Below are 60948 nucleotides of genomic sequence, written 5' to 3' on the forward strand. Positions count from 1 at the left end.
CTTTTTGTGTTCCACTGAAGAAAGAAAGTCAGACAGGTCTGGAATGACATGAAGGAGAGTATCCCTTCGAGTGCTTTTCGGCCTCAATGTTTACTTTTTGTTTGTGCCACCTCCTAATGACAGGGTTGATCATCTGACTCACCGTAGTTGTAAATGTACAATATAGCCTACTTTCTTGTGTCACACAACTTCAAACTAGCTATAAGCCTGTGTTTGTTTTATAAAACGGCAGTCTTCAGGAATTTATCATATCTAAATATGTGTCGCATGGCAACACTAGCTTAAATCCACGTCCTTTGTTGTTCACGTTTCTGCCAAATTGCTGCAAGGCATTGTTTGCATGAGAAAAATAAACACATTTTGTTTTAAATAAAGTCGTTTTATGGCATGCTTTTACATTCTAGCTTTGACCTTGAATCTAACTCTCTTTGACACCCTCCATTAGCTGTCCTTTTCTTAATTTCGGTCTTCTTATTGCTTGGTCTCAGAGCTGAAATATCAGTTGCTTAGTGTCCTTATGATGGTCAATAATTAAAAGCCTTTGGGATGGAATCCACACCAGGGACCCTGTGGGAGCCCCAAGTAGTCCCAAAGTATCGGTTCATTAATGCAGAAAAGCCCCTGAAGACTTACAATAAGTGGGACACTTCAATAATCACTCAAACAGACATTCACTCTCCAAAACCTTTTGAACTGTTGTCGACACAACCTGGAGTGTCCTGCATGATGTATCCCTATATTTAGGCGTTTTTCATTTCTTTTTTTTTTTTTCTAAACAATTGAGGTATTTGTGTAAGGTTTTTACCAGCTCAGTCAACCTTTTCTAAATCCACTGGGGACTAAATTCATAGAGCGTTCATGTAGTTTCTGATATATTTTAAGAATTTAACTACATTTATTATGACTGGACGATGTGATCATTGCCAACCAGTATGTAAGCATATTTAGACCTTAGAGAAGGATTAAATGAAATGTATAAAATCAAAGTAATTAATGAAATGGGAATAACAAGAAAATCTTAAAGACCACTAATATCATTTATATATCATTTGTATGTAGCTACAGAATTATTTAAGCCATATCAGTAGTATTACATTTATTTATGTTGTATTCACTGATCTATATATATATAACATAGATCAGTGGTTGTATTCTATATCGACTATTCTAAAACTGTTGCTAGGCAACCATGTTACAAAGGCCTAATGAGGAACCTTATCTTATTGTTCCCTGATTAGTTTTTCACTAATTATCAATGATTCAAAGCATTTTGATATAGCAACATGTTGTAAAGACGTGACGTTTTCCTGTGTCATGAAATGCCATTCATGTTCCGAGTCCAAATAACAGACTAACTCTAAGTGCCCCTTACCAAACACTCCTGGTGCTTTCACTATTTAGTCATTATCTTTCTACAGTCTAGCAGTTTACATAATACATTATACATAATACATTATGCACTACACAGATATGCATATCCCACATCAGTGTGAAATCCTATGCTGCTTAAAATGCGCTCATTCAGATCATGCTAATGAGCTCTCATTTAGCTCATGCTATCAGGTATATCCCAGCTATCTATAACCACCATTGTTACCGGCTTGTTTGTTTTGGTGTGTCTGAGACTACAAAAGCTGTGGAGCTAGCTCCCACTATATAAGCATTATAACGTCATTCTCTCTTTGATACATAATATTAGCTGCAATCACACTTTATGATGTTAGAATAATGCTAACATCCTTGAACATGCTCCTGACTAGCCCACATGCTGTACTGTGGAAAATGCTATAGCTATCAATAAAAAAAACATGCTGACATGCACACTGCTAGTATACATATTTGGGTAATTGAAGTAGCCTATAACATGTCCCTGAGTTTTTATTTTAGCAATATTTTAGTTTAAATATTATTCAATTAAGAAGGGGAGCGAATATAGATGATATAACTAGTCACTATTTATTTATAAAGTTTTTCGCCTTACAAAAAAATTACGATTTCAGACGTTTAGTTGCATGGGTTATAATTATTAAAGAATTAGCAGAATTCTACAATTGCTTTAAAGCTATTTTTTATGTTTTCAATAGTTTTAGATGGGTTATAGCAAGTCACACCACAGGATATGTCAACTTCACAAAAATATGTAATGCCATAATGAATTGGAAATTTGGGTGCACAATGTTTTAACACAGTCAACAGTTCGACAATATACAGAAACACATAATAAGGTCTTTTGAACATTATAACATTATTATGTTACCCAGTACTGTTCAAAGGACCTTATTTGTTTTGAATAAGAAACAAGGTCCATTGAATAGTACTGGGTAACATAATACCTACTCTGTTAAATGAATGCTTGACTATTTTCTTAAGTGTAAATAGCTAAAATGGCCACTCAATGTAACCAATTGACCACATATGCTGCCTTTATTTCCTATGCTGTACGATTGACCATCTCCAACAAGTCAACAATAAAAGACTGTAATGCAAACTCCACTGGGACGTAGAGTCTTCTTGTATCAAGTCAACTGGCATGGCGGGGTCAAATGGCCCTTCCATTGGTAGATGAACTAAAGGAAGACAGTATGGGAGGGGAGATGGAAGAGGAGGGCTGCAGAAACTGAATATGAGAGACATGTTCTTAGGGATGGGGGGGTGCTGTGAGTGAGTGATATTTAAACCCCAGAGGTTCTTTCTCTCTCCTCATCTGTTCCTTAGCTCTCTGGCTGTCTGTCACTGTCTCTTGCACTTCATTATAGACAAAGGAAGCTCTCCATAGGCATTCAGGTAAGATGGATATCTCAGACAAGAGAAAGGACTAACTTTCTCTCTGGGCATAAAGCTTATGAATGCTCTTCTGAATTGGAGCATCCATTGATATCTCTGATATATAAGTCTTATTCAATTGTCTGTCCATAGGTCAGTGATGATATTACTATTGTCTGAACTTCTTCTCATAAGCAAGATATAACTTGAAACTTTTAGTTTTCATATTTTAAGTGAATATCTCCAAAGTCTTTCTTTTGTCTCACCTACATCTTAGTATTAACTTGATTTGTGTGTGTGTGTGTGTGTGTGTGTGTACATTTCTGAGCAAATCTGGAAGTTGATATTGAGGAACTTATGTTACTGTACCCCTTGGACAAATCACATTTATTTTAGGCCCAGTATTCCTAATTTGTTAGTAGCTTTGGATAAAATAGTCTACTAAATGTAACATTTAAATGCTGCTTTTGTGAAGTACAACATTTTGCAGCCTGAAATGTATGAGCTGTTCAATGACATACTTGCATTTTTAGCCTTGTATGTTGTAGTGTATGAATATTCAGGTCAGTCGATGACCGATATGGGGTTTCAATAGTTGCTTCTTGAAGCGTGAATATAGGTAAAGTGGAACATTTTCTGATATGTTGCCATTTTAAAATACGGTCCAAATGGCTTAGCCCCCTCACACCATTTTTAATAGCTAAATATCTGCTCTAAACTATATAAAGGAAAAAGGAAAAAATATTGAATATTCTCAACTTAAGTGTCCCGCTTTACATGTATTCAACCTACTGTATTTGGTACCAACCAATTCTGAATACAATATGTGGACACATTCTTGAATCTAAGTAATATAAATAGTGTTTTCCAGATTATATCCTTATTTTGTCTACATCACCAAAGGAGTTAGATTTATAATAAAAATGTAATTCCTTTTAGAGTAAACAAATGCATCTTTGTTACAAGTCAAAGAGCAGTCAGTTTCTTCAGTGTCACTGGGTCACTTAGTATTATGTTACTGTTCTCATCTTGATTGCCATAGCGTCACAATATCCAATCAATTATGGTATTGTTAATGAAGATGCTATTCTGTTTCTTTCTATGTCCTTCAAAACTGTGCCATACTTTCAGCTTTCAGCTTAGATTTTCATGTTTGTCTCATGGTTATATATATTATTGTGTTTTTCCTTAATAAGTACCTCTAAAAATGCCATATAGTCTCTTTATCTAAAATGCCTCCTTTGGAACTTTATAACTTCACTATATTAAAAATGTTGTACTTTCTAGATAAGTGTCTACTTCATACATTTCCGAAGAGTGGTTATTGGTTTTAGTCCTTAAGGAGCCTAGCATCCACAGGTATTTGTTCCAAATCTGCATGTTATCATTTGGGCTTCCTAAATAGGTACTCTCTTAAGTTAACTAATTAGTTAAATTAGATGGTGTAGAACTTGAAATAAGGACATGAATCATGGAGTAACTGTCCAAAGACTTTCAAAAACATTGGTGAAGAAAGTGGGTCAGAAAAAAGTATTTGAATGTAATTGATCTCATTACATTACTTAATGAGTAAATTAACTAATCAACTAATGACATCTTTTCCCACAGCTGTTATTTTCTTTTGGGTAAAGGGTTACGTCAATTACAGTAGGCCTATTAGTTACATCAATTGCAACACTACAATAAGGTTCATTTTAATTGATCAAAATACTATTGGTCATGTTAACTCATAATGCATTAACTAATGTTAATTTATGCATCTTTTAATGTAAAAAAATGTATTAATAAATATAAATAATTTACATAAACCAAGATTCATGAAAAGTATTCTTAGTTAATGCTGATGTAAATGAATACAACCTTGTTGTAAAACGTTCCCTAGCTGTCTATCTAAAAACTGTTACAATGTTGCTGTTTATAGTTAAAGAAATCAATTGATTTACTGGACATTTTAAGTTTTTAGATTTAATATGGCCTCTATCCTTAAAGTTACCTAATGGTTCTCCTTAAATTTATATTTTCAGGTATGTGTATATATGTGTGTGTGTGTGTCTTCAAGGGAGCTTCGGATTACTTTGACGAAGTTTCCCTGGGGAACTTGCCCATAGTTTTATCTTCATTTTGACAGGTTTTTGTTTCATGTTTCATGAGATCCTTGTTACATGAGTAACAGGTAGTAGATGATTTGATTGTGAGCAGGGATGCGTTCACATGAAACTAATCAGCTACCTGAAGCGCTAGCCAGTTTTATAACACTGACCATTTATACAACCATCAGCTGGTTTAGGATGAATAAGTGCCAAATTTAAAATAACCTACATAAACTAAACCCATAAACCACCCTGTTTCTGAATAATTGACTATAAAACTGGTGTCCAGGAACAGCAAAGTAAAATGAAGAAAAGTTTTGCGAAAGAAAAGATGTCTCTGATATAAAATGAAGTATTGACTAAACATGTAAAACACGTGTCCAGAAAGTCAAAGGAAAACCTCACACTTGCATTAGGATTAGGTCTCCAACAGTTGCACTTAATCTGTTTATGCTCCAAAGTCTTTCTCTTCATGTGTTGCACAATATCAATCACTGTGTTTGTTTCTATACATATGCAGTAGCTTGCTGAGCCCGAAGAGAGAAGATCCAAGATGCCACGCTCAAAGAGTGATATGTAAGAATGTTGCTTTTTAAGTGACAAACCCCTAATGAGAACCCATTATCTTAATCTTAAACAAGCTGGTTCTCAATTTTAAACATTTTTTTTCACCCATAGCCAAAATCATGTGTTTGTGCCACAGTTAATAGAGCCAAAGCTCCGCCCATGCTAGTCATGTGACCTTACATGTAGCTGGGTCTAGCGAGGGGAGCACCATATCGTTGTATCTAACCTTTGACCTTTGTTGACCACTTCACAGCATGTCCAAAGAACCAAGCTCCAACTTGGAAAGTGCAATGCAGATGCTCATCAAAACCTTCCACAAGTATTCTGGGAAGGAAGGAGACAAGTACACACTCAGCCGAGGAGAACTGAGGGAACTGCTGACGGAGGAGCTGGGAAATTATCTAGGGGTGAGAAAAGAGCATTTACACATTTAAAAATGATGATCAGTGTGCAGTGTGCATGAGTGATGAATAACTATGGGGATGTGTCACCACTATGCAAGATACCTAACTTCTCAGTTATTTAAATCAACTTGTAATGCACTAGTTGCTGCGCCTTATTTGAGCAACCTGCGGGTTAAGTTATTTGTGGCACTCAGAATGCACTCAGGGTTGCTCCTATCCTGATTAGAATTTGCAATATTTATGTTATTAGCCAAGCTCCTCGGATGCCACTATCCCTGCCAGTAAACTAAATATAGTCTTTGGGCAACAGCTAATGTGAAGTCAACATGAAATCAAAATTGACTATATTTACATTCTTAATACTTGTTCCTGGTCTTATTGTGAACGTTTTGTTGGTGCATGTCATTCCAAAGGGAAAAAACTGTCTTCTGAATCTTTTATTGAAACCGCAATAACAGTCATTCATTTTCAACTGAATCCATCGAGCCCCCTTTTTTTTCAACCCCTCCACTCCAATCAACTGAGCACTTTTCACCATTTTTCTTTTTGAAAAGCCTGTTTCACTCAAAAATACATCACATTATGGAAGTAACCTAGGTTGCAATGCAACTTCATGTTGACTCTAATTAAGAGACAAAGTCTCCTTTTGATTGAAAAATCTCAAGACAAAAATGTGGCATGTGATGATAAAGAAAAAGCATGTTGATTTCTTCTGTGCATTCCTTTTAAACAGTTCAATGGTTACACAATTGCTTTATGCAAATATGCCTAAATTCTCAGTGTTCATGAAGACACATTATTGAATGCTTCAGCACTTTTGCAAACAAAGAGACTATAAATATCTGCTATCTGTCACAGCACGAATGTGACAACTTGTATTTCAAGCTCGGATTTGCATTTAAGTTGCGCAAACACCCATTTGATACACAGTGACCCTGTTTTTATATACATACACCGGCTTTGGATGTGAATCCAGCTCCAAGCTCTTTCCTCAGATATGTTCAGTTTTTCCCAAACCATTTAATTGATAAAGTTCCTTCTGATACACAAAGTAAGAAATGTATTTATCATTATGTAATGACAATATCTTTGTTTCAATCCATTCAGCTTGTTACAGTAATTTCTGCCATTTTGACTCGATTTGAGTTTTCAGATTTTCAATTAGATTTAAATTAGATAGCAACAAGCACTTTTAATGCTTCGTCAACTTCTGTACCCACACAGAGCGCACAAGATAAAGACGCAGTGGAACGAGTGATGAACGATCTGGATTCCAATAACGATGGCGAGGTGGACTTCACCGAGTTCATCATCCTCATGGGCGCGCTGACAGTAGCCTGTAATGACTTCTTCCTTGACAGCCCACCGCCCAAAACCAAGGGCGACAGCAAGAGTGACGGAGCAACAGAGGAAAAGAAAGAGTAATGCGAGAATACTATAACAGAAAAAGAATGCTAATGGAAGGATAGTGCTAGTGGCCTGAGAACAAGGGAGTGAGATCATATTTTCATCCATTTCTTTTAACAGGACAGACAAACCTAATTCCTGGAGGAGATTTCTCTGCTTTTATAATCCAACCCAAGCTGTTTACTAGTTTCAATGTAAAACTGTCAAACCCTTAAGGCAAAAACATACCAGTGTAGTGCCAGGAGCTGGCTTGTCTAATGCTGAACTGTTTTTATTTCAACGTTAATGAGAAGTTCTTGTGTGTAAGGTGTTTAAAAATCTTTCAGGTACTTGGACGGCTGCCTTCTATTTCAAATAAGGGTACTTGACTGATGATATTTTACACAGCTACACAAGAGAGCAATTTTTTGGATGAAGATATGACATCATTCTTTGTTATGAGTATAAGCAATGGCTATTTATTTGTAGGCAAATAAAGAGAGAAAAAAAGAACAATAAATGTGTGTTACTGGGGTTAATGTACAGTCGGTCAGTCATTTTCACAAAATAAACCCCAACAGGGTGATCAGATCTTCACTCTTCAGGGTATCATTACCCTGAAGGGCTTTATTTTGCAATAATGACTGGCTAACTGTACATTATCCTGTTATTACATGGCTTGAACAAAATTAATATCGAAATATTGCCTGGGACTTTGGTCAATTATACAGTTTAGCAGTCATTATACTAAAACATTTGACTGTAGAATGCAGCGATTGATCAAATGAAGTGAAGTTTTCCAGAGAGCCGTGTAATAAACCCACAATTTGTAACCCACATATAAATATGTTGATGTATTTATACTTGCATAATGCATTCATGAAATTCAGATATTATGTAGTCATTTAAAACCCCCTGAAAGAAAGCATTGTTACTGTACATCAACGTCAATGTTACCATAAATAAACAGTGTTCATAAGCATCTGTTATAATTCAGCGTTGAAGACATGACCTTGGTTTGTTTCTTTGCATCTATTTTTAACTTGTTTAGTTTAATAATCAATATGTATCTTCTTAATTTTAATAAACTGACCTCCATACATTTGCCTGACATGTTTGTGTTTTCAACAGCAGTTCTGCATGCACAACCATTGATCATATTGAAGACACAGCTGTAAAGAAAATGCTTTTATTATGACTAGGGCTGTCGATTTAACATGTTCATTTAGCATGATTAATTATATGAAAAATAATGTGTTAAAAAATGAACGCAATTAATCGTGCCCCTGATCTGTTCGTAAGTTCAGTAATAAGGAATGTTCCTACAATTCGGATCAATTTAAGCTCATGTTCCACCTTGATGTTTTATGAATTAGTGGCAGTAGGGGGCAGTCAGCACACCGGCTATACGGGCAACTCGCCTCATCAAACCATCGAACAGGTACAGACATGTGCTCAAAAAGACAGCAGGCCTGAGCCAAAGTGCTTTCAAGGCAAGTCATTCCACTTGGCGGCCATCTTTGCAATGCTCCCAGGCAGTTGTTTTCTTTTGATACAAGTGGCATGAAAGTGCAGCTATTATCTACTGCTGTTGAATGGGGAAAAATCGAAATCTCCAAAATGGCTGGTCAAGATTATAATCAAAGACCATGTTTCAAATCAGCAGTTAACTGTGACTACAATGATATCATAAATCAGGCTTCTTTAAATCAGATAAGGCAAAAACACACTCAAATAAAAAAATAAATAAAAAAACAACAACTAAATAAAAACAGGCTGGTCCAGCTAATGCGCATTTGACTGACAGCGATGTCTGTATCTTAAAGGTGAATGGCTCTTTAACATGTAAATCGGGACTTTCTTTTCTACATCTGCCATATTGGGTGTTCCAATTTCTCCCATTTATTTTAACACCAGTGGTCCATCTCAGGATAAACATTCTTTGACTGACCACAGTGGAATGCCAGGTGTTGTGTCAAACTATGTTAACCCTTCCCTTCCCTACCCTGTCGTTCCTTACCTAACCTAACCATAATCTACACTACCCTACCTACCCTAACCATAACCATAACCCCATATCCTATTGGGGCCAGGGGGGAACAGGTTCTGAAGGGAAGCACAATTCGATACAACACCGGGATCTTGAGATGTGTTTTTCAAGGTTTCAAACTACGTTTTTCCTTGACTAAGCATGCTAAAAACAAATCTTGTGTGACTCGAAACGCTGGAAACTAGTGAGATATTAAGCAACTGAAGTGAGACACTCCAAAAGCGTCCGTCTGATGCACGAGTACATAGACTGACATTTAAAAGAGGGAAATAGGGCAATAATTGTGTTATGTTCAATATTTTGTGGGTTTTTTTTGTATTGGCTTATGCTTACTTGTCGGTGCCACAATAACCTATATGTGATGCAATGTATTTGAATTATGCAAATTATAATATTTTCTACATATATATATATATATTATATTTATAGCTAATTTCATTATTATGTAATTAACTATTTTAATTTTGGGGCCTTTTTAGTCAATATTGATATGTGATTAATTTGATTAATTAATAGACATATGAAGTTCATGTAATAAATATGATAAAAAAAAAAATTATAGATTGACAGCCCTGATTATGACACATAGATTAACATACAAAAGTTTAGTTGAAGGTGCTATAAGTAACTCACCACTTTGCTAACATCAACCACATCCAAAGACATGTCAGCCACCCTGAACATGAAACAAATATTGTCAGACAGAGAGCATTTCTGATTGGTTAAAAAAAAGGGCCTGCAGGGGGCCTGTGTAGCTCAGCGAGTATTGACACTAACTACCACCCCTGGAGTCACGACTTCGAATCCAGGGTGTGCTGAGTGACTCCAGCCAGGTCTCCTAAGCAACCAAATTGTCCCGGTTGCTAGGGAGGGTTAAGTCACATGGGGTAACCTCCTCATGGTCACGATTAGTGGTTCTCGCTCACAATTGGGTGCGTGGTAAGTTGTGCGTGGATCGCGGAGAACAGCATGAGCCTCCACATGCTGAGTCTTCACAGTGTCATACAGGACGAGTCACGTGATAAAATGTGCAGAGTTACGGTCTCAGAAGCTGAGGCAACTGAGACTTGTCCTCCACCACCCGGACTGAGGTAAGTAACCGTGCCACCACGAGGACCGACCAAGTACTGGGAATTGGGCTTTCCAAATTGGGAGAAAAGGGGATGGATAAATAAAAAAAGGGCCTGCCACTCCCCTGATACTTTATTGTTTTTTAAAGAGCAGATGCTGTCTCAAAGACAGGTGTGATTTCTCGTAACACCTATTCCGGAAATATCTTGTAAGATTGCAAAGTCATTATGCTTACAGCACTTTGAAAACCTAAAAAACCAGTGTCATCTTGACAGCAAAACACACGCTTAAATCAAACAGCACAATCTCTATCTTCTTTGTTCTTTTGCATGTACTGATTTTCAGTCTTTGGGCTTTTTTGTGGGCAGATTTGCTGATGGGAAAAAAATCAATTTATCCCTGTAGAGTCGTACAACTTTAATACAATTACATCTTTGATTGCCCAATAGTAGCCATTGACCTAGCTATTTACTATAAACCATGGAACTGACAGTACGTGTGTGTGTGTGTGTGTGTGTGTGTGTGTGTGTAAATATTGCATAGGTGCTAGCTAGGGCACATCCTGGACTAGTTGCCCACTTCTGGCTCAGCCTGTTTGACCTGATCTACTACTAGCTATGTTTACTTTACTACCTGTTAAGGACAAACAATGATCTATCACAAACAGTGGTATTAGAACAGAAAAAAAGACAATTATTAATTTATTAAACAACATTGAGCAGAGATCTTAATATATGTTATATATAATGATATTTAAGGTAATTAAATATATGTTAGGGTTACCAATTTGTACCTGGAATTACTGGTAAAGTGTTTGTGTTTCTACAATATTTAAAGAAATAGTCACCCAAAAATTACAATTCTATTATCATTTACTCCCCCTCATTTCAACACGAAAATGTAATGAATATCTGTACATTGTTTTAAGCTCAGTGCTAATTACTTGGTCCAGACAGTGAAGTTGAATCAATTATGAATGGTGTCTTTAATTTCAGTGATATAAGCATATACGGCGTCATGTTTCATATCAACTGTCCGCATGTTATCTTATTTACCAAACAAATCTACTTGTATCAAGCCTATAGGGTGCTTTAAAATCGGATGCTTTATCAAGATAAACCTAGTTAGCCTTATATCTTTCACTAAGATCTAGAGGACAATTACATGCAATGCAATGCACCTCAAATGGCAATGACATCATCAGCACAAACCCATCTGTGATGGTTGTATTATTAGGATTGCACGAGCTCAAGCATGCTGTGCATGATAATAATGCCATCTGTAGAAAGGTCCAGATGTCTGACATATTTTCCATCGATACAATGCCTTTGTGTAGTGCTCTTAGTTTGGCTGTTGACTATACTTGAGCTAATTTTGCATCCATAAACATCTATTTTATATACTTTGATTCTGCAGCATTTCCAAAATCTGAGGAGCCTAAGTAAGATGTGGCTATGGTGACCACATTCTGACAGTCCTTGGAAATATCTACGAACTAGCTTTGTCTTTGAATGAATGTGGAATATATTGCTCCCTTCAAATAATTAATCTGCATCATATCTAAGACACACAGGACTTTGTGGTCTATGTGTCAGCAAATTCTTCAAGCCATTTTTCTTTTTGTCCAAGACTGTATGCCAGTGCAGCCACAAAACACTTCCAAATGTCTTGAAAAGCATCAGTGTATAAATAAACATGGTAAGTTGCAAAAGACTTGAACTGAATTGGGCTTTTGAAAACAGCATGCAAGGGGTCTTAGACTCAATAGATGAATTGCAGCCATGAAATTCTACCAATAACTTAATCAATATGCATCTACGATCGACGTATGGTTTTGTTTTTATATCTTGTCTTCCTCAGCACAACAAACAGTGGTCAGAACCGTGTCAATCTTTTGGCAAAGTCTGAGGCAGTTGTGGCAGCTTTGATGTGGTGGTGTCGCCTAACCGGGCCCAGCTATTAACTTTAGTGCTTCTTGTCTTATCTGGCCAGGCTGTCTGGACCCGTCCTGACAGACACCTCAGCTTACCTCAAATGCTGAATGTCTCCACCGCAGTCTCCATCTCTGCTTCTGCCCCTTCCACAACAAACTCGCCGATGAGCTGTATTCAGGATAATGCAACGATACCAACAAAAGTGTCCATATCAGGTTTCATACATGCAGAAAAAACACGTACCTCCTGAGCACATTAAAGTAGAGGCTGTCCCACCATAAACGTGCAAAGTTACAGACATTGGCCCTAAAGAGTATTTAGACACTTTAGCCACAGTTAAAAAAGTATTAAAGGGATAGTTCACCCAAAACTGAAAATTCTGGCATCATTTACTCACCCTCATGCCATAAAAGATGTGTATTACTTGCCTTCTTCTGCAGAACACGAACAAACATTTTTAGAAAAAGCTCTGTAGGTCTATTTATAGAGAATGTTGACCAGAAATTTTAAACTCCAAAAAGCACATAAAGGAACTATAGAACAAATCCACAAGACTCTTCAGAAACTTTATGGTAGCTGCTGGTAAGAAACAGATCAATATTTAAGTCCTTTTTATTATAAATGTCCACTTTCACCAGCCCTCTTAAGCCCTCTCTTCTCTCCTAAGAGCTCTTCATTTGTTGTTGGCAATTGGCATTTTTTGTTACAACGCCACCTACTGGGTAGTGAGGAGGATTTATAGTAAAAAAGACTTGTATATTGATCTATTTCTCACCAACAACCCTCATATCGCTTCTGAATACATGGATGTAAAGGGATTCATGGAAAGGAGGAGGTGAGAACAGGCTTCACGATATAAATAATATTTTAATTATAAAACTGAACCAAAAAGACACACAAAAACACAAAGGTGTCGGACAGCTGTAAATATCTCATTCTCTCTCACAGCAGTCTCCAGTTGGCCTTTATCCCTCTCGGAGGCTTGAGTAGCCTGATAAGGGACCGGGTGTGTAGGATCACGACCTGGCCCCACCCTCCGCCCTGCCACATTCCGCCCTCGTTCTCTCAGGTCGGGGAGCCCACGGCAAGACATACACCCCCCCTTCTTTCCCTGGGGAGGGGCGTGCCTTCTGCCCCAGTCTACCTGGATGAGGGAGGGGACAAGGGGAGGGAAACAAAAAAAATTAACAAAACATTTTTTTAAAAAAAGAAAGGGAAAAGGCAAACACGGAGTGTCAGTGGGAGAGAGAGAGAGGAGAGAGAGAAATCATCCACCCTCTAATGGATGACAGCCACGCCTCCCTGGGCGGATCGGAGGCAGTCCTCCAGCCCCTGGTGGACGGAACGCCCCACCACATTTTTGGTGGATAGTAGAAGTCTCCCCCGCCCCTGGCAGCGGTAACCACTCCAGGCGGATGGTTGGGAGCCCCTCCTCCCCTCGCGGTCGGCGGCCGTTCCTCTGATTCCAGGCGGTCGGGCTCCTCCATCCTCCGGTGGATGGCCGAGGCTACTCCTTTGGGGTGGATGGTAGCGGCGAGAACTCCACTACGGCGCATCCCTCCTCCTTCCCAGATTTCGGCACTAGTGTAAAGGGATTAATGTAAGGAGGAGGCGAGAACCAGCTCGACAATATAAATAATAGTTTAATTATAAAACTGAACCAAAAAGGTGTCAGACAGCTGTCCGTAAATCTCTCTCTCACACTGCAGTCTCCAGTCGGCCTTTATCCCTCTCTGAGGCTTGATTAGCCTGATTAGGGGCCGGGTGTGCAGAATCATGTCCCGAGCTTCAAAGTTCTGGTCTCCATTCACTTGCATTGTGAGCACCAACAGAGCAGTGATTTTCTTCTAAAAATCTTTGTTTGTATTAAGCAGAAGACAGAAAGTCATATACATCTGGGATGACATGATAGTGGGTAAATGATGAGAGAATTTTCATTTTTGGGTGAAATATCCCTTTAAGAGTAATAATAAAAATGCAAGTATTTGCAGTTGCCACTTGGTTTGATATTTTCTAATCTAATGCAGTGAAATTCACTCAATTTAAGTGTGGTTTAAGTGTCCAAAAGTGTCCAAATATTTCTTAGGCCCACTGTATGGATACAAACATGGGCATTCAATGCAAAGCCCTCTGTGAAAACCCTGTTCGACATTTTAGGGTAAATGTTAAATTCTATGTAAATGTCACTGAGTACAGAGGCAAACGTGAGCGTGTCTGAGCAGGTACAGGGTGCCACAGGTGAGAATGACAGATTATAAGCACTAGTAGGACATCTGGAAATGTCCCAGTCAAAAGAATGATTGGACTGTGTCCAATAGCTCTACTTCCTCATACTTCTTTGATATTGGATAGTAGTAGACTGTGTGAAAATCCATAACATTTGAAACAGCCACTCACCTCTCAATAAATAAATAAATATACATTTGTTCAAATTTTGTGCCACTAGTGTCACCACATAGAACTGCACAAATTTTGAATTTTTCAAACACTCCCTCTGTCTGCCATTGGTTGTTGGGTAATATTCCCACTATGTCGAGAGCACACATAAGTGCAACATTGTTATGAGATCCTTTAAAAATGAATTTTTCAGAGCTGAGTACTATGTCAGAAGAACACCCTTTAAAATGAGAATGTGAAATTAGCAAATTACAATTGAAAAAACATTGGTCCATATGTTCAAATAATGTTGATGTTAATGCCTAAATGGAGCAATATTTCACAAATGAAATCTTCAATTATACATTCAACAACACGACTCACATTCAGAACATTGCAAATCAATGTTCCTAGAATATTGATGCATTTGAGAGTTTTCAGGAACATTATGTAAGGGATAATGTATAGTCAATCATTCGTTACCACAAACTAAACCCTGACAGGAGAAACCCCAATGTGAAGCAGAGGGCTCTTGTCTCAAACTGAAGGTGTTTACTTTGCAATGATGACAGGAAAGTGGGCATGAAACATTAATTTGGGCTGAAATCTTTTTTTATATGAGAAGAAAGAAACCATGAAAATACCCAAGATGTGAAACTAAAGTAGCAACTGTATGTAAGAAAATGGTTTCCTGGGTTTAGCTATCATTATACTAAAATATTGAGCCAGGAAAATACGTGACTGTGGTGAAAATTTCCAAAATAATATTACGTGGTTCTTTACATGTATCGTGGCAGTTCCGAGGTGAAATGTCCACTGTGTGGTGCTAAAAGCGAGTTAATGTTCTCCCAAACGAGGTTAAGGTTAGCGTCCTATCAGGTTGAAACCAACAAAACCGACCTCCCTAGCATAAACATTAAACCTAACCGATAAAAAAATGCAATTGCTGAAGCAACATAATTTTATGGTGCTTCAGTGACACTTTCGTCTTACGTGTCGACATGCCTGCTCTTTAGGACTCGTACCCGGTTCTTTGCATTGCAAGTGCAATGCTTGAACAAGCTTATATATGTAGTTGGTTATGAAAGGCAAACGTTAAAATTAGGGCTGTCGATTTAACGTGTTAATTCAGCGCGATTCATTTTATAAAATAAAATACGCAATTTATCGCAATGTAATAAGGAAGATTTCCAAGAAATTCAAGCTTGTAGTACCACCTGTATACTCCAGAGGGCAGTAAGTGAAATTTCAGCTGTATGAGCAACGCACAGTTTATACAGTGAAGAAAACAACCATCCAGCAGAACAACACAAACATGTGTTACGTTCTTGCGTTCAAAACATTTGAAGGAGTGCAAATGTGATCTAAGGGATCTCAAGATGTGTTTAAAGATTGAGTATTAAACTATATTTAACTTGACACAGTGACTTGTCAAAATGTATGTATGTTTATTACGCAATACACCCGAGACGCTACACAAGCATGACTGACACAGGAATAAATTAACGGGTCCTTAAACAAGCCCTCATAATAAATCATTATCTGATCATTATGTATATATATGTATAATTTTTTAATATTTAAAGATAACTATGTATAATTATTTCATCATTATATATTGAATTATTGTTATATGAGGGGCTTTCTCAGCAAATATTTGTATATGCGATTAAATGCGATTAATCACGATTAATTAATCGGGACACCATGTAATTAATTAGATTAACATTTTTAATCAATTGACAGCCCTGGTTAAAATGTATCACCTTACAAATCATGCACTATATTAAAAGTGTTTTCATGTCATAAGATAGCATTGTGTGAGGAACAGGATAACATTTTTGAATTTATTATTCTTATTTTAGCACCTCTAGCGTTCATTTCACCAGGAAACTGCTGCAATACATACAAAGAGCCTTTTAAAATCATTTAGCAAAAATGTAGGTATAGTAATGTGATTTTATGAGACCCTGTTGAAGATATTTAACCAACTAGAATACAGAGAGGTTTGTAACACGTTTAAAGGGGCCATGAAGTGCCTTTTTTATTATCTTCATATATTCCTTGCGGTTCACTTGTAATATTAGTTACCTTTTTTTGCACAAAAAACAGCCATATATTTGTAAGACACGATCAATTTTTACCCTCGTTCTGACCCTCCATCAGAAACGCTCGGTTTTGGTGCTGCTTCTCTTTTAAGACTTGAAAGTAAATGCACACTGTTGTGATTGGCTCTCTGTTCTTGACTGACCTGCTCTCTCATCGCCATCTCACTGCTGCTGGACAGGCTACGGAAGTGATAAGGTAAAGTAAGCGATGATGTGTTGTTGTGGAGGCATTCAGATGCAAATGTCAACCACAGTATGGAAGAAGTAGAGAAAGATTCGTTTGGCAACTTAAGTTTCAACAATTGTGCTTTTTGAAATGAGGAGGACGTTTTGAGTTCTGAAACTTACTTAGTTTTATAGTACAATGACTACGTTAATATGTTATAGGATCAAGGAAAATTGTATTTCTCATGTCATGGCCCCTTTAAATAACATCCCACACACATGGAATATTCCCACAACCCAAATGGAATGTTCAGACAATGTTTTTAGAACATAGAATTTGTTAGTAGTTTATCATGACAGTTAGATGGAAAGGGGAGTTTGAGTTACCGTAGGCCTTTTCAACTACACTTTCCAAGTGTTTACTTTATTCTTCATGGTTGACCTCTCTCTCTCTCTCACTGCTCACGGAGGATGGCTCTGTTCTTAAATTGGATCACGGCAGGCGTCACAAGAGACTGCTTATCAGACTCCACTATCACAATGATGAAGTAAGAAAGGTAAAAAGAGAGGGATCTTTGCATGCAGACCGAAAAGAGGAGGCGGGGCTGGTGTCAATTCACCCCTTTTTCCCTGCACTTTAAGTGTCTTTAATACCAGTGAAATGATACCAAGGCAATACTTGCCCGTTTTAGCAGCGTGATTCCCTTCGGCTATCATGTATTGCTGCTATTCTACCCTTAACCTTGCGGGCCGTATAGACTTGTGTACATTTGATCTGCAAACAGTCATTAACCCGTCGCCTTCGTCACCCCTTCACCTAACCTTAACTGTGATCTTAACCTGCCTCTGACAGCATGACTAGATTAACAATTAATCTGGATTCAGTGCAATGCAGATGGTAACTGAATCCTGCGGCTAAAATTAACACCAATGGTTCTTGAAGAGGGCCCGAGAACACAGAAATGATTCATGATGAGTGTCGGGGAAAGATGCAAAGATTATTCTATAACTAATGATGAAAGTTGGAGGATAGCAAAGGTCAATCGATGACAGCTTCATCATACACCTGTAGACATAGATTGGATTTTGACTTTGCATTGTGGGTTACGATGTCTCTCATCATTGAAAGAACTAACAATTAAATTATGTAGACAGAAAGGTGTGAAAACGTCTTTTGATTTAATTACATGTAGTCTAATTAAAGTGCTAATTTTAAAACAATATGAAAGTAGCCCCCAATCAGGCAAGACAGATGGGTTAAGAGTACTCAGTACATCAATTGACCACAAAGACTGAACAATTAGTATGATTGTTCAGTTGCTTTTAAAGCTGAGACCCCAAATGGGGCATTTTCAGTTGTAGTTTTTTTATAACCACTAGAGGTCGCCAGAAGAGATATAGTCGCACCAACGCACACTTTGCAATCATCTTTTACTTACGAGGTGAATTGATATACATTTTAGTCCATTATTGCCCGTCTCCAAAAGCAAACTGTACAGTGCATTTAATGCAAAAATAAAGACGTAGTATGTCAGTGTATGGACAAAAAAAAAAACAAAAACGCAATAAAATCTGACTAAGCACAAATGTTTTTCCCTTCCCTTTAAATTCAGCCATTCAGGGGGTTCAGTTGGTGTGTATCGTGTAACCTCAACCACAAGAGGGCAGCAGAGATATCGAATTAATTTTGTTTTTACCCATTTTCTGATATGCAGAGAAGATGATGATCTTAAAGGTGCACTCAATTAAAAAGCTAAAGAAATGAATAGTGAGGGTTTTTTTATTATTATTCATGAGCACTCACGTGAGATAAAGACTCCTGTCATATCAGTAACCTTCCAAAAGCTGTTTTATTTTACAAGGAGAGGGTCTTCTCATGGGGGCTGCCATATTAGCATCACATGACCAGCCGAATACTTCCATAAACTAAATCACACTAACCACCCTGTTATTGGAGACTTTCACTCATGGGTTTAATTAATCATGGCTGACTGTAAATAGGACATTTCTACAATGGCATCGTAACTGAAAACTATTGTGTCTGAATAATACTACATCCACGCCCCTAGGTGTCATTGTAAGTCCAAGACGACATATAAAAAATTACTGAGTGCACCTTTAAAACAGTTTTACCATTTGTGGCTTAATATGTTATTACTACAATTAGTAAATTAGGTTTAGTTTGAGATTTGATTTTGAAAAGGATCTTGGTTGAGTATAATGAGATAACATATTGATGCAGTGATAGAAGTTGTAATCACGTCAGGCTTATTCACATCTGGTCCTACATCTGAGTATTCAACAGCATATATTTTCATTAGCAGAGGGCAAACACTTTGTCCTTGGATTTCACAAAATAAAACTTGGCAAAGTATTTTTATTTTTAGCTAATTCACTTACAGCTGAAGAATAACTGAATGAATGTAAGCCTTCAAAAAGCAGTTTTAACTAACAGCAAGAAAAGACCAACACCAATTTTCCTCTGAACGAAACGTCTGAAAAATAAAAAAGACAAATCATGAAAGAAAAATACTCGTAGTAATTGCCAAAATCACGAAACAGACTTAAAACTACAACTCCTCTAATGCAACTCACTAAGAAACTACAGGCATTTGGACGCGTCCATAGCCGGGTTGGTGGGTCAACAAACGTTTCTTTAAAAACAGTAAAAGTATTTTTTTTCTAAAATAAATAAACCCCCCACAATTTTATAAATATTTTTTTCTTATTAAAATTCACAGTTTAAGTAACAATTAAAGTTAAACTAAAAGCAGACTGTTCGAGATAGAATCTCCCCCTGCCTTAAAACCAATGGTGGTCTGATCTCGAAGGGTCCACAAGTCTGATACATGGGGGGCGTTAAAACATATTTCGACCAATTACATAAACACCGGCGAACATTAAACACATTTAACGTTCTTAAATTTTATGATAATTTCTATTTATTATAGAGAATTACAAATATCTTTGTAAACACAAAAACCTTGGCAATAATGACATGTTGTTAAAAACCTGACCTCCCCTTTTGTCCACACATGACCTGCGCGAGTAGACTACGGCTGTCCCTCTTTGTCCGGCAACGAGTAGGCCGTATTTATCATGGCCAATTTCGCGTTTGGGGATTAAAATTAAATCGTAAGTCTATTTGACATTGATTGTTTGTCATATAAGGGTTGACATCCATGTCTTCATGCAACAGTCAGGTGTATATGAATGAGCGGTGTGAGCAATGCTTCACATTATGTACCTTGCTTGCTGAGGGCTAAACGGCTAACGGTAGCTTGCTCGCGAGTTCAAATCACGTTTGAATTAAAATTTGTGATGAATTCGCGCGTAACGCGTGATTTACAATCACATTCCACATTCGGATCAATCGCGGTTTAAAAATGGGGACATGTGCTTGGTGTGTTTGCTTTAAATGTCATTTGGATAGGTGTCCAGGTAGATACACATCTGTATGTGATCACATTGCAGGCAGGCAGATGTGCAATCACACCTAGTGTCAAATCATAATCATTTATAATAACTCTAATATTGCATTCCCTGCTATTTCAGCAGCTGGTTTGCGTGCTTGCAAAAAAATCTCTCGTTTAGTAACTCGTTGTTTTCAGTTGTGACGCTTTTCCAGATAGTATTATGATTATTTCATGCATCTAATGCATGCTACAGCTGACTCAAAACCTTCATGTATCCTTTAGACATGTTGCAGAGTATTAGATACCTGACCTCATTGGGCCTTTGGAACAGGTTCAGTTTTATTTAAGCATTTTCACGTGCAATTCATACCTGGGGCGGCGGGATTGATGCTCGTTGGACCCGAGGAGGTATACGTCAATTACAAACATTTCTTTAAATGAACGGTGACATGGCACCGCACCGACAGTCATTTTAATGGCGGGACAACAGGCGGGACAGAGTCAAGGAAAACGAGGCAAAGGTAGGAAACTGTCAATCAGCGCATCTCTGTGTCCGAGCAGGATTCCACACATCTCTGGCTGCAAAATCTCCCTTTACCCTGTCCGCACATGGCTGAATGTACGGTGGCCTTGTTTTTCGTGGGGTACTGTCTTTTTGGGTAGTTTTATGTCAACCTCGCATCACTTGTCTTTTCACTTGAGTGTTGGTTTGTTTCTTATACACTGCAACTCCTGTCCAACTTATGTTTTACCTAACGCAAGCCTCACACCTGGATTTTAGGGTTTGGGATATCTGATTGCATCCCCAGTTTCTTGCCATATTGCTATTTCCTATGGGGTTAGTATTGGGAATTTAGATGCCAAATGTAATAAAGGATTTGTATACTCCAAATTAAAATTGTCATCATTTATCCACCTCTATGTTGTTCCAAACTAGTGTGTTACTCTATGGTTACTCTATGGTTCTCTTCCCCCCAGCCCCCCTCCTCTAGCTCCGCCCCTGCTATTTAGATGTGCAAAGATAATTAGAATGGATCTGGAATAGTTGGTTTGCAAATGAAATCTGTTTGCATCCGTGTACCAATAATATAGTGTATTTGGCAATACATAATTTACTCAAATCTACTGTCAGTCAGTTTCAAATTAAAAGGAATATGTCACCCTAAAAGAGAAATTTCTTCTGCAGCAGACAAACAAAGATTTTTAGAAGAATATCTCAGCTCTATAGGTTCATACAATGCAAGAGGATGGTGGCCAGAAATTTGAAGGTCCAAAAAGCTGGTGGCGATAAATATGGATCTGTTTCACACCTACACATATCAAATTACTTCTGAGGATACATATTTACCCACTGGAGTCGTATCCACATTTTCATTCATCCCGTGATGCTTAGCGAGAAATATGGGCATTACTTCCATTGTCAAGTAAACAAAGCTGTTGTTGCAGCGTACGTCCATTCTTTAGTTGAGGTGTTGGGATTTTTAGGAGAGCGTGTATGAATTTGAAAACATACATCAATCACTATATCAGTAAGTTACTGAACAATTATTTATTGCAAAAAGTCAAAAGGCAACGAAAGTACGTACAATACCAGGGGGCTGTTTCTCCCAGATGCATTTGAGATTTAATCTAAGCACAAAAACAACATTTCGAGCAAAATTATCGGTTTTTAGTGGAGTACCTGTGTTAGTTCAGCTTCAGTGTGTGCTTTTCACCCTGCATGTTCAAATCAGACAGACACACTGAGGAAGAGTTGTGAAGTTCTCATCTTTGGGTATGTAATCGCTTTTTAAAGTTTTCAAATTGGACGGTTATTTTCTTTTAAATCTGCACGCAAGTTTAAACTTTTGTTCGGTGGGTGATTGACAGATGGTTTATGTGTTTGGGACACACGCATCAGGACGGCATTTTAAACCTCAAATGTGATGTGGTTTTTGACTACCTCTGTATGTGTTTTTTGTGACCCATTTACAACTATATTTAGCACTGACCATTTGCAATCGGATCATATAAAACGCATCTTATTACCAGCTGTGAACATAGTCTTAAATGGCTGTAGAACGACTTCTGGTGGAAGTCCCTCCCACATTTGTTTCCCCAGTAAGACCATCAGGAAAAAAGATGGATATATTACTTTTATGCTGCCTTTTAAGCATCAAAGTTCTGGCCACCATTCACTTGCATTGAATGGCCCAAGAGAGCTGAGATATTCTTCTAAAAATCTTTATGTTCTTAGAAAGAAAGCCATACACATCTGGGATGGCATAAGTGTGAGTAAATGATGAGAGAACTTTTATTTTTGGGTTAAATATTTCTTTAAAAACAGAGATTGGTTTTGACGGAATGGGCCTGTTGGTAAAGGGAAAGAAGAGGGTCTCAATCTGATTGATGTGTGATGTCACACAACCAGCACAACACTAAGACAAGTAGTTAAAGTTGTGCACAGTTTTATTAGGGCACAGAAGTTCATAACAAAATGTTTTATATAAATGTGCTTTTACTTAAAATACTATTTCCCCCTTCTCTTTCCACTCCTGTCATTTCCCATCTTCCATCCCATTTCTCTGTCTACATAGGTTCCCAGATGAAGAGCCCAGAGAAAAAGAAGAGAAAATCCAACTCTCAGGTAAATTTCTGAATTTAATAGTTCACCCAAGTATGAAACTACTGTCATAATTTACTCACTCTCGTGGTGTTTCAAACTAGGGCTGTGCTAAACAAAATCATACATATATATATCCTTAATACTTTTTCACAATATTGCACCAATACTTAATCAACACTTGTGTTTTTACATCATGTCCAGTAGTTCAATAATGAAGAAGCAGGTCATCTAAATAAGCACAAACTCTGAGACCAGCATTTCTTCAAGCTGTCAGAACTGCTTCTGTTCATTAAAACATGTATCACGTTACGTATCATATTGTGAGGTGGCTGGCAATACCTAGCCATATTTCAAACTAGTATGACTTATTGTCTTTCATTCCAGCAGATGAGAGATGTTAGGCAAAATGTTAGTCTTGGTCACCATTCACTTTTATTGTAAGATAAAAGTATGGAAAAAAGTTAATGTTAACTGAGACGCTGGCTAACATTTATACCATAGGAGAAAGAAGCCATAATTTATTCACTTTTGTTCCAAGCACATATGCTGTTATTTTTCCTATGGAACACAAAAGGAGAATTTTGAAAAATGTTTTCCAAGTATTGACAGAATTTTTGCAGTGAACTTATCTATTTTTTAATGCTTCTCAATAGACACTTTGTTTTACGTCTTCATGTGTTATAACAGTTGCAAAGTCTTTAAGTGGAATGGTCTCTGTACTCTCTAAATATCTGCTTAAACTAATGAACTCAGTGTCAAAGAAATAACCTTTTCTTTCACCCATTGTGTTTCCTCATAGGGGGCAGCGTTCTCCCACCTCTCTGAGTTTGCTCCCCCTCCCACACCTATGGTGGATCACCTGGTGGCCTCTAACCCTTTTGATGATGACTTTGGTCCACCATTGCGGCCTGGTGGAGGAGGTGGTCCAGGTGGTGCCTCTTTCCTGCCCAGCCCAGGGGCAGGCGGAGGAGGCTACGGCGGGCCCGGCCGAATGGGAGGAGGTATGGGATTCATGGGTGGGCCTGGAGGACCTGGAGGTGGCCAACCTGGCCGAAGACCACCATTTGGTCCCCCAACACCAAATGCTGGACCTCACCACCCACTTGGATTTGGAGGCATGCCTGGCTTTGGAGGTGGAGGTGGAGGCGGAGGTGGTGGAGGAGGTTTTCCACCTGGAGGGCCATCCCAGTTTAACATACCACCCAATTTCAGCCCTCCCATGCACCCTGGGCAAGGCTTCAACCCGATGCTGTCTCCTGGAGGAATGGGCGGTGGTCCAGGAGTCGGAGGAGGTCCGCCTCACCCACGGTTTGGGATGCCTCAACAACTGCCTCCACATGGACAGGGGGGCCATCCCTTCAACAGCCCACCTTTACCTGGGGGCCCTGGCCCTCGTGGACCCCCGCATGGCCCCATGAACCCTATGGGAGGTATGGGAGGAGGAATGAACATGATGGGAATGGGTGGTCCAGGTGGACATGGTAATATGGTGGGCGGACACCCAGGTATGCCTCCACAAGGACAGTTCCCTCCTGCGCAAGATGGTCCATACCCTGGATCAAGTCCCCCTGTTGGCGAAGAGGGAAAGAACTTTGGTGGTCCAGGTGGTGGTCCACCCATCCCCTCTCAACAGCAACCAACCAACCTTAATCCCTCTGGTCCTCCATCCAACAATGCAACCCCTGGTCCATCCCCAGCCCCTGGACCTCCACAGCCTGGAGGAGGTTTCCAAGGTCATCCAGATGTCCCACAACCCAACCCCAACACACCAGGGCAACCCCAGTCGGCTCCTCCACCCCTCAATCCCAACTCTTCCCCAACGGGCCCCCTTAATGGTCCACAGCCCCAACAAACGCCAACCAATCAGCATCCTGCACCCAACTCTACTGGTGGCCCTGGCCCCAACACTCCATCCAATCAGCAGCAAACAACACCCCCAAACTCTACCCCTGGATCTGTACCATACAGCCAGCAAAACAATGCTCCAGGAGGGTCAATGCCAAACCAGCCACCCAATTCCAACCAGAACAACCTTAACAACAGCAGTGGCGGCAACACTCCAGGTAGTAACCCCAATCCTCCATCCAATTCCAACTCCACACCGAACACCCAGTCCCCAATTCCCAGTGGGCCTGCTCCGCCAACTTCTGGCCCAGGCTCCGGTCCCCCAAAGCTTGGTGGAGGTATGGTTTTCCCCTGTGGCCTCTGCATGTCAGAAGTTCACGACGACCAAGAGGCCATCTTATGTGAGGCATCATGCCAACGCTGGTTCCATAGAGACTGCACAGGCCTAACGGAGCCAGCATATGGCCTGCTAACCAGAGAGAGTGCTGCTGTGTGGGCCTGCGACTTCTGCCTCAAAACAAAAGAGATTCAAGCAGTTTATGTGCGCCAGGGACTGGGACAGCTTGTGGCTGCCAATGATGGCTGAGGGACTGCTATAGAGAGAAGGGGAAGTGTATTTCTTGGTGCTCAAAGGTTGTGGTTCACGGTTAGAAATGATAAAATTGAAATGGAACTGAAAAATAGGAATTCTAACCAGACATCATTAGCACTTTTAGGGCCCCCGTTTCTAAATAAAGTCCAAAAACCTGGTGTGGAGAACTTTGAAATCTTTGTATATAGTATACCATGGCACACTTTCAAACTTTCAGGTTTCTTCCGTTTTTAGATTGCACTCACTGGTCTTCATTTGTCACAAAAATGTGGAGAATTGGATTAGTAATTTGAAAGAGCTGTCCAACCCCCAAAGAGCTGTCCAACCTTCTTTTTTCTGTTTCAAACTCCAACTTGTTGATCTGCAAAGCACTGATGCCAACTGCTACCTCAATTTGACAAAAGTCTGGCAAAGAACGCTTTGGCATTAACTAATGTTATGGCAAGAGTCTGTAGTCACCACATGACCTCTCCTCTCAGTGATCTCTGTTTTGGTATATCAGAAGGTAACTGGCAGCATCCTGCACCTTTGATTGACAAAAAGCAAATAAAGGCATGTAGATAATGAATATTCACTATGTCCATTTTGGAATACTGGTGAGATCTTCAAAAGACAGAAATTAGGGTCTTGCTATTATTGGTCAATAAAACTCTTGATTGTTTTTCTTCATGTACAGCTACTCACTGTTTTTTCACACAAAAGTGGACATTGGTGGATGATGGCATAGCGAATAGTGATAATCCATAACTGTATCAGTGTATGTATGTAGTCTTTGGATTGCATGTGAGCCAATGCAGTACTTCGTCAGATCTGTTTTGAATTGTTACTTTCTGATGTTCCGATTAGGCCTCATCCTAGGCTATGAAGTAGACCAAATAACAGACAAAATCAGATGTTGTCACAGAGTAAGATGTTTGCCAATTTTTTTTTTCTATTTTTGATTTCTATATTTCTGTCTAAGTTGCCTTTTCTTATTTGTTATTTTGAATGTACCTGTGTGTATGCTGTTCTGTGTGCTTGCTCTGGAGCCCTCTATTTGGCCAGCGTTGAGTAGTAATATGGGGGTGTTCGGGGCTCAGGTTCATACTGAAAGAAGTAAACCTAATTGTTTTTTTTACGAGTGTCTGTTTTTTTTACCTTTTCATTCTATTAAATTTGGCATTTGACCACCCTTTAAACCAATTTTACACAATTTTACAAAAAACAATTTTAGACATCATAGAATAAATTGGTTAAGTCATATTTATTTTGAACTGTTAATGATATAGGGAATGTTAAAAAATGATAAAGGTATGCAAAATTATTTAAAAACATATAAAAACAATTAGAATGGTTATTGCTTATTTTTTCAGATGAAAATTTTTATTGGTTGATTCTCAAACATAACACAGAACGAAGCAAAATATACCGTACTTGCACAGTCAACCATTATCCCCCTTAACCACTATTCATTCCCTATTCCCCTTCCAGTCCTCAACCCCCAATAAACATTCCCGTGGTTCAAGCCTGAGTATATACATATATACAAGAACAGAGAATAAAAAAGTTTCTCTCCACATGGCCTTCACCGAGAGCCTTCCAAAAAGGTCATGTATTTAACAAATTTCTTACCATTTGCATCTAATCTGCCAAGATGTTTGTATGATATCTTTTCAAATGCTGCCACCCTGCCCAATTCAGTGAACCATTCTTGAAATAAGGGAGTGCCAATTGACTTCCATCCTCTTAAGAATTATTTGTCTGCCAATCATTGCACTAGTTTGGACCTAGCTTTTTGTATATTTGTCACCTACTGTAATAACCTCCCCATCACCCAATATACAAAGAATTACATTTGAGTATCTAAAACCTCACAGATAAAATTCTGGGCTGTTAACCAGAATTCTTGAGCATGGCATGGGCTATGTCTCCCCCAGAACAGAAAACAATGTGCTTCAACCTTGTGCATAAAAGTTCCAACTGGTGCCCAGTCCTTGGAAATCTGACGGTCCATGCACACTCACAAGATTTTCTGTGACATTGCAAAGAGATTGCTCAAGTCCGGTGATTTTTACACACAAACACACACACACAGAGAGATAGATAGATAGATAGATAGATAGAGATAAATATTTTTCTTAACATAAATCATCCCATTAAACTGTCCATAAATGTGTTCAATAAAATAGGCCCCAGTAAACAATAACATCAAACCCACAAATTAAACGAATGAGCTCAACAGCAAGTCAACATAGGGAGAGAAAGATAGAGAGAGAGTCAGGCAGGAGCCAGTGGGCAGACAACAGAACAAACCCTCTCAGACTGCATCTGTAAAATACATTATGTGTAGTCTGTATTGTTGATTGTGTGCAGGCAAAATTACCCATTCACACCATTGATTTAATGAAAGCCATAGCTTATCGTGAGCATATAAAAGTCTTGCGTCCTTCCTTGCCGTCAATTCTCAGCTTAGCAAGATAAAGAAGTGTGAAGATTACCTTCTGTTGGTGCAGTCATTTTTTACACTCTTTGAATCTGTCCTGCTTCGCTTGTGTAGCACTAGCAAAGTCTGGAAAAACCACGCTGTTGTGTACCTCCCAGCACAACTTGCCTTTTTCCCTCAACACTCGTAGAACAAATTTTCTATCAGCCGACTGCAAGAATCTTGCCAGGATAGATCAGGGTCTGTCACCCACCCCGGGAAGCTGACCGAAAACTCTGTGGGCACGCTGGAGGTCCGCTGTGTTGATCAAATTTGGAATGAGCCCCTTCAAAAACCTCACCATATCTTGACCTTCCTTTCCCTCGGGGAGTCCTACGAAACAAACATTATTACGTCTGTTACGATTTTCCATATCCTCTCATTTTTCCCGCACCCTTTCCACATCAGCCTTGGTAGCAGGCGGGTTAGCCTGTAGTTCTCTTTCGGTCGACCACAGAAACTCGACCCATTTTTCAGCATCGCCCATTCTTATGATCAGGGTGGAAAGTTTCGCTACCATAGATGCGATCGCTCAACGTATTATCTGTGAGGCCCTCCATGTTGGTCGAGATCTTCAATAGTGCTGCATACATATTCGAGACAACCCGGACCTATGTCGCTGCTGTCAATATAGACTGGACCTCTGCCATTTTGATCCTGTGAGGCATCCGAAATGTGAGAACACAAGTGCTTTTTAATGTCCCCACAGCCTGGCGATTTAAATTTTTTCTACACCTTGCCCTCCCAGCACAATTGTTGTTTATTACAGTTTTATTATTTAATAATTTTTTTTATTATTTAATTTATTAATAGTATTACTATTACAGTTCTCATCTGTTAATATTGCTTAAAAGGATAATTGTAGCAAAGTTTAAACGGAGCTTGACATGTCGTCACGTGACTCTCCAAGAATGTGAACTTTAAAATGCGCATGTCAAGACAGTGTGTCAAGCTTTTTTTTTTTCATTGAATTTTATTTTAATAAACTGGTAAATAAGAAAATGAATCTCTCTATAAAAACCTTTATTGATAAGAACTATAAATAACATTTTACATTTACAAAGGTTAAGTTATAAATGCACTTTCTTAAACAACTGAACTATTTGTTATCACTTTAGAAGCCAATAAAACATTTATAATAACATTTTCCTTTCACAAATAAATCCGTGTCTTAGATTGAGTATTTTTGTTTTAAAACACGCGTTTCATAACAGCACTATAGCTATACAATGCAATCGATATTCTAGAAATTGGGTCCTGAATTATTCGTTTGAGATTGACGTTGGATTCCGGCCAATGGCCTGTTCCCATCGCACGGCCTTGGAACAACTCTCTGACCAATCAGCGCTCAGGCGGGGCGGGCCAATGACGCCCAGGCAACAGGTTGCTTCGGAGAAGAAAAAAAACCGGCACTGACAGTTTTGCATGACCGTCCAACCTCGATGTCAACAAGGAGTTTCTTATTTAGTCAAACCTTAGAGAGGCATTCATTAACTTTGTTCTTGGTGTAACTCCCGGGAAAATAGGTTTCGGAAAACAGGTAAGCAAAAGGAATGCCATTGTTTACACAGCCGTGTGTTTTTGTTGTTGCTGTTTGTGTCCAGCCTTTGGTTTCTTATAATCCATACTCATGGCTTCACATTTACACCTGTGTTCTGCTGAGCGAAGCAGAGAAACACCTGTTGCTGCTTTGTGTCCAATGGCTGGATGACAATAGAGAAGATGCCCTGATCCAGGTTGACATCACTCTCTCTCCTCAATAAAATAATAAAGTTATTATGTCTCCAGAACCTGCTTTGATCTTGGCGCTTGGAAAAAAGATCTGGCTTTCTCTTTAAATAATAGGAGCGATCAGCATGTGGCAGGTGATGATACCTAGGCTATATAACTTGTGCAAAGTTGCTTTTAACCCATATGAATGAAACGGTTTCGGTCTCATTAGCTTCGTATTGATGTTTTAAACGAGTCCAATTGAACTCAGTTAATGGATTAGTAGTTTAAACAGTCGTTATTGTAAAGGATATTAAACTTTATCTCCGTGTATTAAAATAAACACTCATTTGGTTTCGACCCCGCCGATACGGACCAACTTGCTGGATGGGTGTGACGCAATTTAAACAATCTCGTGGTTGGAAGTAAAGTTTTTATTCTACACCTGCTTCCCAAGGCACCGACATCATGTGTAAATAGTGAAACTAAAGGATAACGAGAGCTTCTCTAAAAGGTGTGTTTCTCAGTTGAACGTGTAATTTAATATAAAGCTCTTGGTTATTTCCTAGAACATGCTGGACATCTGCTCAAGCATTGTCCTGTGAGATTATTATTATTATTATTCAGAGAGTTTTACTCCTTATTTTTGTATAAATATGCTCTTCCATTTCCAAACTACCATAATAAAATGTATTCTTTTCACATTACTGCGACAGCACCATGGTACACTAATAGTTAGCAAATGGTAATACATTGGTACATTGAAATCACGGTGCTACTCAATGATAGTCACCTGCATATACCATGGTATTTACTTGGTACAGTAAAGAATACCATGGCACTATCATTAAAAAACAAAAAACAAAAACAAAACAAAGAACATCAGTTTTACTCAATCCATCCATGTTCATATTACTCAAAACTCTCAGGTAACTTAAATTAACTAAGTTGATTCAACTATTAAAAAAAGTCTTATCAGCAGTACGTAATCCATTTGTGTTGGGAAAACATGAATATTTGTTGTTAATAAAATGACTGAAAAACTGGGCAGAGTTCTAGTTCTAATCTAGTTCTAGTTCCCAGCATGCTTTGCATGGGACTTGATTGTGAAAATTAAGTGTCATTTTGTGCATCTTTGTGCAAGATGAATATAGGGGAGATTTGTTAGTGTTTAATGGAACATTTCATTTATATTGTAGTTTTGGTGAAGGGTGGAGTTTGAACCTCGTTTGAGGACCAGTACATTTTGAGTAGGACTGTTGTACATAATGTTTATCCATTGAGCAATTGCTGTGCATAGTGATCAAGGTACACTCAGTAGTGCTGCCCAGCAGCATGTATTTTATTCATTCTGCATGTAACATTTTTCTGTCCTAGCTAGAATATAAAAAACAATTAAGAGTTTTCATGCGAGTTATTTAGAGATATTAAAATGTGTTGAGTTTCTTGATTCAATTAGGTTCTGTCTACTTGAAATATTTAAATTAAATGTTGATTTTAATTCAAGAAAACTCATTCCAAACATGTGAAACCACTGTCCGTGATTGAAGTTCAGCCAAACAGTTATATTTCCAAAAGACCATTTATTGCGATAAAAGCATGATATTGTGATGGTACAAATTAAACACGGTAGTACCATGGTACTTTTGGGTATTTTTGGTCAATATATGGGCTGAAAACTGTCTTACACAACTGTTTTCTCCAAACTAGCATTAGCCAAGAAAACAGGATTAAAGGAAGTGCTTTCAAACACAAGCATACCCTAACGGTATCAACACCTTCAAAGAGAGTGCAACATAAGCCAGACAAATTTGTTTTTGTAACAAATTGCTGTCAATCCAAACCAAAACACTCAAGTGAGTGTGCCTTAGACACACTCTATGAAATATGTTATTAGCTATGGTTATTGTTATTGGCTTATACCAGTGACTTTGTTGATTAGTTATACATTGTGTTGCAAAGCCTTTCTATCAAACTAATCGGAGGAGTTAAGTTACACCCCGATATCACGCATTTGCACTCTGTATGGACAAAAGTAGGGCTGCATGATTTGGACAACAAGTCACATATTGCGATTTGAACTGCGATTATGATGGTAATGTTTTCCACATGTTCAACTGCAAAAAGGCTACTGGGGTTTTCACACTTGAACCCTCTTAAAAAGAACCAAACTGAGACCTTTTTTCAGTTCAACCACAAACAAATAAATATATAAACAGTGAAACAAAGTCTTTCTCATATTCAAATGTTACCATCCACTGTGTACCTGTTTTTGTCCATTTTGTGACAGGGTCTCAGCCCACTAATCATCATCATTAGTTTTTGAAACAGTCAACTTGAATATCAGGGCTGCTCAAATCAGGATTTTAACATCCGATACCGATCTTTTCTTTTCATCTCATCAATCAATGCTGATCATTTAACTTTTATCAGCAGCTGTCAAAACGGTTATATGTAAACTTTCTGCTCAATGTCACTGTTAACTGAATTTCCCTGTTGGTAAAACCATAATTGTTGCTGTCAAAAATAATGTTGATTGATTTAATAATTCAGTATACACAAAATATAAATGTTACTCTTTATTCTAGGCCTTAAAAACTAGTAGGCTTATACAAACTATTCGTTACTGTATATAAGATAGTCCTTAAGAATGAGGCTTAATGTCAAACTGAAGTTGAACTGATAACACATTGGTGTAATTCAATTTAAAGTGAACATTTTTATTAGTTTGTCACAATAAAATGTTTTGTATTCATTATTTTATTATATTTAATTTAGCAATGTACTATATTACAATAACTAAATATTTTATATAGATTTATTATATGTACGTTCCTTTTCATTTAGTTGGATGTTGGTAATATTAGTTCCGCTTTCACTTGTTTCCGGGGGAGTGTAATAAGGGCGACACACTCTCTCGTGAGTTAAACAAACGACAGGAGGAAGAGATGTTTCTGAACTCTGCAGGTGTTACTGTTAATGCTGTTTGCGCAGCAATCATTTAATAAAGATGTTTGAATTATATCCCATCTTGTATTCGCATTAATATTATAATACCTGTGCCTTGTGGAGACTGAGATGCTGCTTCCGCAGATAATAATAAAAACGCTTCATGCAGGACGCGCCAGTTTAGTGTAAATAAAACATTTAGCGCACATAAGCAACAGGAACCGAACTCTGAGCACTTCTGTTACTCTAAGCATGAGAGGGAGTTGTGGAGCACAGAACCGCTCTGAAAACACTGTAACAATGCGCTAATTTAATATAGACTGGACAGAGCAGCTTAAATAAACTTTGAAGGGAGCAGAATATTTATTTATTTAATTAATTTGCAGCCCTCTGCAATTTAATAATCGCACAAGGTCATATCGCCGTTTCGATTATATTTCGATTAATTGTGCAGCCCTAAACAAAAGTGTCCAGTGTGTTCACTTAGAACATTTATTTAAATGTTGCCTCGAGCATTTGGTTGAACCCCAAATTACATATTCCAAATTAATAATTCCCCTTTCTGCTGGTCAGAGTGGATTGTGAGGGAGTTTAATACACTCGGGGGCCTATATGAGAGTGGAGTGTTGAGATCCTTTGAAAAGTTGGTTCAACATTTTGGGATTCCCAGATCTCAGTTCTTTAGGTATTTACAGCTGCACCACCTGCTCTGTACTATTTCTGGGAGTAGCATACACCCCCTTAAGGTGGCAGATACTCTGGGAGATGTGATCTTTTGAAAAGGTCACGAGGCATCAGTGTATTACTCCCTGTGGAGGACGGAGCTTTACCTTCTATCAAGAGATTATGGGAGAAAGATTTAAACATGGTATTGGAGGAGGGAGTGTGGGCTAGGATTCTAAAAAATATCAAGTCTGTATCTAGAGATGCAAGGGTGCGCCTAATGCAATTCAAGATTTTATTGGATCCCCTCTAGATTGTATAGGCCCAGACAGATTTTGGGTGATGGAGTGGTCATAAACCCATAAAAACTTTAGTTCTGACCAGTGTTATGATTGGCAGGCAGATTCATTTTAGGGGATGGAAGTCGGCTGGAGTGCCCTCATTTCGGGAGTGGTGTGCAAAGATGGGGAGGCAGGCAGCTTTCAAGGAGCTGTCATGTAGAAGGCTGGGATTTGGGGATTTATTTGATAGGAAATGGGGAAGTTGTTTGGCATTTTTGGGGGACTCCCGGGATGGGGCTGTGGAGAGTGAAGTATAGTTTTAATTATGTATGATTATTATATTTTCTTTTTTGTTTTCTTTTTGTGTGTGTGTGTGTATTCTTACATGTGAACACAGGGGTGTTCATTGAGGGTCAGTGTGGGGTTGGTGATTTGGGAGTGGGAGGGGTAATAGTGAGGTTTAAATGTTTATTCAGTGTATATATGCTTTTATTTGATATATTTCTGTGAATCAATAAAACAATTTTTTTTAACTGAATTATACGTTTGTGAAGTCAATGTTAAAGTTAATATTCTATATCAAAGACTGATTTCTAGGCTAATAAGTGAATGATTATTTACAGTATATGTATAATATTGATTCTGTAATGTGTTCATCAGATAAAATGTTTTTTTTTTCTTCCAAATGGTATTAATTAGGTTAAATGTCAGGAAATCATACAGTAATGTCTCAAATGTAAAAAGTCTCCAGTTAACAGCTTCACAAAACAGCATTGAAAATCATGCATTAAAGGATTTGCTGATATTTTACTCACCCTTTCTTCTTTCATTCTTTCTTCATCAAAACAGAATTTAAGATTTTATTTCAGACCTACTGCTTTAAACAATGCAAGTGAATGTACTCCATTCTTTGACAGTCCAAAATGCATATTTATGGTGCATCAAAATAATCCACACAAAAGTTATTTAGAACCCAAATTATTTATTTTTAGAAACAAAACAATACTTATATACTTTTTAACTACAAATGTTCACTTCCGTACATCTCTGTGAGAGGGATGACATATGATCGTTGGTAATGTCACGCATCACGTGGAGGAGGCAGGAAGCATGTCATTGTTTACAAGAGAAACTTGCACAGACCAAGTGCCGTTCACAAACCAAAACGGTCCAAAACAATATAAAATAAAATATAAAATAATTTCCAAAATAATAATAAAAAAAACTTTATTGCAGTAGTTATCTACTTGTGCTTTCTTTAGCAGAAATATATAAGCTATATGACTGTCAGAAATTCAAGCCACACAAGTTGTAGTTAGTGAAACCAAGTGTGAGACTGTTTACTCAGATTCACAGGGTTTACACAGTGAGATCAATGGTCCACGTGATATCACAGAAGAGAAGCTTCACAAACTGAAGAAGAGGCAACAGGCAAAACAACAGGTTACGATCAAGAGCAAATACAGACAGGTAAAAATACACTGCATGAGAGCAGCGTGGTCAAACTAGAGTCCTTTCTGTGAGACTTGACATTGAAGTGGCATGAAGGTGAGTAATTTATGCAGGCAGTGATGAGCGAGTGAATTGAGTGCAGTTGTGGTGATTTTGAAATCGGGTGATGAGGAACGGAGCGCTAAGGGAGGCTTGACAATGAAAACGTTTTTACACATACCTGGAATAACAGCACGGGCACAGCCAATGAATTCAGATATCGACCCTTTGTTTCTTTCAATGGTCTGAAATCCTCAGGGGTAAAATGTTCACTGCACACCCTCCAATATTTGAGAGAGTAGGGGTGTACTGATATCCAGGTTCAGTGCGATAAGCCAGAGCTTCAATCGCTCATGATCGTGTTAAAGTAATCGATGAAAAGTTAATATTTTTCATGCATTGCATTTTCTTTGGGGTTTCTGAAGGTTGAAGCATCCAGGATACACACGCCAAATGACCATTTTGAACAATTCACTTATATAAATCTACAGCAAAGACAATTATACTTTTGTAAAGATCTCCTTCTCTTGTAAACAATGACATGCTTCCTGCCTCCTCCACGTGACACGTGACCTTACAATGAGCTTACTTCATCCCTCTCATGAGCGCGCATCATAGAGATGTATGAAAGCTTAACATTTGTATAGTTAAGAAGTATATAAGTATTGTTTTATTTCTAAAAATAATCAATCGTTTGGGTTCAGAAGAACTTTATTTGGTGGCTGGAGTCATGTGGATTATTTTGATGCACCCTAAATATGCATTTTGGACCATCAAAGAATGGAGTACATTCACTTGCATTGTTTAAAGCAGGAGGCCTGAAATTAAATCCTACAAATCTTAAATTCTGTTTTGATGAAGATAGAAACTCAGATACATCTTGGATGGCCTAAGGGTGAGAAAATTACCAGCAAATGTTCATTTTTTTGTGAACTATTCCTTTAGTGTTTTTGTCTTTAGGCCCCCAGTGAACAAGTCGAAGGCAACTGAGGCAAGGACCACAAACCCATAAGATCTTAGTTTGTTAGTTGTGGGAAAAAAACGGGTGAAACCAGAATCATCTTGGGGAGCCTGTTTTCCTTTGGTAATGTAGTGAATGTGACCGCAAACAGGTTAAAACCTGACGAAATTAAACGTCACATGAAGTAATCAAGAGTATGTGCAATGCAACCTTGTCTTGCAATGTACTAGAGAGAGGAAGATGACACCGAGAAACAATGATCCTGTCTAGTAGCATTCCTTCGAGTACAGAAAGCCCTTTCTGATGAGCAGACCTAGTGCTCAGTGGAGGGTGAGATTCACAGCCACACAAACTCTCCTGTTTGCATGGGTTTGTAGCCCCAAATGGATGGTAGATGTACACAGATTTATTCTGAACCAATAATTGGACTCCATGAAACCTTAATTTATATTGCAAGCAGGAATAACAACACTGACTAGCTGATCTTGATCTATTTGAGAAACCTCTTGGTGATGCATTGTACTTTATCTTACCAAGAAACTCAAACCAACCCACTATAACACTTGACTAACCCCTCATACATAAAAAATGTAACAGTTTCCCCATACTTGATCCATTCCTTTACCCAATGAGAAATCACATGGTGGGTTCCATTTTGCAGGAATGCTTGGAATCTTACTTATGTAAGGTAAACAATGGCTGACTTTGAGTAGCTTATCGCACTCAATGCTTCAACAAGAGTGCTGCCAGTTATAATGTAACCAGATCCCCCTATTACATTAAGATATTCATTAACAGCCCAAAGTTAACGGACTCTCGTTTCAGTTTTCGATGTATTCAGGATTTTTGTCCCCTCGAGCTATGCTGGAGTATTTTAAGGTGGTGTTTAACAGAGGAAAACTAAACAACTTTTGGGCCGGTTTCTTTGTTAAATCCATGGCCGATTTCTCTTCCCAATCTGCCCCTGTGCCCAAGTGCTTGTATGATTCTTGACTTGTACAGAGACTGTAGATAAAAATGGCTTCAACGCCTTAAGCAGCACACACTTACACTCACACAATCTAAGTCCGAAAAATAGAATTGGAGCTCCTCATAGCTGCAGATGATTTTTACATTGCTGGTTTTGTACAACAGAGAATATGTTCTTCTTTCCAATACTTCTGTAACTCAGATAATCATTTAGATCCAGGAATTTCAACAAGGGGATCCATGGACCCCTGGGTTCCTGAAGGTATTCTAGTGGGTCGAGAAGATATACAGTGTAAAACATAAAAATTTTCTGACAGTTCATGACATTGACAGATCATTAGTTAAAAACTAATTAATATTTAGAAAAGGTAAAGTTGACCCAAAAATGAGAATTCTGTTATTATTAACTCACACAAATGTCACTGCTATGACTTTCTTTTTCTGTGGAACAAAACGGTCAAACAGTCTCATGAAAGCTCAAAATAATTTCTATGAGATGCCATATTATATAGATATCGCATCGACTTTGCTCAAACAAAAGGTACGGCTTCAATGCCTTTAGAGACCAATCAATCAACAAACAGATTTCACATTGATACAATACAGGCAACACATTTTAGCTAGCCTCCCACCCAACACTTTATTTTAAGGAAAGAAATGTCTGTGAACAAATTTGGTTACTCATTTTATAATTATTTACTCATTAAAAATGACTTAAGTATGTCAATAACCTGAAATTTGCTTCCCTCCTCTCATTCCAAACCCCAATGTATTTTATTCTTCTGTGAGAAGACTTTATGGTTTAGGAGTTTGGGTTAGGAGTTAAACTTATGAAAAGTCATAACACTCATTTATAACCCCAGTGTTTCTCTTTCTGTTGTGGTGCTCAACAATGTTTTACTTAATGCTCGGAATTTAGGGTTTGGGTTGCCTAACTCAGGATGCTTGTATGTTTTAGTATGATATCACCATACAATCTCTTACTATTCTTACGACTTGTCATGAGACAGTGTTGGGGGTCCCTGGGTCTGTAAAGGTTGAAAACCCTTGATCTAGATTAAACTCTAAAGTATCTTTAATCCAACACTCAAGTGTATGTTATGTGTGCTGCATACTAGTACTAGTACTTTAGGAATGTTGGCTTTACAGTAATAAGCTACTTTTGAGCTGATGTTACCGCTACTGCATTCTGGAACTGTGTTCTAGGAAAATGGGAAGACAGGAAGTAAAGTGGAATGTGCTAGAACCAGCTCTTACCAGCAGGCACACCTGTTTGTCACACACAAACAATCTCTCTCTTTTTTTTCATTTAAATGTAGAGCACAGTCAATGCCTGTGCTGAAATCTGATAACTGTGTCACACACAAAATGGTCTAATATTTCTCAAAGCGTGGCAATGCATTAAAACGTTGAAAGTAAAAATGGAGAGAAATTTGTTTAAAAGTTTCTTGGCAAATGAGTACTATTAATATTTACAGCACATGCAAATGTCAACGTGATCCAAAATGGCAGTAGCAAAGCAGGCTTGGAAAAAACGACTAGATAATAAATGATGATGAATTTTTACAATTCTCAGCAAAATTGTCAGATAGCTAAATTAATTGTTTGGTATCCGAAGTTGATGTAGCCTGCACAAAAAAAAAAAAAAAAAGAATCATTGCAGTATAATGTTTCAAATTAAATTTCGCTTTTTATACTGAAAATTTGGACTTGTTGTCATTGCTGTAAGTTTTTTTTGGTGGAGGAAAACAGCATTCCAGTGTGGTAAGAGGGTTAAATGTAGCAAAATGAATGCATTTTCAAATGAAAATGTATTAGTGTGGACATACCCTTTTTCTTTTTGTCTCTTTATGGACTGGGGTACCGACTTATTAAATTCTTTGTCTTGGTTCCAGAGCAGGCCTCAATGAGTTCCCTCTCAGCAGAAAGGAAGGCCCCACTGGACTATGGTGTCCAGATCCGCTTCATCAAAGATCTGGACGACACTGGAGGAGGGTTACCAGATATGACTAGACTAGCCAGTGGAGTTGGTGGTGTTAGCAATGGACCTCCTTCACCCACTAAATATGGAGTAACTGTGCGGGTGCAAGGAATTTCGGGACAACCTTACGTGGTGCTCAATGATGGAGAGAAAGGAGACTCTTATGGGGTACAGCTGAAGGCTCAACCACAGACCCAAAGCTCAGCCCCAGTTATTTCTCGGTCTTTTCCTTACAACAGTCTGCTGCAAAGGGAAGGGGCTCGGACTCCCCAGGACTCTAATACCCCAGTTGGCCAACCTAGCTGTCCAGAGGAGGAATATGGGAGCCCGTTAAAGAGGCCACCTGGTGACGGACAAGCAGGGAGTCAAGGAGAGGCTGAGGGGAGGCCTACCCCTTCTACTTTGGTTCTTATGATGGACAACAAGGAAGAGGATGATTTTAATGAAGCAGGGCTTAGGAAGGTCAGGCAGAATGGGATTGGTGGTAGTCCTAATGGGGAAGGGATAAATGGATCTTTCCCTCCTACTTTCTCAGGCTCACTGGATGAAGAGAAAGCCCCAGCAATAGACACTAAGTCATTGGCTCCCATTAATAAACTTATCAGCCGGTTTGGTGGTAGTGATGTTCCCAACCCAGAAACCCGAACTCGGCCTCGCTTCGATAACAGAGTACGATCCCAAAGCGTAGATGCCCTGACCAAACCTAACGAAGAGCCCCCACCGACTTCGCCAACGATTAACCCCTATGCTACTATTACACCCACTACAGTGCCCAAACTCAACTCACCTAAACCATCAACCAGCAGTATAGGACGGGACTCCACCTCTGTTGCTAAAGTACCCGCAGTCCCCAAATCCAAACCGCTCACTTTCAGCCAATCACCAAAGCTGTTTGTTCCTAATGAGGCACCATCTTTTGTACCAAAGAAACCAGTGAGTCTTCAATCTCTTGTTCTTCAAGAAATGAAAATTCTGTCATCATATAGTCACCCTCATGTTGTTCAGAATGACGGCACATTTCCATACAAATAAAATGAATCGGGACTGGGGCTGTCGAGGTCTGTTCCTCACACAAGGCTATCTTATGGCTTCTAAAGACTTGGAATATAGTGAATAAGTTATGTGGACTGGTACTTTTATGGTGGTACTTTTATGGTCAGTTTTGGAGCTTGACAGCCCCCAGTTCCCATTCCCTTTCATTGTTTGGAAAAGTGTCATCATTCTGGCTCTTGGCATTCTGCAAAAATGCCAAGAGTGGAGCTTTAACAATGCTCTGCAAAGTTGATAACTTAGACCTTTGTCATGTCTTATGTCCAGATGACCCCTGACCTCATAAAGAGCCAGACCCTGAGTACAGAGATTGAAAATGGAGAGGACGCCCAGGCCAAACAAGCCATTTACAACATTCTTAAAGAAGGGTACAATAATACTCGTATTTGTAGAGCTGGCAATGAATTTACTTCCCAGTGAATACAGTCATACCAGCAAATGTGTAAGACAAATCTCAGATTTAACGCATCAATTGAGTCTAATTGCATATTCAACTGCATGCATTACTGATCATTTCAACAATACTACTGAAAAGATTTGTAATATTGTTAGAGTGGCTAATATAGATTAATTGCAGATATATTTTCTGTTTATTAATGATGCTTGCTTAGGCAATTACTATTGCTTATATGGTATTTAGGGTTAGGGCTTTCAACAAAGTTTAAACCAGTATCAACTTTGGAACATAGATTGTCCTGCACCATCTGTGACCTGAATGACACCTCAAATCATGATAGTTGTTTAGGTGTGCTTTTACATTTCAATCAGTGAACAAGACTTACAATTTCCACCTGGCGGACGATTAAATGGATGAACAAATCTTATAGACTTATTTTTTGGGACCAGAATATCATAGAGATTTAGGGATGGGCTCTTGATTTGGACAAGAAAGCAACCAGTCAGAACACCCTTGCAACTTCAAAGCAATGCACTAGTAACGTCCACAACTACAAATTTTGCATAGGACATGCACCACGCTCATTCTGTTTATGGAAATTAAATAATCTGTTTTCTTTCCTTTTTCATTCAATGTTCTTCCTTTTTTCAAACACTAGGTCTATTGAGAGTGATTTGACCTTGAAACGTAAAGCGAGTCTCATTCATGAGAGATTCTGTGGGTTGAAGGTAAGAGCGCTCACTTTCAATAAATCAGTTTGCATTTCCCAGCACTGAATGATGCTGTGTGGTGTCTGTTGAATGAGGAAATTATATCCACAGAGTGTGTGTGTGTGTGTGTGTGTGTGTGTGTGTGTGTGTGTGTGTGTGTGTGTGTGTGTGTGAGCGTGTATTTATCACTTTGTGGGGACCAAATGTCCCCATAAGGATAGTAAAACCCGAAATTTTTGACCTTGTGGGGACATTTTGTCGGTCCCCATGAGGAAAACAGCTTATAAATCATACTAAATTATGTTTTTTGAAAATGTAAAAATGCAGAAAGTTTTCTGTGAGGGTTAGGTTTAGGGGTAGGGTTAGGTTTAGGGGATAGAATATAAAGTTTGTACAGTATAAAAACCATTATGTCTATGGAAAGTCCCCATAAAACATGGAAACACTACATGTGTGTGTGTGTGTGTGTGTGTGTGTGTGTGTGTGTGTGCGTGTGTGTGCCCATAGTTTGCGTATCTGCCCCTGTTTTGCATGTCTTGAGAGGGAAACAGCATGAAAGAGAAAGATATTCTGGGACAGTGAAAGTTAACAGAAACAAATGCCTGTATACATTCTGTTAGAAATTCTGTTCATTCTAAAACATTGCATTAGTTACGCAACAGCAAGAAATTGAAGTGCCTGATCTTGACTAGAGCATATTTCTAAAGGTTTGGTATACCCATTAATAGAAATACTTGCTTAAATAATATTACAATACAGACATGTTCATTTGTTTTAATTTACAGAGTTCATAAGGTACTGCATGATATTAAATATACATTAAAAAGAAGATGAATATTTGCAACATTGTCAGACAGTTAATAAAAATATAAAAAATGTATAAATATTCATCCTTCATGTCTTCTTGTGCGTAAACCTGTGTGTGTGTGTGTGGGCAGGTTTGTGGGGTCTACGAGGACATTTTCTATATGTTACAAACTAGTAATTACAAGGGTATTATGTAAAAATGCAGAAAGTTTAATGTGAGGGTTAGGTTTTGGAGTAGGGTTAGGGGATAGTATCTGTAGTTCGTACAGTATAAAAATCATTATGTCTATGGAGAGTCCTCATAAGGATAGTCGCACCAATGTCTGTGTGTGTGTGTTTGTAATATTGTTAGTCTACATGTTTGCAGAACGTTCCCATGTGTGAAATATCCTCCTGTGGTCTCTTGGCAACCATTGCCTCAACAAGGAAAGCTGATTAGAGCATGTGGTCGAGAAATGATCCATTAATAATTTAGTTATTGATACCTATTAGTTAATTGATACCTGTGAGGAGGGTGTCCCCTCAGTCTGGGGTCGTCCAGTGTATCTGGGTTTCAGTATTAATGGACACTTGTTGAACGACCTCTCTCACGTCATATCCCACTGAGCACTCGTTAAACTCTGTTGTCGTCGGTAGTATTAATGTGCTTTGAGATTTGTAATGTTTGACAATGGCTGTAGTAACACAGATTTGTTTTTAAAAAGTGAAAAAATTTAAATGCTAGTGAATAAGACTATTATGTTTTATTAATATTCCAAGTTCAATACAAATGAATCTCAATCAACAGCATTTGTGGCATCATTTTATTTACCACCAAAAATAATTTTGAAAGCATTTCTTTAAAAAGAAAGAGCAAAAAAATAAATACAAATAATTGCAGTGGGACCAATCCGTAAACGTTAAAATACTCACCATTGCAAAATTATAGCCACAATCAAAACAATATGCTTAAACAAAATAGGCAAGTATACAACCACCCAAAACACTCTCATCAGTCATCAAATATGTGAAAGGTTTTACAATAAATTAACTAATATAAATGTTTAGTTGTTGGCTTTTCAATATTTTTGAATAAGACTAATTGGTTAAAATTGAACAACTTAATCCAATTAATCATAAGTAGTGTATAAAAATAAATGCAACCTTCCAACTGAACTCATTGATAATATGAACAGAATTACTCCCTCATTTCTATAGGACCAGAGAAAGTAAACACTGTAAGGCGGGTGCCAGTGAGTCTGGGCTACTCCTCGAGAAAACAAAAGGCTCTCATGAGAATTAACATCTGAACTCTCTCTCGCAGATGTAACAGCAACATCCGAGATGCAACATACTGTGCAGCTAACACCTCCCTTCTAAAGTATCTTCATCTTACTCCTCCTCCTCACTTAAAGCTCACTAAAAACCTATGCAATGTGAAGTGTGTACAAAAAGTAACTATAACATGTTTGGTATCATTTAAAGTCTCTCAGTGCGCCTGGTAAACTGGTCTCATCCTCTCAGCCATAATGAAAAGCTAAAAGAAGTTATAAAATATGTGAAATGTGGTGTGCCCCTTAAAGGTGTGCCCTCCCCAGATCCTCCATACCTCCTGTATGTTAATCTACAGGAACCCCCTCAACAGGGGACCAAAATCTAATTATAATGACAGACACCACCATTTGGTAAGCATGTTGAATTATCTGGGTATTTAAGGAGAGGCCACACATTGCTCAGGGCTCTCTGTAATCAGATCGATCCCAAACAGTTTACTGTTTGTAGTTTATTTCAGGTGATTGCAATTCGAATTTCTTATGTTTTGATAAAATGTCTAACTTTGACTTATCACTGTCTAATTGGAATTGATGAATTGATTATGTTACCTGATCAATAAATTGTCAACATTTGATTTTATTCTGACTGACTCTGACATTGTGTTTCCCAAACAGATTAAACGATTCAGTATGTTACCGCAAGTCTCAGGCCAGATTAGTGACGACTAATATTTGGCATCGATTCAAGTGTACTTGGTTTGCAAAGACAAAAAGGGAATTTCCGCTTAGAACAGCAAACGCTGCTTGACCAATCTAAATTCGGGTGTCTAACCTCTGTTTTAATTTGATGTTTCTCCAGATAAGTGTACGTGGGAAACCACGCATGGCCAATCCAAAGCTATTATAAGAGAAGTTATGTTGGTCAACTTACATCTGTAATAGTGGCCGTGACCTCTACTGAAGAAAACGTTAAGTTACATTCAAGTGTATGCAATTCCATGGGGCTATACTGAAGTATCTTTGATTGTGTGAACTTGAACGTGACCGATCTCAGGTATATAGCAATTACCTCTGTTTGATGATCCAATACTGGCCGCTTGTGATCGTGGAGACCCATGGTGTAGAGAAAACACGCGAGGACCTCAAAGCGACATAGTTTCTTAATCTAAACGGGTAAAATATAATTAAAGAGTTAAAGGAATAATCAAACATTCGCTCACTTTTAATGATACTCAGATATCATTAAAAACCTTTTTCATTTATGGAGTCAGATGAAATAACGAGATAATACATAAGAGAAAATGTATTTCATTTAATATTGTTGTGTTGCGTACAAGAAAGACTGTAACGCGCAGAGACCTTCACCCGTATTATTGGAGACCGCCATTGGACCGATAAACGGGCTTACAACACATTTGAATCGATGCAAAGATGTCTGATGGGAGATGGCGCTTGTCACAAATTCAGCAGTATGAGGTCAATTTTAATGGTACTGGTACATTCGATAGCAAAATGTTGATTTCCTGTGTGATGATGTTGCAATAGCTATGATAAGAGACTGAGTTGATGTGGTGATACATTTGATTTTTGACTGCTTGGGCTTAAGAGAATTTATTGTAATTATCTTACTTAATTGAGTGCTTTATTAAAATATCATGATAATACCTAATTGCTTTTAATTTGCATAGCTAGAAGGTCCTCATTAGTTACTTCTGATAATACCGCCCTGCAGTTTTTGTAATCGGACTGTAAAATGTATTTGATGTTTATTCAAGCAGTAATTTAAGCTCAAACTTGGTTTGAGTAGATTCCCCTGTTCACTATGTAGAGCACTTTGAATGTTGTGTCAGAAAAAGCGCTATATAAATGTAACGTTCATTCATTCATTCATTCATTAATTCATTCATTCAGTCACCGCAACCCAAGATATCAGTTCAAATGATAGTAGCAATGTGTGGAAAAGATAATGATGGTAACAACACAGTTGAATTAATTTCTGGTGTTGTGTACTCTTTCCTGAATAAAGATACACTAAATGGCCAAATGTTTGTAGACGCCCCCTTTCTAATTAAAGAATTTGGTTACTCCATTAAATCCAGTAAAGAAAAATCTTAATGTTTCTTTATGTAATGGCTTGGGCTTTGTGTGCTTCCAAATTTGTGGCAACCGTTTGGGGATATCCATTTTTTGTTCCTGCATGACAATGCCTCTGTGAACAAATGGGGCTTTTCCACTGCACAGTACAACTCGACTCAACTCGACTTTTTGGGGGTTTTCCACTGTGGATAGTAATTGATACTTTTTTAGTACCACCTCGGTCGAGGTTCCAAGCGAGCCGATATTAAATGTGGCGTCAAAATCCTGCAGATCACGGATTGGTCAGGGAGAATCGTCACTACCAGCGTCACTGGATTTCCGACACGTGACATCAACCCGCTAGTTTAAAAGTTTTAGTAACAGCGATAACAGTATCATTTGTTCACGCGACTTTCGAATTGTGAAAAAAGAAATGGCTGTGTAAACGAGGTGCAGACGGTCCACTTGTTAGCGATGAGCAAAAGGGAAAAGTAACAAAAAAAAACGTAAAAGTGACTACAGAACCATCAAGGAAAAGTGGAAGTGGTTCAACCAAATGGACGCTATCTAAATAAGCGAGCAATGGGAGGGAGAGTGCCCTGGACTCAGCCACGATGGAGGATGGTATGTTTTGTTATGTTAACTCTATACTCTGCTTGAAAGCTTCACTTTATTTAGTTGACCAGCTACTGGAAGCTTCTAAAACAACCAGGCCAATTTAACTGTTACACTTGTGTAAAATCACCATGCAACAACTGCTTTATGCAGAACCATGAGCTAGTAGCTAACAGCTAGCAGTTGTTATTGATTTGGTCAGTTTGTGTCGTGTTTAAGATGATGTCACGCCAGTAGAGGTGGTGCAGCTATGACGATCAGCCTATAATCCCACCCACGTTGAGACGGCACTAAACTGCAGTGGAAATGCAAGCTCAGAAAAGTAAAGCGAGTAGAGTTGAGGCGAGTCGAACCATAACGTGCAGTGAAAAAGTGCCATAAGTGAGGTCCATAAAGAAATGGTTTACTGTGTCTAGCGTGGAAGAAATTGACTGGCCTGCACAAAGCCCAGACCTGAACCCCACTGATCACTTTTGGGGTGAACTGGAACAGCAACTGTTTGTCAGGCCCCATTGACCAACATCAGTTCCTGACCTCACTGATAGCCTTGTGTCTGAGTGAGAGCAAATCCCTGCAGCCATGTTACTATATACTGTATAGTGGAAAGCCTTCCCAAAAGAGTGGAAGCTGTTATTACAGCAAAGGGGGAAATTGATGCCTAAGGTTTTGAAATCAAGTGTTCATCAAGCACATATGATGTCCACAAACGTTTGGCCATATAGTATATATCCTAGAGAGGACTGAGATATATAAGGAGGAGACAGCTGGCTGCTTGCTGTGTGTGCCATGTGTTTTCAATCGAGTATTTAACTATCAGGACAGAACAGTTTGTATTTTTGGTTCCTGCCTTGTGTCTTTGGGATCTGAAGGTGTAGACACCCCAAGATCTATATTCATTGCAGTGATGTGGTCACATGATTTTTGTTGAAAGTTGGTTGGGTTAACACATATGTCAGAATCTCCCTACAGCATGTTTGTGAATTATTGGAGTGGTGGTGGCGTAGTGGGCAAAAGCACATAACTGTTAATCAGAAGGTCGATGGTTCGATCCCCACAGCCACCACCATTGAGCCCGTGAGCAAGGCACTTAACTCCAGGTTGCTCCAGAGGGATTGTCCCTGTAATAAGTGCACTGTAAGTCGGTTTGGATAGAAGCGTCTGCCAAATGCATAAATGTAATGTAAATGTAATATTACTAAGGATGAGGTGATTAACTTAACTGGGGTAGTGTAGACAGATAGTCATGCAACACGATTGATTCCTGAGGGTAAATTCAGAACATAAAGTAGCTGCTGTGTCAGATGTACTGTATGTTTGGCCCCAACATGACACTTATAATACTCCATTCATGTTATTTTAGAAATCTATAAATTTTTGTGTTTGTGAAAAGTGAAATCTCTTCAGCTTTAGGAAGGGTCGTCCTTGAATAAACAGGGAAACAAATCCTTGTATGGTGCAGTGGATGGGTTTGTCCTTTTTTCAGGTTTGAGTAAAATAAAGTATGTGGTTAAAAGAATATTTTGGGTTCAGTACAAGTTAAGCTCAATCAATGGCAATTGCGGCATCATTTTCATTACTAGAAATAAATAATTTTCACTCATGCCACGTTCGTTTAAAAAAAGCTAAAATTACGGTTACAATAAGGCACATACAATGAAAGCGAATGGGACCAGTATATAAATATTAAAATACACATTGTTTCAGAAGTACAAAACATGATGCAAACTCTATACAAATAAACACGATTTTAGTGTTGTAATATCCCTTACTAACCGTATCTGGGTTAGACATTTAAATCCAGTGTTACAACTTGGTTGTAATGACGACTTAACGCAGCTAAACCCTGTAATCTGGTTAATGCAGTAATGGTGGTAAATCTCTGATTTTATCACACTAAATTCACGATAACATTAATAAAGTTTACATCTAAGGACTATACATTTTAAGCAGCTTGTATTTCAGTGTTTGTGGACTGGACCTCTTCCAAAGTGCCTTACTGTAACAGCAATATTTGCCCTTTTTTTATATAAAAATAATTGATCTGTAGTAATCAACATTATGCCACAATTGTTGTCCAATGAGCTTCGAGAGCAAGAGCAAGAGACTTTTACATTTTGTTCTACAACATAATTGAAACATTCATACCTCATACATGAATTTAAAAAGCGGATGTTTTTAAAGACTACAACTACCACAAGGATGTGAGTTTATGTGCTTGATGAATCAGATAACCGTTGTATTTCAGAAGCTATGATATGACCGTGTGTAATTTATGTTGTAGAACAAAATGTCTCTGAAGTTATGGTAACCACTGACTTTATTTTACTTATACTGTAAATCAAAAACCGCTATTCTAAAAACCTAGCGGAAATTTCAGAGTGAATCCATGGTGAACTAAAAGCATTAAGAAAGCAAGTGATTTTTATGGCTTGTTCTGTGATGTTAGTGGATTGTTGGTTAAACTTGAAGTAACAATGTTGGTGTTTGGTGTTCAACAGGGTCCTCAGATCCTAGTGACTGACAGCAATCTGAAGACTGAACTGGATCAGGCTTTCAACAAGAACACACAATTGCAGCAACTCCTGGACAAGACCAAGAGAGAACTGCAAGAATACCAGGACCAGTAAGTGAGCCTTTTTTTTCTCATCAACACTTTGTAAAGCAAGTGTGCATTTCCAATGGAATATATGCACCTGTCACACATAGACTTTTGATTGGATGTTGCTTTGTGATGTCCTAATTAGATGTGGCTGATTAGTTGTTTCTGCCTTCAGAATGGTGGAGCTGCGGATCGATAGAGAGAGGGCGGAGTCTCGCTTACGGCAACAGGAAGATCAGCTGGCTCAACTCCAGGAAGAGCTCAGACGAATGCCGGAAAATTCAGCTCAGTCTGACACCATGCAACTAGTATGCTCACAAAAATGCAGAAGTGTCTGTCTGTTTTTCTGTCTGTCTGTCTATTACTCTTTTCTATCTCTTTCTTGTCTGTCTCTTTTCTGTCTGTCTCTTTTCTGTCTGCTTGTCACTCTTTTCTGTCTGTATGTCACTCTTATCTATCAGTCTGTCTTATCTATCTATCTGTCTGTCACTCTTTTCTATCTGTCTGTCACTTTATTTTCTATCTGTTTATCTGTCTGTCACTTTTCTATATATCTGTCTGTCACTTTCTATCTGGCTGCCACTCTTTCTTTTCTATCTGTTTATCTGCCTGTCACTCTTTTCTATCAGTCTGTCACTTTCCATCTGTCTATCTGTCTGTTACTTTGTTCTATCTGTCTGTCACTTATTTCTATCTATCAGTCTTTCTTTTCTACCTGTCTGTCTAATCTGTCTTTCTATCTCTTTCTGCAGGACTTGATAACAGTACAGGCGGACCTGTCTGAGTCTCTGATGTTGCGGCAGAAGCTGGAGGACACTTTAAGGCAGAGAGAGCGAGAGCTCACCGCTTTGAAAGGGGTCCTGAAGGATGAGGTTGAGACCCATGATAAAGACATGGAGGCCCTGAGAGAGCAGTACAGTCAAGACATGGAGGCCCTGCGTCACAGCATGGAGACTGTCTCACAGGTACTCAAACACAGGTGTAGTTGGTGAAGAATACCTGTTTCTTAAAGAGACAATTCACCCAAAAATATAAAATTGGTAACACACTTATGATGTCTAAAGTCACCTTCCGACTTCTGGTTGCTGTAAATCTCTGTAAGTGTAAACCAAAGTTTGGGCCTTGATAAAACAAGGTGGGCAAAGCGCATTATTTGGGAATTGCAAGCAAAATTGCCATCAATCACTGTAAGCTACTACATCGCAGCATATGGCCTAAAAGAACTTGAACAAGCAAGCAAAACTACAACCAGTTTAACAACTCCAGAGAAACAGACAACAAAATGGCTCTTCCCACATTACAACAAGTTCCAAATAACACTAAAGGTGCAGTATGAAAGATTCAGGGGGGGTTTGCCAAAATGTTGTTCGCTATTCTTTTCTGCATATCACGGAAAAGTGATATGTGGTCCGTTCTGCATAATGCAGTGGCACATTGTTGCTTATCGCGGCCCATTAGGCATGTTTCGCGGCCGAACCACCGGCCCGCTCGGTTCTCCCGATGGCCAGTGTGCCCCTGATCGGCCCAGAAGTGCATCGGCCAACCGGGAAAATGCCCGGTATGCCAGATTTCCAGTCCAGCCCTGAGCATGTGATTGTAGTCTTTTGGTTGCAGAATCACTCATCTCAAAGAATTTTCCAAAAGTCACTAAAAGAAACAATTTGCAAAAGAGTGTCAGCTTCTAGTTTAGTTAGACCACTGCTGGTTTCAGAATACTCTGCAAGTGTTTCTAAAATCCCATCAAGTTGTGTTAGGATCTTAGTGACTGAGCCTAACTTAGAGCCCCATCTTTTGTCAGCTGACCTCTCCATCTCCAAACAATGCCAATCTGGATGTAACTCCTTTGAATTTCCATGAATCGTGTATGACAACTGCGTCCAGTCATAAAGCCGTGTACAGTATTCAGTGTTTCAAACAATGTTTGAATGGTGTGAACTACAGTATACGTAGACAGCCTGAGTAAAAGTGCATTTAAGGATGACTTGCACTCCCCTTTTACTCCTGACATCACAGGAGCACCGTCAAAACAAAATCCTACACACAATTGGCGATCCAGGTTTAGTGGCGCCAACAGATAAAGTATTTTCTCGGAAATCCCATCGGCCGTCCTGTCACACGTATCCAAAAATCGTCATCATATTTTGAAAGCAAACGGATTAATAATAATAAAAAAATACCCCTGTGAAGTGCGTCTTCACTTTGTCTGTGTCCATGCAACAGAACATCTTGCTTGGCACAAAACAGTACAAAATCAAGCACAACTTTGATATGTTCCTGATTTCTTTCAACAAAAGACGCATTTACACGGTCTCTTTTTAGTTAATCCATTACAGTACCGCTGCCCTCAGGTTGATGACTTGTCTGTAAACAGCCAGTTTAGCTTGTGCATTTTAGGTGCCCTTTACTAACCTGATGCTTCATGCAGGCTTGGCTTAGATGTTTCCAGCCTCTAAATCCATCACATGAAAATTTTGTCTAGCTTTGCTCGGGAAAATGCCTACAGGCTTTACAAAAAATTGCATCGCCGGCAGTGCTGTACTCCAACCAGCTGAATTTCTCATACCACCGCAAGGAAAAACAGAGTTGTTTTCCTGATATTATAGTAAATGGAAATCTTTGCAAATTAGGCTGCATGGGTGGCGACAAGTACCGTTGCAGGTTTCCATTACATCGATAGTAGAGCGCTGAAGGTAACATCGTGGGCGGGACTAACAGAAATCAATGCATCATGTTTAACTTTTATTTTTGAGTGGCATATCCATGCACCTATAGTGAGAGGAAACATTGAAAACTGTCTCAGAAATTTACAATGAAATATTATACAAATTATTATACTTACTTTTAACCATTTTTTTTATTTAAAAAAAATAATATGGTAGTGTGATGAGATTTTGTTTTATTCTTATTATAATTATTAATTTTATAATTCAATTTAATATAATAAGTATATGGAAATCTACAACTCACTGATTGGGTGGGCTAGGCTTCCAAGTGGACGGGCCCATGCCCACCAGGGCCCAACCATAGCATCTGGTGTACACACCCCTGAATATTAGCATTTCGTTGCTGAAAGTAGTTGAACTATTTTGGCCAGATCAAACAATATCTCTGTCCGTTCAGCTCTGTCCAGACAGTAGTCGAACTTTCAAGGACATTCAAGAACTGTTGTCACCTGCCCTCACTTCATGTGTCTCTAACCTTTTCTGCAGTCTCAACTAGAAATCGAAGAGGAGCGCCAGAATGTGAATGCTTCCATCTTGGCTCTGGAGGAGGAGCTGGAGGGCTACAAAGATCAGAGCGACCAATGGAAAGAGAAATTTAATTCTGCCAACCAAGAGTAAGCGCAGAGATTCCATAAAAATCCATAACTCCCAGTTTAGAACCCTCAAAAGGTCCACAGACACAAAAAAATATTTCCCTAACATTGTCAGAGATCCAGAGAACCTCATTTCTTTAAAACATTGTATTTCTTGTAAAATCCAAAGGCGTCTCACCAAGGGTCAAGTCTATATTTGTCAAAGGAGTCCAATGACTAAACCGTAATCACGTGCAAACAATCTTGTTGTGACCAACACCCATTATTAACATTTGGTGTTATCTTAAGGACTTCAGTACATAATGAATGTTTTGCTAAAATGTTGCCTGGTTAAAAGGTTTGATCTACATTTAATTTGCCTTAAACTCATTACTCATTCTTATTTGTATTTGAGGTTACAGGTATACTCTATTTTAAGGATAGGCCACAACTATTTCTGATCTTGTCCCACAGTTTTGTTGCATTCATTGTATTTTATGTTGTCTTTATTTTCAGTGTTTTTACTTTATTTTATGATCTTTATGTTATGTGTTTGTGTCAGAAATGCTCTTTGTTTGTTAATTTGTTTGTTTTGTCTCTCTGATTCATGCCTTCACTTGTGGTTTTGGTTTGCCAGGCGGGGGCAGCACAGCGCATTTCAAAAGTGAGACAGAGTTTTGTAGGCGAATGTATACAATCATCAAAACTAATTTCCTGATTGATCAAAGTATCTTAATTTAAATTAATAGTCTGTCAGAAAATCTGGTCCACTGACACACTACTAGTCTTTTTACCTGAAGAATTTGGCTTCGATTTGTCTAAAAACGAAACAAAAAAATGATTCTGACTAATCAAAATTAAATCTTAAATTTTTCTGTCCATGCTGGATCTAACAAAACATTACTTGATTTTCACTAATACGGCAAATCATATTTCTTGTGCAGATGACCGAAATGGACACTCAATTATTAAGTCTTTCCTCGTGTCGCAAATCATTTCAATTCTATTTTAATTCTGAAATAATACACATTATTCGATATTAGGATGTTGATTCCTTCTATAGGTTTTCATCTTTTTTTGTAGTTTCTTCTGTATTGTTCTTCATATGCAGAAATCTGAATAATCCACACTTGTAAATTGTAATTGTATGTTTGCCTCATTGTATATAGACTGCTGCAGGCTCAGCAGGAAAAGAAGCATCTTGAAGAGAAGCTGTTCACAATTAAGAAACAAACTGATGAGACAGATTCATACTCATTAACACAGGTAAAATACATAAGAGCCGCAATCTATTTTTCTGTGATTCACAATTAAAAAAGCAAACATCTACAGAGCCTCAGAGTACTATAGCATAGATCTAGAGAATTGCCTGACATTGGACATTGCATCTACAGGAGTTGCAGCGTTGCCAAAATGATTTAAAGAGAGCACAATCAGAATTACACAAACAGAAAGCAGAGGCAGGGAAAAAGGAGGAGGAGCTTAAATCAGCGACGAGAGTCAACGAAGAGCGAGAGAAAGAACTGAAGGCAGAGATAGGCAGACTTAAAAACCAATCAGTGAAAGACAAAGAGGAACTTGCAAAAGCACTGGAGAAGACACAACAGGTAGGTTTGAATACAAATTGCACAAATTTGCAGTCTTACTCTCTTTCGCTCTAATTTCTTTATTTCCTTGTTTTTGTAGCCCTCCGTTTTGGAGCAATCTCAGGATGCTGGGAGCAACCTGGAACTTCAAGAGGCAAACGCTCGCTTGAGAGAGAGATTAGCACGCATGGTAAAGCATAAATATACTACACACTCGAATTCATCCAACATCTAGAATAGTGCACAACAGTATGGGATTTTGGCCAGCACTGACATCCTAAAGTGAGACATTCACAAAATATATGAAATTGAATTTAAATGCATTTTTTGTGTGTGCAAAATCTATTAATATATTTACAAAAATATTTAAAACAGAATATTTGCATTAAACATCTCAAAGTAGATTTTAGAAATGACACAAAGGGGAGCTAACAATTCAGTTGCAGATACTGATAATCTTAAAATGGCCAAATATCAGCTATTGCATTAGTCATTTAATCTGCCTGTCTGATGTATTTATCAGTAATCCAGAATAGTTTGATGGTAATGTGCAGATGAATATATGATCATTTTGCTTGAAATTATTGGTTTACTGGGACTCATGCTATTAGAAGCATGACAACAGTTACATTAATCAATTCAATACATTCCCATACCATTTCAACACTGTCTGTCTTTCAGACACAGCTACAATCCAGCGTCCCAGACTCCTCTGATGTTCTGGAGGAGGAGAACCGAAGCTTGAGGAACCAGGTGGAGGAGTTGAAACGCACAGTGTCTCGGATTGGACAGGAGAAAGACGAGCTCAGCAGACGTCTGGAGGAGAGGGAGAGGGAGAGAGAAGCCCTGAGACGAGGCAAGTGTGACCTTGAGGAGCAGAAGAGATTGCTGGACCGAGCACTGGAGAAGATCAGTAAAGAGGTGTGTGTTTTTCTTTTTTTGGATGGGGGGGGGGGGTTACATCAGCATGTTCTGTTTATTGGATAGTCATTGCATGTTGATTTAAAAAAACTACTGTTTTTATTACATTGTTGTGTGTTTTATAAAGTAGTTATTAGTTACATTTTGATCTGTAGTTGACCAATATGTTTTTTTTATTATTTATAATTCTTTACAAAATTAAAATTTGCTGACAGTCTTGCTAAAATTGTATTTTTGCTAATCAGTTTTGTTAATCTCAAAATGTCCATTATGCTAATTAATCTCGCTAATCTCATTAATTGGCTAAGCAAAATTTACATTTCACAAGTGACTTTTCCTCCACTTGCCATCTGAATATACAAAAATATGGACTTGATTCGATAAATCATAAATCACAAATCACAAAAGTGGTCGTAAAATAACAAACAAAAATTGACTGACCCCAGGAAATTAATGGGAAAGACTAAAAAATATATATATTTTATATCATTTATATAAATCAGCCACTTTGCTGAAAAAACACACACAGAAATGAGACTACAAAACATAAACGCACACACACTTACTCACACACATATATGAACACACACAAATTACACTATAACAGACCAATTTACTTTAATTTTGTCACATAAATTCTATAAATCAGCAATAATGCAGAACACACACACACACACACACACACACACAAATAAATGGGCGACACTAACACGGTTAGAAGGTAGAACGTAGAACACATCATACACTCACACACACACACACACACACACACACACCTATATGCACGCACACGCACACACACACACACACACACACAGAAATAAATGGGCGATACTAACACAGTCAGACAGCAGAACGTAGAACACATCACACACACACACACACACACATGCATGCCCCCGCACACTCACACACAGAAATTAATGGGCGACACTAACACAGTCAGAAGGCAGAACGTAGACCACATCATACACTCACACACGCATACACACACTACTTAAAGTAGGATAGGCTTTTACTGTTTTGAAGTTACATAAATTTGCAAATGAATGGTGAAATGTATATATTTATATGTAAATAAATCCCCAAAGAATTGCATCATTTTGTTGTTACTTCAGGGAAGAAGAAATGTTATAATTTCTTAAAAACTGTAAAAAAAAGTTACATCTGTACTGTGTCCAATCAAAAATGACCACGAACAGCAAAGGAAGTGGCCCTACTTGATCAGAATAAGAAGGTTAATGTTACCTCATACATTTAACCTTTTTCTAATCTGAGTTCACATTGTCTTTCATTTTGCTCTCTTTCTGTCAGATGGAGTCTATGATGGGAGATTCACGTCAGTCTGTGCAGGTTCTTCAGTCTCAGTTAGATGAGTTCAGAGATCGTTCTCGTAGAGAGCTGCAGGACGCTCAGAGACTCAGTAAAGACAGACTGGCTGAGCTGCAGAGAGCACAGACCATCCTCAAGGCCACACAAGAGGAGGTGAGACAGACAGAGTAATCACTTGCAGAATAATAGAAGAAAAATGAGCTCATTCATACATTACTTATTAAAAATAATAACTATCTATTAAATAACTAATAATAACCATCATGACCCACTGTCTTTATCTCAGCTATCCCGTCTGAAGAAAGATCTGTCATCATGTTCAGAGGAGAGGGACAGCACTCAGCTGGATAAAGATCTGTTGAGCAGCCGTCTCAAGCATCTGGAGAGTGAGCTGGAGACAGAGAGAAGCTCACAAATGGACCGCGGCAGAGAGATACGACAGCTAGAGGTGCATATGAGTTTATGAAATACAAGATGGGATATGTTCTCAGGAAGAAGGTGCATCTGTCTAACGAATGTTTTGCAGGTTTCATGTAAACAAGAATGACAGGAAGAGAGATATTTATAGAGACTTTTTAGTATACAAGGGAATGTTGACTTTATTGGAGATGTTCGTAAAAGAGCTCCTCTCAATTTCAGGATAAACTGAAGACTTTAGAGATTGAGCTGGATGAGGAGAAGAGTGGGGCAGAGTTACTGACTGAACGCATTACCCGCAACCGAGAGCAGGTACACACACAGCCAAATGTTTACACGTACACATCATGGCTATTTGATGTCATGCATTTTAAGTTAAATGCACCAAAGTAAAAAAGAAACTCGGCATGTTACATCAGAGTAACACATTTTGGGATTAGGGATCATCCTGCCCAGCTTGGTGTCTTCACAATTTACGGTCTCTGACGTCCAGACACTTTTAGGGCAGAAAAAAAAGAAGAAAATCTGTACGATTACAATTGGGTTCCAGCAGCTTCGCTGCTTGGCCCGCTAAATACTTTAGTGCATAAAACTCTAAATGTGTTTCTGGGTCAAAGTGACTCAAAATAATAGAGCAATCACAAATTATTTAAGTTGCAGTAATGTATGATAACAGTACACAGTATCTTTTTGATTTGTTTCTCAGGTGGATCAACTCCGCTCTGAACTGATGCAGGAGCGTTCGGCTAGACATGACCTTGAGATGGATAAGAGTGCCTTGGAAAGACAGGTACACACAAATTGCATGCACTACATTTTTGGTACTTATGAAATATATTAAGATATTATATATACAATGTTGTCCAATTGCTTTCTTATGCAGTCATAACCCTTTTTGCATCATCGCTCTATATCTAATCCTCTTTTGCTCTCTCTCTGTGTCTGTCTAAGATCAAGGAGTTAAAGTCTCGTTTAGCTGATCTCGGCACTCAGGCTCGTCCTTCTGCTGGAGTCACACTGCTAGAAAACAAAATCCAGGAGCTGGAGGACCGATTACGCAGTGAAGAGAGGTATACAGCTGTAGAAACACAATCACCATTACATCATTACATTATTATATCCATACAAACAAAACCAGCTGTCGAGAATCAGAATCTAACTGATCGTTTTTTAATAATGCAATTAAAATAATTCTCCTGAAGGGATGGTTCAAACCTGTATACATTTTTTTTTATTCCGTTAAGTATAAAAGGAGACATTAAGCAGAAGGTTAGGGACTCCGTAGAGTGAATGGTGACTGAGGCTAACGTTCTGCCTGACATCTTTCACACAAGTTTGAACAACATGAGGCTGAGACATATTCATTGTTGGGTGAACTATTGCATAAATTGTTTGCATTTTTGACATTGTAAACTAACTATTACAGTTGAAGTCAGACACTCATACACTTAGGTTGAAGTCAATAAAACTCACTGAGAGCGATTGGCAGCCGACCTAAGACAGGGAATGTTTTCTACGATTAAATGTCAGGAATTGTGAAAAACATTGTAAGTTTAAATGTATTTGGCTAAGGTATGTAAACTTCTGACTTCAACTGTATGTACCCACTGCTGTCCTTTGTGCATTTAGAGAGAAAAACACCATTGTGGCATCTCAGAGGAGATTGGACAGGAAGTTTAAAGATGTGACGGCCACCTTGGACCAGGAGCGAAACCAGCACGCTGAACAAAGAGATCAGGCAAGCGCACACATATGAACATGCACATGTTTTTCATGTACTTTGGGGGTTCAAAAATGTACTTGTGTAGCTGACATGAAACCCTTTTGGTATGTCTTGTGTTGTGATGTGTACAGTGGCAGAGGGGTGCAGAGCACAACCAAATTGGCAAAGCAAATACAATCTGAAAACACAACAAAATTAAGCTACAACAGTCAAATTAAGCCACAGAACAATGGAATCATCAAAAAGGAATTATTTATAAAAATGCATATTTTTCCTGAAGTGAGTGCTCCGAATTCGGAAGAAACCTGTGCCTTTTCTGATTAACAGTTCAGAAACTACAAGAATATTACCACTTTTAAATATAATTTGTCTCACAGCAGTGCTATTTAATTCCAGTAAAAGGAGACCTAAGATATACAGTACACTGTCCCTTATTAATTCAGATCAATTTAAACCTAAAGTCTTGTTGTTGATGGGAAAAAATTACATTGACCCATCATCTATCCACCTAATGTATTTCAGAATAAAAGGCTCATTTTTGTCCTTTCTGGAAACAATTTGTAGACACAGCTGGACATGTAAAGCTGTGTAAGTGTGTGTCCATAACTGTGCATCTAAAGTGTCATGTGTGTGTGTCTGCAGCTGTCTCTGCGTGTGAAGGCTCTGAAGCGTCAGCTGGATGAGAGCGAGGGGGAGGTGGAGCGTCTGGAGGGAGTCAGACGGAAGGTTCTGCGGGAGCTGGAGGAGCAGAGGGAGATGCAGGTGGCGCTGCAGGCCAAAGTCAGCACGCTGGAGAAAGACCTCAAGTGTGTACATACAACTACATTCATTGGATAGAGTTCTATGATGTGTGCATTTAAAGCTACAGGTCTTTATTCATTTTATTGAAGTTTTTCACATTTAAGCCTAATATTGGGAGTTTAAACAATCCTGACAAATTCTATCACTGAGTATTTACATTTTGCAGATATTGTAATAAGTAAACATCCCTAAATTATCCGTACTGATCTCTGTAAAGAGCATAAATTGTATTTGTATGTAACTTGGAATAGACTATTTGGAAGGCGGAAGCAAACTATTGCAGGATAAACTTATATAGCGTTGAATGGAAGACCACAGCAAATATTATTTTGGGGCTTTTTCATTTGCTAGAGCAACCGCATAAGAAAACTTCACTCTTTCAAAGACTTGCCATAACAGTGGTGGATTTCGATAGTCAGAAAAGAGAAAGAGGCAAAATTTCATGTCACTTCCTTTGCAGCTGTATTAGAAAAATTTTAATGTTTAAACTAATGCTAGGGTAAAATAATGCAAAGTATAACATAAGTTATACATTTACACCTAAATAATATATATATATTTTCATGTCTGCTAGATATACGCTGCTTATTAAAATGGAAAAAAGTCTTTTAAAAGGGTCAATTTTCTGTGATGTTTTTTTAAGGGGATAATTTGACATAAAATTTAAATTCTGTCATCATGTACTTACCTTCATGTTGTTCCAAACCCAATAAGACTTGCTTTTATTTTGAGAAAAAGGAATATTTATTTATGAATATCTCAGTCAGTCATGTCAATACAGTGACAGTTGATAGTAAGTCATTTAATATCTTAAAAAGGACCCAAAACATCTAAAATTAGTCTGTGCAACTATGCAAAGTCTTCTGAAGGCATACAACGGGTTTTGGTGAGAAACAACCTGAAAATCTTGACGGCCGTTCATGAGCGCATGAGAGAAGATCATTCACAGTGGCTCGCAAGTTCACTAAACAACACTAAAACGAGTCAGGTCCATTTTTAAGCTTTGATTTGAGTCACTATCAACTGTCATTGTACTGAAATATGGACCGGAATAGTCATACAAATTGCATTTGCTTTGACAGTGGACTGTTGTGTGTGTTTGTTAGGAGAAAGCTCCAGCACTCCCGACGCCCGACTCTAGGATCCACCCTGAGTTCTGAGGACGAGGACGGTTACTCTGATTCTAAAAGCATCACATCCATTCTGACTGAGACCCCTCTCCAGACCACCAACTGTTAAAGAATGTCTTCCTGCATATACTGAATACTGGAAGGTCTTGTCTAGTTAATGTAAAAATGACAAAAGAAACATGAAAGATTGCTGATCTTGATCATTTATATTAAGAATATTTATGAAGGATGCAACTGAAGTGAAGAGCACATTCTGCAAGTTAACAGTGAAACAGTGTCTTTTCAAGAGGAAGTGATGTCAGGTGTTTTTGACACTGACAGCAGGTTGACTGGTTAGACCCGGAATAAAACCGTTTCAGATTGAAAGCAGTCAGAGTGAAGATTTGTCAACCAAAAGCTCCTTTAATATTGTTCATGCCGAAAAGGGAGGTTCAGGTTGTTTTTCCCGTAAGAAATTATTTTTGTTTTGAAGGACTCTCTGTGTTTAAGTGTGTCACGTTAAGTACATTTTACTTATGCAAAATGTGAATTGTTCGTTGAAGGAATTTACATTCTTGAATATTTTTGTATGACCTAATTTCCCAGAGGTTTGCAGTGAAAATGATTCATTAATTTTATTTTCATACATGAAGGAATGGATGAACATGCAAGGTCAGTTTTAAATGGTCTGATTTTACAAACTGCACTTCAACAGTGAATTTATAAAGCTACTAAATTTAATATGACACACTGCCAGTGCTCTCCCTGTTAGCATCAAGAAATGTCATGCACTACTGGGAACTATAATGAAGGATCCGAGGAATTATTTATTTTCCACTTGTTTAGCTTTCATGCAAGATTAAAAAATTAAACTTGCACTACGTGAATGAATGCTTTTGTGCCAAGACAAAAAAAATAACAAAATCTTTTGATGTTTTGACTTATGTTATAGAACTGATTTGGAAGACGGTTTCATTTTACTCTGTACAATATTATATATGTATATACTGCCCTATGTTTAAAGTTTATTCATAAACTACACAGTAAAAGTGATAATTTACTTTATCTTTTGCAACATACTCTTCCATGTTCTGTTTTTATGTTACCATATTGTAATTTAATGTTACAATAAAGAAATCTATTTCAGTATTCATAATTTTTTGCTTATCTTCATCATGGATTGTATGCAGTCAAGCTTTCACTAATTCAATTGCGTTATATCATAAAAAAACAAACAGTTGTAAAAATCAGTGTTGAGATTGTACGGAGTCTGTAAAACATAGGTTTACAGTCTTAGGGCGTTCGCCAACCATGTTTGATTTTAACCCGTAATTCAGTTCAGGATGTAGGAACATTTTTGCTGAACGTGTGTTTTTTGAGTACAGCAAAATAAACTATATGTATTGGGTGTAAGCATAT

At 38.3% G+C, this 60948-nt stretch overlaps 4 protein-coding genes across 6 annotated transcripts in view; all 4 read left to right on the forward strand.

Moving 5' to 3' along the window:
* Positions 1 to 367, forward strand: part of s100u (S100 calcium binding protein U) — a 9155-nt gene extending 8788 nt beyond the window's left edge. Inside the window, exon 3 of the mRNA XM_052136050.1 lies at positions 1 to 367. This exon is cut by the window's left edge and continues 1756 nt beyond it. The gene's annotated coding sequence lies outside the window, so the exon portion shown is untranslated.
* Positions 368 to 2744: 2377 nt separating this feature from the next.
* Positions 2745 to 8303, forward strand: s100s (S100 calcium binding protein S). The gene is made up of 3 exons (XM_052136049.1): positions 2745 to 5429; positions 5674 to 5827; positions 7049 to 8303. Exons 1-3 carry the CDS (start codon positions 5407 to 5409, stop codon positions 7247 to 7249), a joined length of 378 nt encoding a protein of 125 aa, XP_051992009.1. The 5' UTR covers positions 2745 to 5406; the 3' UTR covers positions 7250 to 8303.
* Positions 8304 to 19963: 11660 nt separating this feature from the next.
* Positions 19964 to 26473, forward strand: LOC127650555 (pygopus homolog 2-like). 2 transcript variants are annotated; one of them, XM_052136043.1, is made up of 4 exons: positions 19974 to 20049; positions 20613 to 20851; positions 22907 to 22956; positions 23735 to 26473. In XM_052136043.1, exons 2-4 carry the CDS (start codon positions 20806 to 20808, stop codon positions 25364 to 25366), a joined length of 1728 nt encoding a protein of 575 aa, XP_051992003.1. In that variant the 5' UTR covers positions 19974 to 20049; positions 20613 to 20805; the 3' UTR covers positions 25367 to 26473. The 2 variants fall into 2 exon arrangements, with proteins under 2 accessions (XP_051992004.1, XP_051992003.1); XM_052136044.1 differs by lacking the exon at positions 20613 to 20851 and having other exon boundaries at positions 19964 to 20049.
* Positions 26474 to 29219: 2746 nt separating this feature from the next.
* LOC127650030 (cingulin-like) lies at positions 29220 to 60629 on the forward strand. 2 transcript variants are annotated; one of them, XM_052135147.1, is made up of 21 exons: positions 29220 to 29373; positions 38753 to 39771; positions 40156 to 40256; positions 40944 to 41013; positions 48245 to 48369; positions 48521 to 48653; positions 49098 to 49310; positions 51555 to 51682; positions 52278 to 52304; positions 52810 to 52906; positions 53035 to 53247; positions 53327 to 53416; positions 53908 to 54147; positions 55462 to 55632; positions 55766 to 55927; positions 56119 to 56208; positions 56603 to 56686; positions 56848 to 56966; positions 57526 to 57634; positions 58262 to 58425; positions 59527 to 60629. In XM_052135147.1, exons 2-21 carry the CDS (start codon positions 38764 to 38766, stop codon positions 59657 to 59659), a joined length of 3477 nt encoding a protein of 1158 aa, XP_051991107.1. In that variant the 5' UTR covers positions 29220 to 29373; positions 38753 to 38763; the 3' UTR covers positions 59660 to 60629. The 2 variants fall into 2 exon arrangements, with proteins under 2 accessions (XP_051991107.1, XP_051991108.1); XM_052135148.1 differs by lacking the exon at positions 52278 to 52304.
* Positions 60630 to 60948: the final 319 nt, after the last annotated feature.

The sequence above is a fragment of the Xyrauchen texanus genome, chromosome 10 (genome assembly GCF_025860055.1).
Source record: "Xyrauchen texanus isolate HMW12.3.18 chromosome 10, RBS_HiC_50CHRs, whole genome shotgun sequence".
NCBI lineage: Eukaryota > Metazoa > Chordata > Actinopteri > Cypriniformes > Catostomidae > Xyrauchen > Xyrauchen texanus.

Excerpts from the sequence above, each read along its gene's own strand:
- s100s (XM_052136049.1), top strand. The coding sequence starts at position 5,407 with ATGCCACGCTCAAAGAGTGATAT. Across the intron at positions 5,430-5,673 it reads CCACGCTCAAAGAGTGATAT|CATGTCCAAAGAACCAAGCT; the intron begins GTAAGAATGTTG and ends ACCACTTCACAG. Across the intron at positions 5,828-7,048 it reads AGCTGGGAAATTATCTAGGG|AGCGCACAAGATAAAGACGC; the intron begins GTGAGAAAAGAG and ends GTACCCACACAG.
- LOC127650555 (XM_052136043.1), top strand. The coding sequence starts at position 20,806 with ATGGCGGGACAACAGGCGGGACAGAGTCAAGGAAAACGAGGCAAAG. Across the intron at positions 20,852-22,906 it reads TCAAGGAAAACGAGGCAAAG|GTTCCCAGATGAAGAGCCCA; the intron begins GTAGGAAACTGT and ends CTGTCTACATAG. Across the intron at positions 22,957-23,734 it reads AGAGAAAATCCAACTCTCAG|GGGGCAGCGTTCTCCCACCT; the intron begins GTAAATTTCTGA and ends GTTTCCTCATAG.
- LOC127650030 (XM_052135147.1), top strand. The coding sequence starts at position 38,764 with ATGAGTTCCCTCTCAGCAGAAAGGAAGGCCCCACTGGACTATGGTGTC. Across the intron at positions 56,687-56,847 it reads AGAGTGCCTTGGAAAGACAG|ATCAAGGAGTTAAAGTCTCG; the intron begins GTACACACAAAT and ends TGTCTGTCTAAG. Across the intron at positions 58,426-59,526 it reads ACGCTGGAGAAAGACCTCAA|GAGAAAGCTCCAGCACTCCC; the intron begins GTGTGTACATAC and ends TGTGTTTGTTAG.